Raw genomic sequence first — 60,948 nt, forward strand, 5'->3', positions numbered from 1 at the left:
TCTTTGTTGGTTTGTCATTGGGGGCTCTCCATTGGCAAAATTCTCGGGCGTCGATCGATATGTACTCTAGCGTTGCTGCCCGCTTCTCATTAGTACTCTACCGTTGCTGCCTGCTGCTCATTAAACCTCTTTTGTCTTTGGAGCTCTTTATAAAGTTCTCTGCAAGCCGAATACTCCACGATTAGAAATACACGGCTCTCTGTAACAACCAAGCTTGTGTTTATGAAACTGCATCCAAAAATGTGTGTGTGTGTGTGCGCGCGTGCGCGCGTGCACACACAAACCCACTAACCTCATCATGGAAGCATCCATAGAGGCGAAAAATGTCGGCATGCCTAAGGTGGCTTTGAATTTAAATTTCCCGCCGCAACTGATGCTCCATACACGCTTCCTGAACCTGTTTTTTGTAAAGAACTTTAAACACTATGATGTATTTGCTCTGTGTGAAAAGGCAAGGAAAAGGGAGAGATCATAAGATGTGGGCACGTTGTGTGTGTGTGTGTGTGTGTGTGTGTGTGTGTGTGTGTGTGTGTGTGTGTGTGTGTGTGTGTGTGAGAGAGAGAGAGAGAGAGAGAGAGAGACCTTCTTTTCTCTAGCGAGGTAGACAGTGCCGAACATGACTCTGCCAAGGGGCTTCCCAATGTCAAAATCGTTGAGAGTCCAGTGTCTGGATTCAGAAGAGTTAGCACCGCCATTGCCTTCGATCTCCTGTACAAGCAAACTAAGATCTTCCATCTTGGCTCCGGTACCCAAGCTCGTAGATGTGTGTGTTTAATACGCGGGAGCCACATTTCAAATTTAGGCCACTACCCAACGGTCTCCTTTGCTGTTTGTCACAGGGGGATCTCCATTGGCAAAATACTCGGACGTCGATCGATATGTACTCTACCGTTGTTGCCCGCTGCTCATTGGTACTCTATCGTTGCTGCCCGCTGCTCATTAGACCTCTTTTGTGTTTGGAGCTCATTATAAACTTCTCCGCGAGCTGCATACTCCACGATTGGAAATACACGGCTCTATGTAACAACCAAGCTTGTGTTTATGAAAATGCATTCGAAAATGTGTGTGTGTGTGTGTGTGTGTGCACAAACCCACTAACCTCATTATGGAAGTAGCCATAGAGGCGAAGGATGTTGGGATGCCTAAGGTGGCTTTGAATTTCAATTTCCTACCACAATTGATGCTCCATACACGCTTCGTGAAGCTGTTTTTTGTAAAGAACTTTCAACGCTATGATGTATTTTCTCTGTATGAAAAGGCAAGGAAAAGGGAGAGATCACAAGATGTGGGCATGTTGTGTGTGTGTGTGTGTGTGTGTGTGTGTGTGTGTGTCAGAGAGAGAGAGAGATAGAGAGAGAGAGACAGAGACCTTCTTTTCTCTAGTGAGGTAGATAGTGTCGAACATGCCTCTGCCAAGGGGCTTCCCAATGTCAAAATTATTGAGAGTCCAGTGTCTGGATTCAGAAGCAACAGCACCGCTATTGCCTTCGATCTCCTGTACAGACACCCTAAGATCTTCCATCTTGGCTCCGGTACCCAAGCTCGTGGATGTGCCTGTGTAATACGCGGGAGCCACTTTTCAAATCTAGGCCACTACCCAACGGTCTTCTTTGCTGGTTTGTCACTAGGGGATCTCCATTGGCAAAATTCTCAGTCGTCGATCGATATGTACTCTACCGTTGCTGCCCGCTGCTCATTAGTACTCTATTGTTATTGCCCGCTGCTCATTAAACCTCTTTTGTCTTTGGAGCTCTTTATAAAGTTCTCCGCGAGCCACATACTCCACGATTAGAAATACACGACACTGTGTAACAACCAAGATTGTCATTATGAAAATGCATCCAAAAATGTGTGTGTGTGTGTGTGTGTGTGTGTGTGTGTGGAAAAACCCACTAACCTCATCATGGAAGTATCCAATAGAGGCGAAGGATGTTGGGATGCCTAAGGTGGCTTTGAATTCCAATTTCCTGCTGCAACTGATGCTCCATACGCGCTTCCTGAAGCTGTTTTTTGTAAAGAACTTTCAACACTATGATGTATTTGCTCTGTGTGAAAAGGCAAGGAAAAGGGAGAGATTATAAGATGTGGGCACGTTGTGTGTGTGTGTGTGTGTGTGAGAGAGAGAGAGAGAGAGAGAGAGAGAGAGAGAGAGAGAGACCTTCTTTTCTCTAGTGAGGTAGACAGTGCCGAACATGCCTCTGCCAAGGGGCTTCCCAATGTCAAAATCGTTGAGAGTCCAGTGTCTAGATTCAAAATCAACAGCAGCGCCATTGCCTTCGATCTCCTGTATAGGCACCCTAAGATCTTCTATCTTGGCTCCAGTACCCAAGCTCGTGGATGTGCCTGTGTAATACCGGAGAGCCACTTTTTAAATTTAGGCCACTACCCAACGGTCTTCTTTGTTGGTTTGTCACTGGGGGATCTCCATTGGCAAAATTCTCGGCCATCGATCGATATTTACTACTTCGTTTCTGCCCGTTGCTCATTGGTACTCTATCGTTGCAACCCGCAGCTCATTAAACTTCTTTTGTCTGTGGAGCTCTTTATGAAGTCCTCCGCGAGCCGCATACTCCACGATTAGAAATACACGGCTCTGTGTAACAACCAAGCTTGTGTTTATGAAAATGCATCCCAAAATGTGTGTGTGTGTGGGTGTATGTGTGCACAAACCCACTAACCTCATCATGGAAGTAGCCATAGGGGCAAAGGATGTTGGGATGCCTAAGGTGGCTTTGAATTTTGATTTCCCGCCGCACAACTGATGCTCCATATGCGCTTCCTGAAGCTATTTTTTGTAAAGAACTTTCAATGCTATGATGTATTTGCTCTGTGTGAAAACGCAAGGAAAAGGGAGAGATCATAAGATCTGGGCACGTTGTGTGTGTGTGTGTGTGTGTGTGTGTGTGTGTGTGTGTGTGTGTGTGTGTGTGTGTGTGTGTGTGTGTGTGTGTGTGTGTGTGTGTGTGTGTGTGTGTGTGTGTGTGTGTGTGTGTGTGTGTGTGAGAGAGAGAGAGAGAGAGAGAGAGAGCGACCTTCTTTTCTCTAGCGAGGTAGACAGTGCCGAACATGCCTCTGCCAAGGGGCTTCCGGATGTCAAAATCGCTGAGAGTCGAATGTCTGGATTCAGAAGCAACAGCACCGCCATTGCCTTCGATCTCCGCTACAGGCACCCTAAGATCTTCCATCTTGGCTCCTGTACCCAAGCTCGTGGATGTGCCTGTCTAATACACGCGAGCCACTTTTCAAATTTAGGGCACTACCCAGCGGTCTTCTTTGCTAGTTTGTCACTAGGGGATCTCCATTGGCAAAATACTTGGCCGTCGATCGATATGTACTCTACCGTTGCTGCCAGCTGCTCATTAGTACTCTATCGTTGTTGCCCGCTGCTCATTAAACCTCTTTTGTCTTTGGAGCTCTTTATAAATTTCTCCGCGAACCGCATACTCCACGATTAGAAATACATGGCTCTGTGTAACAACCAAGCTTATGTTTATGAAAATGCATCTGGAAATTTCTGTGTGTGTGTGTGTGTGTGTGTGTGTGCACAAACCCACTAACCTCATCAGGGAAGTAGCCATAGAGGCGCAGGATGTTGGGATGCCTAAGGTGGCTTTGAATTTCAATTTCATGCCGCAGGTGATGCTCCATACGTGCTTTCTAAAGCTGTTTTTTGTAAAGAACTTTCAACACTATGATGTATTTTCTCTGTGTGAAAAGGAAAGGAAAAGGGAGAGATCATAACATGCGGGCACGTTGTGTTTGTCCGTGTGTGAGAGAGAGAGACAGAGAGAGAGACATTCTTTTCTCTAGCGAGGTAGACAATGCCAAACATGCCTCTGCCAAAGGGCTTCCCAATGTCAAAATCGTTGAGTGTCCAGTGTCTGGATTCAGAAGCAACAACACAGCCATTTCCTTCAATCTCCTGTACAGGCACCCTAAGATGTTCCATCTTGGCTCGGGTACCCAAGCTCGTAGATGTGCCTGTGTAATACGTGGCAGCCACTTTTCAAATTTAGACCACTACCCAACGGTCTTCTGTGTTGGTTTGTCACTGGAGGATCTCCATTGGCAAAATTCTGGGTCGTCGATCGATATGTACTCTACCGTTGCTGCCCGCTGCTCATTAGTACTCTACTGTTGCTGTGCGCTTCTCATTAAACCTCTTTCGTATTTGGAGCTCTCTATAAAGTTCTCCGCAAGCCGAATACTCCACGATTAGAAATACACGGCTCTGTGTAACAACCAAGCTTCTGTTTATGAAAATGCATCCGAAAATGTGTGTGTGTGTGTGTATGTGTGCACAAACCCACTAACCTCATCATGGAAGTAGCCAGACAGGCGAAGGATGTTGGGATGCCTAAGGTCGCTTTGAATTTCAATTTTCCGCCGCAACTGATGCTCCATACACGCTTCTTGAAGCTGTTTTTTGTAAAGAACTTTCAACGCTATGATGTATTTGCTCTGTGTGAAAAGGCAAGGAAAAGGGAGAGATCATAACATGTGGGCACGTTGTCGAGAAATTTGCAGCCTTGCCAGGAAAGCACCGGGCTTGTGGCTGTGAGAGTTTGTGAGAGAACTAAAAAAACACTATATGAAGGAGTTAAACCATAGATGACATGAAGACTAGGGTTTGGAAGGAAGTGCAATCAAAGAATCACCACTCTTTCTCTCTTGCACTCACACACACAAAGAAAGAACACAAAAGAGAGTGTCAAAACAACACAAAGATGAAAACATCAAGGCTATGGTCATATCGTATCATGGGTAATATGAAAGGGTTAATAGATGAGTTAATGGCATTCAATCTTGGCTGACAAAATAGGCTACGAATTGTTCTTTGGAATTGTAGTTTTGTGCCTTCCATAATATATATATTTTGTCTAGTGATTGGGATTAATTGTGTGTACAAATCCTCTTGGTTCATAGCAAGATAACTACGCTTACGTCAAAAGAAAAGTTATAGTCTATGAGAGGTAGTATGATGGGATCCGGTGATAGAAGTATTTCATTGAGCCTTTCTGGGCCAAAGAGAAACACTATACGTTGTTGAAAGTGTATTTTACAGCTAATCCATACGTTAATTCTAATGGATCGTATAGAGTGAAAGCGATAGAAATTATCATCATGTGGGTTATTCATCTAGGATAGTATGTGAGAAATGTAGATATGAGAGAAGTGAAGAGATGAGAAGTTTTCCACCCAAGCCCTATTCTTCCCCGTAGGCAATAAGGATACTGCGGGGAGAGATGTACCTGTAGCAAAGAGAACCTAGAAGATGAATTACTAAGAATGAGAGAGATAGGTTTGGTTAAGGAGATGAGATTAGATACATATATATATATATATATATATATATATATATATATATATATATATATATATATATATATATATATATATATATATATATATATATATATATATATATATATATATATATATATATATATATATATGTGTGTGTGTGTGTGTGTGTGTGTGTGTGTGTGTGTGTGTGTGTTGGATTAGAGATGAAAAAGAAAACAACAAGAAATCAAGAAAACATCAATGTAGAACACATCTTACTTGACAAACCCTTCGGCACCATTATTGGTGGAGAGAGAAGAAGAGGGGAGAATTCAACTTTGATTGATACGCCAAATCCACGACCTTCTTTGATTAGAGTTGATCTTCCAAGGATAGCATGCAAGAATGGCTAGACTTCCTCTAGGAGAAAGTGTAGGCTTAGGCTTATATTAATGGCTAAGTACAATTTGGCATTACTACTCACTCCCTCATGAATTCCTCTCATCAATGGCTTGAATTCTTGAGTTGTTTTCAAGGAAGAAGAGGTCCCCTTTTATAGGTGAAGAGAACCCCCAAGGGTTTACACAAGAAGAGAAGTGCCAGTGTGAACAGAAACTGGAAAAGTTGGAAATGAGCTATCCCTGCATGATGTGGGCAGACTGGGGTTCAGTATTTTGATCATATCTCCTCAATCGTGGCTACAAATAAAAAAATAAAAATATGGGCAGAAAATTCAACTCATTAGCTACGATTTTCATTTTAAAATTGTTTACAATTCGGATTGGAACCTTGTGTAAAAAAATCGTCAAAATAGTGTCCATTTCTGGCAGCAAAAGTCTTCATGTGGTCCCCTTAGCCTAGACTTTCATTTGATTCCATAGGACACCTCATGCCATATGAAAGCATGACATTGCTCCTTGACAAAGTTTTGTAATCATGCTTGCAATAATGCATATAAATAAGGGTATCTTTGAAATCATGCCACCTAGTGTCCCACTAGGATTTGATTCCCTCCTAGTAGCTATTTAAAAAGAAATATAAGAAAAATATGAAAAATACATAGAATATATATAGATTGGAAATTACCCTAGATAGGGTGTGAGATAATAATGAGATGGTAGAAAGAAAGAATCAATGCTTTTGTCCCCAAGTTAAAGAGGCGGAGCTATTGACGCTTTTCCTATAGTACTTTTTATGGTAAAGTAAGAATACGTTACCCTTGAGATAAATAATAGGATGAGATAGAAGGCTTATTATTATACTTAAATATGCATATATACATTATAGGAAATATAATTATGTATCTAAAAAGTTACAAGATAACTCTTGTAGCATGAGTTCCCACTATGTACTTGTCACAGCACGACATCCACCCCCTGTAAACCTGCACATCCTTCGGTATGTGCCACATTGTCTCTTTGTAAGATCAGCCCTCTTGTACATCTTCCTTGATTTCTTCTTCACTGGATGATTCCGGAGCTTCATGTTCACTTTGATCTTCACCTATGTTTTGCTCTTCTTCCTCATCAACATCTTCTGGATCATTGTCTCCTCTTCTCTTAAACATTTTGATCCTTTTTTCTACAATGGGAATCTTTACTTCTATACCATCTATTTCGGACAAGCTGTAAGTAGCATTTTCATGCACATGCTTTACAACATACGGTCCAAACTATCTTTTTGAAAACTTACGCATGACTATGTGTTGGTTATCAAGGCTACTATCATACACCAAAACCCAGTCACCTTTGTCAATTGCTTTGCTCCTCATCCGATGTCGCTTATCAAAGTATTCCTTGTTTTTCAACCTTGCATTTTTGAGTCGTTCTTTTGCAGCTTCAATGTCTCCAGGTCTTCTCTCTAGTTGCCTTATACTTAGCGCTAGGAGACCTTCCCTGCTAAGCCCCTCTTGCCAAGGTAGTACATTCCATGTGGGAATTGTATCTTCAATTGGCATCACTGGCTTTTGACCATACATTAGCTCCACAGGAATGTAGCCTGTTACTAAGCTATCTGTTGTACGATCAACCCATAAAGCATATGGTAGCAATTTTGGCCACTCACCAACTTTTGCTTCACAAGCCTTGGCCAATGCTTTGATGATAGGAGGATGCCCTCTTTCACTCTTTCCATTGCCTTCAGGGTTGTAAGCTGTAGTTAGAGAAAGCTTGATTCCTAATCTAAAAAATAACTCCCTTGCTTCTTCGGCATCCAGTTCACCTCTGTCTGCAGTGATCTTTCCCACACAACCATAACGGCAAATCACCTCATCAAGAAGGAATTTGCACACAGCTTCTGTGGTTTTAGCTCTTAATGCTCTTCCTTCAACCTGATTAGTTAGGTCCTCTCGTGCAAGAACCAAGTACGTCATCTGCCAGAGTCCTAAAGGCATTGTGACTAGATCCACAACCCATTTATAGTGCATGGCTAGTGGATATGTAGGGTGCAATCCATCACGATGTCGGACATTTGAATACATTTGACAAGTTACACATGACTCTACAAATTGAGATACATCTTTATACATACCCTTCCACCAGTATTTTTCTTTCAACTTGGAGAAGGTTGCCCACACACCCCTGTGTCCAACCCATAGACTCTCATGAAACTCTTGCATGAGCTTTACTTGAGTCTCTTTTTTACATATGACCCTTTGTGGTGTAGCACCCTTTTGTTTAGGATGCTTCCACAAGTAACCATCCCTTAAAAAGTACCCATATGCTTTCCTGCGTATACTCTTGAATTCTTCTTCAGACCAATCATCCTGTTTTGTTATAGTACTCAAGTAGCTTCCAATAGAAAGCCAATCACCTTCATAAAGATCTTTCAAGAACAATTCAAGTGAATTAGTCATGCAGACATTGTTACCTTTGATATGAGAGATAGAATAGAACTTTGTACCTACATCTTCTCCCTCATCAATCATTTGTGACTCCTCTTCATACCTTGCCCTTGATAGCATATCTGCCAGTGTATTGTCTTTACCTGCAATGTGCTTAAACTCGGGATTTAAGGACTTAATGTAGGCAATCCACCGCAACATAGCAATGTCTGGCGTTGAGCAGCTTGTAATCATCCCAAAAAGTGGTAGACAATCTGTTTCTACAACCACACATGCACCACTTATGTACTCTTTCCCAATTTTCAAGGCTGTAACCATACCCCATAACTCTCTCTTTATCTGTGGATAGTTTCTTTGGCGAGCACTTAGTACCTTTGCTCCGAATCTTACCACATACCTGTGTCCTTCTTTGTCATATTTCCCTATTGCCCATCCAATCCCTGTAGGACTGGTGTCTACTATCACAATTACTGGCCTTTGACACTCATAGTCTACCTTTCTTAAAGTCGTTGCTGACTGGAGCAACTTCTTTAGCTTTTTCATGGATTTTACATGTGCTTATGTCCATTTAAACTTTTGATTCTTTCTAAGCAGTTGATAAAGAGGATCAACTACATGTGCATAATGTGGAATCCAAATAACATAGAAGACACATGCTCCCAGAAACATTCTAACCTTAGTGATGCTAGTGCATGTTTCTTTCATTCTTTGGATGGCATCTACCTTTGTTGGACAAGGTTTCCTACCATATGGCCCACACATGTGCCCCACAATGAGCACTTCAGTGACACCAAACATAGACTTTTTCCCTGACAATGTAAGATTCACTTCTTCCAACCTAGACAAAATTTTATCACAATCATTTATGTGATTTACCACAAACCTGCGACATCCCTTGAGATCCAAAGCTTCATCTTTGTCACTTTCTTCACATCCTTTGATAGACAAATCATCAATGAAAGGCATTGTGATTTGAGGAATAAAGTCACGTAAGACCTTATTCATCCCATTCATCATATGTGCAACCGAGTTGGTTTCTCCCTGTGGCAAGCTACACATCCTTACCAAACCCAAAGGTGTCCTCATGGTTGTCGAGTCTCTGCTTTCGATTGCAAACTGAAATTGATCATACCCTGAGTAGAGATCCCCCATTGAGTAGATTGCCCTTCCTGCAAATGCCTCTGCAAACTCATCCACAATTGGACCTGTACCTACATTTCTAATTGTCACCTTGTTCACTGGTTGCATATCTTGGATGAAGCGTAGAGAACCATTCTTCTTTGGAACTGTGAAACCACCTGTTTGAGTATGGAGCACAAGAAGGCTCCAAGATTCCCATTTTGATTTTCTCATTCAGTAGATCTACTAATTTTGGCAAATGAGCCTATGGAACCGGAATACGCCGCAGATTCCAAGGCACATACGGTATTTTGAAAATTACCATAGGAGCTACAATAGAAGGATCAACACATCCTATCTCATGTGTCTCAAATGCAAAAGCCTTACCATGCTTTGAAAGCATTTCTTTGAAGCACTTTGTCTCCTCCTGTGTTAGAAACTCCTCGCAACCAATCTGCAACTCTTGAAAAGACTCCTTTGTGAAGGTATGCCCAATCTTTTTAGGATTCCTTAAACTTGGTTGCAAAGAAGCTTGCTCAATCTTTTTCCTATTGTTGGGTGGTAAGGGTGAAGCTACTGGTTTTACCTTCTTTGCTACACTCTTGTATTTAGTTTCAACATGGACTTCTGGGCCAACTGTTTGGTTTTCTTTAAAGGCTTCTATTACTTCATACATTTCCATAGAGCAAACTTCCACAGCTTCATTTTCAAGATACAAACTAGACCCCATTATAGCATCAAGCTCACCCATAGTATCTACAAAAGAAACTTGTTCACACAAACCCAAAACATTTTCAGTAGGCTCTAGAAACCCACTCTTTTTCATGCCTATTTGTACATTATGCACATATTGCCTCTCACATCTCTTCAAATCTTCAAGTTTTGTAAAACATACCGATCCATTCCTTGTTACCAAGGAGCCCGTTGAAAAAGTTTCACCTATTTTTGGATCAGGCGAGACCCTTTTTCTTTCTATACCACTGCAATCTCGCTTTACAATGGTACTTGGCCAAAACCCATCATTTCTCTATGATCATGAAACTCTTTGCTCACCTTTGGTAGAGGATGTTCTCTGAGGTTGTCACGATTTCTTTCATGGTTAACACAAACTGTGAGAAATTGGACAGCTCGTTTACCATCTTTGCTACGTATCCTAGCATATGTTGAACCATCATCCATTACCTTTGTTTCCATTCGAACTCCCACAATGTAGGGTTGTCCAAGGATGAGATGATATGAAGATGTATCCTGTACAAAGAAGTTTTGGTCAATCTTTACATCACCTATTGTCACCTTCACACCTGGACATGCTGGATACAATTCAACGGATGAATTGTTTGCCACTTTCACCATCCAACCATGATCTGTGTCCATCGGCCATTTGCACTTGTTGTAGAGACTCTTTGACATTATGTTTATTTCTGAACCATGGTCAATCAAGGCAACAAATGGCTCTTCAAGGTCACCTACCTTGACCAAAGTTTCTGTAGTAGCCCTTGCCCAGTGACTTCGTGAATAGTAGCTCCTAGGAATATCTTCAACTTCTTCATCATCATTTGAGAAATGCACTTGCTTCACTCTCCCACTAGATTGGTAGCATCCTACCACAGCTCCATTATCCTCATTATTTTGCAGCTGCATCCCTTGTGTCTTTGAGGTTTCCCCTTCAACCTGTGGATGAGAAACTTCAGCAAGGGTTTGCCTCTTCCTCTTAATGATGTCAATGATCTCCTCATGGAATTCACGCTTTGCAATGCCAAGAACTTCTCCCAGAGTAAACTCAATCTTGCTATTCATGATCCTTTCCTCCAATACTTTCTTTAAATATTTAGCAACCTCAATATCAGATTGTAGTTTATAAGTTGGGCCTTTTGTCTTACCTTTTGTTGGATCTTTCTTCTTTCCTGTTGTAGACTCCTCCATGAGTACTTCAGGTGGAGATGCTCCTTGTGTTGAGGGTGTTTGAGAAGGCATTGAGTCGCTTCTTCCCCCACTTGTAGAAGCTCTTTTTGATGGTCTTTCATTAGCATTCTCACGTCTGCGCTTCTCTTCTACAATTGCCTCATTTTGTTGGCATTTTGTAATGTAGGCATGCACTGACAATGAGTCCACTGGATCATTCCATCCTGTTTCTAGATGTATGCAATCACCTGCTTCATGTAGAATCTCTTTTGTAAGCTTTCCCTTTTTAGCTAATTGCATGACATTTAGCCAAATTTGACCATGATGGTCAATCACCTCTTCATCACAAAAATGCTCAATTTTTACTCCATAAGTAGCTGCCTCAACTGAAGAGCTGGCTAGGTTAGTTTCCATATCTTCAACTAAGGTTTGCATTCCCCCCTTCCCAAAGTTAGTTCTCAAGGGTAGACCTATCTCTCTTAAGTGGATTTTACCATCCTTAAAAAAGACAACATCTTTTGACAAATCATCACTAAAATCATCACAATCCCTTCTTACATGGTCTGTACTATCACACCAAATACATCTATTAACAAACCCTTCTTTGGGCTGTTGTCTTTGCCTAGGAAGTGGCCCTGATGGTTGGCCTTTTTCTTCAAGCTTTGCAAGCTTCACCTTCAAGTCACGCATTCCCTTCACAAGCTCATCTAGCATGGACTCATCAAACTTAGGAGCGATAAAAGTAGGCTTTACCATTTTGTCATAAGTTGAGGTGGAAGGACTTGTAGTGTTTACTACCATCTTGTCCCTTCTTCTTTGTTGTTTGGCAAGCAGTGAGACAGCACCTTCAACCTCATTACAGTCGGTCTTTAGTCCTTGCTCAGCATCTTTATCTTCAAGAAGAAGCTCCAAATTTTCTTGAAACTCTTTACTTGTAGCTTGTAAGAAAATATATGTCTTCTCTGCATCTAGTGTGGCCCTTTTTGTCCTTGTGAGTTGTGCATAGCGCCGCTCAAATTCCCTAAGTAACAACGGTCCCAACTGACAAGGCACAACATCGACAATGAGATTGCACTTAACACTAGGGCTGTAATTGGACACTTAATTTTCCTAATACATAAAGTATAATGTATATGAGATAGGTTTAGGATCCCATCCGGTGTTAGTCTTCTTTCTCTCTCTATCATCTTGCGTACGTACTGAGCAAGTCATCTTGAGTTCTCGTCGTCAATCATTTCAGCCAAGTTTGACTAGGACAACATTGACAATAGTTCCACCGAGGATGACAGCATAACATGTGTCAACGGCCTTAATGGCTTCCATGATTGCTTGATTTACAAATGAGATGGTGAGCAGAGAGAGAAACTTGGCTCAAAAGATTGATGACATTTATTTAACGGAACTCCACAATTTACATGGTACTTGATGGTATGCTTGCTTGTCCTTTCAGAATCATATGGGACCAATATTCAATCATTGCATGCAGGAAATCTTCTAACCCACAATCTTGTATCATGTCAAATCATAAGTGACATTACACTCACACTTTTTTCATTTTTTAGGATGGAATCTGTAGTAATCTGTCACTAAGGTGTTTTGTCTCAGGAAGAAAAACCTATCAATAGCTTTGATAATTGTTCTTTTAAATATACTCCCTTGTGCTGCAATTGTTCTTTTGGTAAGCCTTGTGCCAGAACACCTGTCAATAGCGTTGATAATTGGCTTTTAAATATATGCCCTTGTGCTGCAATTGTTTTTTTGGTAAGCTTTGTGCCAGAACATGCATGGCAACCATAGAATGTGATCATTGTCATTGCCATGGGAGACTGATGATAGTTGAAAGCAAAGAATATGATGTTGGTGTGGATATCTGGAGCTTGGGGGTGCTTTGTTATGAGTTCTTATATGGAACTGCTCCATTTGAGGCACCTTGAAACTCTGAAAACGTACCAAAGGTACTTGTGAGGAGCTTTGTCTTACAGGTTTTACGACTACAGCAATTTTGGTGCTTTTTGATGCTAATTGAGCTTTTTGGAGTGACCTGAATTGTCAAGGTAGATCTCAAGTTCCCTCCCCATCCATTGATACCACCTCTAGCAAAGGATCTTATCTATAAAGTAAGTGGTGGTGTCCGCTCGTTGATTTTATTTATGTATGCGATCCTACTATCTGCATGCAGACATGGGCACACAGAGTGCATAGTGGCATGGGCACATGGAGCTTATGAACATAACTTGTATGCACATGCCTATAAATCTACAAGATTCTGCATTTTAATCTTTCAAGCCTCCTAAGTAAGCATTTCTGGATCGTCATAGAGTGCACATTTGTGTAAATATATGTATCCTTGTGGATTGCATGTGGCTTTCACATTCATCGACTTGAGGGGGTTTTCTATATTTGTAGCTGTTGGTAAAAGATCCCACACAGAGACTGCCTTTGAAGCAAGTGACTGTGATAGATTACTACAGATGCCATCCTCAAAACTAAAAAAAAGTGTGAGTGTAATATCAGTTATGATTGGACATGATCCAAGATGGTGGGTTAGAAGATTCCTGCATGCAATGATTGAATATTGGTCCCGTATGATTCTGGAAGGACAAGCAAGCATACCATCAAGTACCATGTAAATTGCGGAGTTCCGTTAAATAAATATCAACAATCTTTTGAGCCAAATTTCTCTCTCTGCTCACCATCTCATTTGTAAATCAAGCAATCATAGAAGCCAGTACTTCAGAATAACAGCAACTTAATGTTGTGTGGGTGTCCTAGTGATACATAACTTTGGCACGTTGCAGCTACTGAAGAAAATTTATGCAAGCCAAGTATGCATCTCGTGCATAAGACCTTCAAAGACTGTTGTTCTCAATTGGATGACAGGACAAAAGTTTCAAAAACACTACAGGAGTAAAATTGCAATGGTTAGAGGGAATGTGTCCATGAATGGCCAAAGGATGAGGATGATTGAAAGTGGAAAATGCAGTTATACATGCACCCTAAACCAAGACAAATTCAGCACTGATATGTTTTGCAACATTACAGAAAATACAATGACTGACAGTTTGTGCAGAAGCATTATCCAAAAACTTTCCCAAACTAGCCATCCAACTAGGGAAAATGCCCTCCCAATTAGATCTGCATCACTCCTCACTTTGCATTAATAAGATCATGGGACGATTAGACAAGATGTCACGTGTACATTGGCTCTGTGTGCCATTTGAATAATAGATAAAACGCTCTCAAAAGATGACATTCGATGCCTAGAAAAAACGACGCACAAGTGTCCTGTTTTGATACCAAACTAGAGTTAACCTTCTCTCTTTACACGTCGTCTCCTTGCTGAGGAGGGTAGTGTGTTAGTTTTGGAAGAGGGGAAAAATACATAGTCCCCAACTTCCCAATCCTCATAACCACCAAGCAAGATGTAGCTACAAAACTCAACGGGGCACTTGGAAGGCAATGAAGTAAAGAAGCAAGCCACAGTCCTGTTTTTTCCTTCCTTCAAGGCTAGGGTTATAAATATTTCAACTCTGGTAGGGCAAGGACGAGTAGATGGATGGAGTCAGAAAAATAAGGGGGGGAGCTGGATGCAAAGGCTTCCCATGTGTATACTTGTGGAGGCACACCTCTATGTAGATTGATAAACACACCACTTGAGCAGACCTCCTTGCTGCTTCTACAATCGCCATCCTGCTTTTGCCGTTTCTCATGTGTGATCTTGCAAAATAAATTGGCTAAGGATCCTACGCGCTTGGAGGATGCGGCACAAAAGCAAGCAAAGCTCTTGGAGGCAGAGGCTCAATGCCTGACAGCCAATATAAAGCCTCGGAGACAGGAGCACTGTTAACCCTCATGGCACACGGACACCCATCACCTACGATGGACGCGTATTATGTATGATTTAGAGTCAGGTACCGGGCTTGTCGGACCAATAGGGAAAGGTAGAGTGATCGTCGATGAGAGGCGCACTTTAACTTGGACATTCAAGGGGTTAGTTGGCTAAGCATGGGCGCCCAAGTGTGAATGGGGTGAGCTCCTATAAAAGCCAACTAAACCTAATTTTTACTCATTCTCTCATTTGTGCAATTGAAGAGTGCTCTTGCTCCATCTCCATCTTCTTCTTCTTCTTCACCTCCTTGTGTGTGTGTGTGAGAGAGAGAGAGAGAGGGAGAGTGTGTGTGAGATCGAGCATTACGAAGGCACGACGGCGGCGAAGCGGTTGAGCGCGGCACGACTGCAGCTTCTTCTTCATCGCGGCGAGGAATCCACCACGAAGGCGAGCGTAGAGCGGTGAGTGACACACCCTTTGTTTTCTTGAGCTTGCTAGTTTAGGCTTGTTGTGTGCTTGGAGCCGTTTGTGGCTCGCATACGGTGTATTGGCAAGTCCCTTGCTTCGACAGTGCGGCAAGGAGCGCACATTTTTGGCGCCGCTGCCGGGGATATGCCCTACACTAAGCTCGGTTAGCACTTTACGCTTCCTTGTGGTGCAATTTCTATCATAGGAAAGGCAGGGAAGGAGTGTGTGGAAGGTTTCTGTTTTTTGCGTTTTCTGCAATTGCTGTCAAGTTTCAATTTCTGCTATTGTCTGCGTTTTTCAATTTCTGCAATTTCTGCGTTTTCAAGTTCGGCGTTTTCACTTCCTGCAATTTTTCGCATTTCTGTCAATTTCTGCAATTTCTGCAATTTCTGCGTTTTTTTTGCATTTTCTGCAATTTCTTCGTTTTTTCTGCATTTTTTTCAGTTTCTGCGTTTTCTGCATCAAAAAAAATATTTTGAAAAAAAAAATTTAAAAGGAAAAAAATTCCGGAAATAAAAAACGCGAGCGAGTGGGTGGCGATATTTTTCGAAAAATAAAAAACGTGACTCTTAAAACGTACGGGTTGGTTTGTATAAAAGATAGATCGGGATCGGGATCATTTTCCCAAGCCCAAGCCCAAGCCCAAGCCCAGGCCCAGGCCTCAGTCCTCAGTCTTATAATATATACTAGACTCACTCTTATATATATACCCTACTCCCTCAAGAGAGAATGAGAGCATGTGGGACAAGTCCTCCACTCTCCTCCTTTCTCTTCCCACTTGCACCCTTAGACTTTCTAGTTTGGGCCTAGTTCCCTACTGGAAATTGACAGTTTTAGGGATTCCGAGGGCATAGAGTGACCAAACGGAGGGCTGTAAAGCACGACACGACCCTCTGACCGATACGCTCGTTTTGAGCTATCACACGGCCCATTCCACAACACGCTCTAAAAAATCTAGCAAAAAAACAAACAAAAAACACGCTAAAAACTAGTCACAAGGCCTCCTAGAGCAGCTTTTTGACACCTTAGGGTATCAAAAGCACATGCACTTACGCTCTGGGCGGGTGCTAGAACACGAGCATATTGAGAGTGCCTCTGTTCATACGGACACCCATTACCCATCCACGATAAGCTCTAGACCCTCAGCGGGGACACAAGGTAGCACCACCCAAGACCCTAAAATAGCCGCTAGTGATTCCTCCTCCGACTCAGAAATCATGGAAGCATACCCTACCCAAAACACTGAGAGAGAAGGCCATGCACCTCCCGAAGCTCCACAGCCTAGTACTAGTATGTTTAGCCGTTTCATGGAAACATTAGGTAGAGCTACTCGCTCGGAACCTGATGCAAATGAAGCACACGAAGGGGGTGGGGAAGTGGAATCTCCTTTCACATCGCACGTGGACCCCACACCCCCAAAGAGTGTCCATGTGGATATCCTACCAACTTCTTACCAAGAAGGCCCTGTTGAGCTGCCTCCTTCAGAAGTTCCCTCTAGAGTACCGTTGGTGACAAGTAAAACCACGGGGAGCAACATTGCTTCTACCTCACAAGAAACCGTTAACACGTCGACTCTAGAAGGATTGTTCATTAATGATCATTGGACATACGACCTCCACACTGAGGTGTTGACGGATCTACACTCTGGCCACGCCTACCATGTAGGATGGATAGAGATTGTACAATCCACCTCTAGTGCCACGAGCATCGAAGATCAACAGAAAATGATCTGTAATGTTATCCATGGCATTATTCAATCAGAAAGGCAAAACCGAGGGGTAAATATACTCTCTAATGGCCCCATGAGATTTCTGGATACGAGCAAGGCTCAACAGCCTACTCTATCACAAATGGAGACTCCTCTAATGAGCCCCATGGACCCATCTTACGTCATTTCACCTGGGGTCTCTATGCAATCTGAGCCTCCGAGCGAAAACTTTAGCTTCCCTAACTTGGCTCAACCCTCTATCAAGGAAAACACAGTGCTCACTCCAGGGATAAGCCTGACAGAGAATGTACCGATGACATCTACGGTTAGCGCAGTGCCACTACCTAGTGTCATAGTACCTAATATGGGGCCTCGACCATATGTGCCTCTAGCCCCTTATGCACACATGGCCCCCACACCTCCAATTGTACCACTTGCTTATGCTCCTCGAGTGCCGCTCCCTAGCCCTTATCCGAGTGGACCTATGCCCGGTTATGTTCCATATCCTGCATCATCCACACATATGCCAAGACCGGTACCCGTTCCTCTCCCACATATGATTCCAAGAGTACCTCCACCGGCCCTGCCTCCTCACATAGGTGACTTGGCAGCGTTTGCTCAAACCATAGGTCGATCTATCGCGGAAAATATGCGTCACGCATCTGATAGAGAGCCTAGAAGTAAGGCAGTACAAATTGCCAAACTCACGCAAAAATTCAATGGGGACGAAGATGCTAGAAAACACATTGAAGTGTTTGAACAAGTATGTGATTCCTTAGGGGAACGCAACGAACTACATAAGTGCAACGCCTTAAGCTTGACATTAAGTGGGAAGGCTGGAGATTGGTATAGGACCCTAAGGGTGGACGAGAAAACAATCTACCCTACCCTTCGTAGGTTGTTTCTAAAGGAGTACATACGAGAAGGTGTGCTTTGGGGTGTAGCATCTCAGCTACAGAAGGCCGAACGTAAGGAAGGAGAGTCAGTAAGGGACTTCATTAGTCGTCTAAAGCACTTAAACTCTCGTTGCCCTGTAAATGAGCGCTTCAACAATAACCAACTGCTTGATCGATTCATTCGAGGGTTGAGGAATGAAGGAATCTATAATGGACTAGTGATTAGAGGTATCACAACCTGGGAAGATGTCACTGCCAATGCAATCCAATTAGAGGACAACTTGATGATAGCAGGCATGAGGGTGTCTACTGACACGAGATCCACTAGCTCACAAGCCATTGAGTATGAACCCATGACTGCAAAGCCCATTGCCAATGAGCCAAAGGTATTTGAGACATTCTTGACAGACCTCACCAAGGCAATCCAAGAGTCTCTTAAGGATAATCGACCCCCTCAAAATAGTCACATGTATCCAAGAAGGGAGCAACAATGGTGTTCCATTTGCTTAGGTCCACATAGCACTAGTGAGTGCCCTACGTTTAGAGTAAAATTTAATGGAACTTGCAACGCATGTGGTAGGTATGGTCACCAAGCTAAGGATTGTTTAATGATCAAACGTATGATGGCAAATAGACCACCTGTAGCCTGGACGGATGCGCCTCGAGCTCCTGTATTGATGCCTACTCCACCTGTTGAGCAACTACCGCAACACATGGTCCCTAGATCTCAAAATGTTGTACAAGCTACACCGTTACCACCTCCTGTGCTAGGACCGCAGCCCCCGCATCCAAGAGTCGCCCCTATGAACCAAGTGGGTTGCGAGCCATCAAACGCTTATGCAGATGGTTGTGAGGAGGAAATAGACACTAGTATTGCCTACGGACTTGATACATTGGAAGAATGTCCTATATACTACATGGAAGATTGTTGGGGACAAGTCAAGCCGGTTTATCAAGCTGCTGCTCTCGCATCCAGAGGTCAAAATATCAACACCCAGGCTAGGAGGCCACCTCTTCAATGCTACGAGTGTGGTGGACCACATCGAGTAGCGGAGTGCCCTATTAGGCTGCAAAAGAATGCTGCACAGATGCAAGTGAATCAAGGGAGCACGTCTGCAATGCCAATACTCACATGTAATCGTTGTGGCATAGATCACTTGATTGCCCAATGCCCCTATAACCCAAATGCGCCTAAAATCACACCCCTGAATTTGGTCGAAATTGCTAGTGTGACATCGCCAATACCACCCGTCGCACCCGCTTATGCGATTACACGGTCCATGCTTCAAGGGCCAGGACATATCCTCGAAGAGAGAGATACCGCGTCAGTTATCCAAGCAAAGAAAAAGAAGACACGAAGGAAGAAGTCGCAGAATACGGAAAATTCAAAGCCAAGTTCCAAAACAAACATAGGAACAGGAGATGACCCCGTGTATATGAATGACCTCGAGGATGATTCAGATTCAGTCGAGACAATGGAGACTAGAACCAATACCACAAAGGGAAAGACCGACAAAGAAAACCGTAACATGGAACCAAATGAAAACCGAATGAGAGAAAACCATAAAGAGCCTCTGAAAACACCACAAGTGTTTCCAAATCCAATCCAAGACCCCCAAGATAAACCGCAGGGGCAAAAAGGGAAGAATCGTAAAAAGAAGATTGGGACGTACCCAAACCCAGTAGACGAGATTAAGCAGGTGAAACATCTAAGAGGTTTAGTGGAGGAGACTCAAAGGAAACTAGAACCAGAACCCATGCATGTAAAAATTCATGACACAGTGTTTCCCACGCAAGTTCATCCACCCCACATGAACCATAGACCGTTAGCCATATCTAGTATCATCCAAGAAGGGAGTGAGGACAGGACATCAGAAAGTGAGCATACACCCTTCTTGTTGGAAAGGATGTTTAACGAAGGAATACCTGATCCCATTGAGGAATATGAGATTCCATCCTCACCAGTTCCTAGTCAAGGACCTACACCCTGCAAAACGCCAATGAATGTTGCCAAACTAGTGGACTTCATGTCTTCTGAGGTCCGAACCACGATCATAGCAAAGCTGTATGGAGATCCTGAGTTATTCCTTGCACTTCGAGCATTCCTTAACGGAGAGCTACGAACGGGATTACCGCAGTTTGCGCAACCAAATAGGCCTGACTCGATTATGATTGATGAGGAAAATCATGTGCAATCACTTGACTTAGATGGACACGAGTCTGTGATCGAGGTACCCATTAACGAATTAGGGCAGTATTTTGAAGGCGACGAGTCTAATGCGACCCTACCCATCACTACCAAGGGATTAACTATAAAGGGAATTCTTGATGGTGGTGCGGGAGTTAGCATCGTTACAAAAGATTGTTGGGAATCCATGGGAAAACCCCGCCTCAGTGTTACTAACATTGTGGTAAAGATGGCAAATGGTACCATAGCCAAACCTATGGGGATGCTCAAGGATCTTAAGATCAAAGTTCTAGGATACAAGGTACGACATACGTTCATTGTAATGGATTTCTCTAAACACCTTATGTCATATGAAATGATTTTAGGACGACCATTCATGAGGGAAGCACAAATGGTTCACGATTGGTCTAAAAATCATGTCTATTTGCAATTCCAAGACTCTGTCCTTAGAGTGGATTTGGTGACTGGTAAGGTACACCCCTTAGGGAGTAAAACCATTATTGATCATCGCTCTGACACCACAGTTCACTCGGCCCCACTACAATATTGTTACACTTGTAAGAAGGATACAGACATTGGCCAAGATTCTCCTTATATGGATATCCTACCTGGGATGACTGAGTCGGACAATGTGGATTGGGTACACCTAGCTGCAACCATAGATACCTGGGGAAATAGAGGAACCACTTGGGTCACACCAGAGGGGGAAGAGGTACCACAAATTGCACCTCTGAACATGATAAGTGCCATACATGCATCTTCTAAGGGCAAGGCAATTGTGGACCAATCTGACAGTGACACTGATAGCTCAATAGAAGACTTTGACCAACACGACTTGGACACTGACTCCCAGAGTGAAACGGATTCTGAATCTCATGAATTAGAGAGTGGAGCAAGTTCACAGTCAAAACATTCGGAAGGATCGAGCACATCAACCGATGATAGCTCCTCCGAGAGTGAAGAGGACACCAACGAGGACTCCTTTAGTGAGCCAGATCTAAATGAAAATCAAAAGCAGGTCTCAAATAAGAAAAAGAAAAACCTTAAGAGGCGTCGATATCGAGCCAATGTACGTGCTAGGATAAACAAGAAGAGATCCTCAGCAGAATGGCTCAGTTATATAGGAGCATGTGATGCTCATCGAAAATTGGTAGACAATTGGGGTGAATATCTCCAAAATGTTATGTGGTGTAGACCACGACCCCATGACATAGCCCAATTAGAGATCATAGACAAGCCAAAGTTGAGCCGCACTGCAAGGAGGCGTCAAAACCAAGAGTTAGCTCGACAACACAAGAAAGCAGAAATGGAAGCACAAACCAACGCACAACCAGAATCCACAGACTTGCATCCTGCACCAGAACATTTCAAATCTTACACCACAGGGGAAGCAAAGGTTGTGTACACAAAAGCCCAAAGAATACCTATCGATGGGAATAATGGAATCTATGATGGTCCGGCAATAGTTAAAGAAATAGAATTAGCTGACCCCGGTGAAGAATCAAAACCTGTTTTTATTGCCCAAGACCTCACAGAAGTTGAAGAGGCGGTCCTCAAAGAGCTTCTCAAGGAATTCAAGGACGTATTCGCTTGGACATACCATGATATGAAAGGTGTTCCGCCTTCTGTGGTCCAACATACAATCCCTATGATTAGCACTGCGAAGCCCGTACAACAAAGACCCTACCCGATGAATCCTAAGTACGCAAAGATCATTCAAGAAGAACTAGAAAAGCTTATCAAATGTGGGTTCATATATCCTATTGAACACTCTGAATGGGTGTCGCCAATAGTTATCGTGCCAAAAAAGAATGGGAAACTCAGGGTGTGCGTGGACCTCAAAAAAGTTAATGCAGCTACTAGAAGAGACCATTACCCCCTACCATATTCCGAACATGTACTCGAAAGAGTTGCAGGCAAGGAAGCTTATAGCTTTCTAGATGGGTACTCAGGCTACAACCAAATCACGATAGCGCTAGAGGACCAAGCTAAAACTGCCTTCATCACAGAATTTGGCGTGTTTGCATTTCGTGTGATGGCTTTTGGCTTAACAAATGCCCCTGCTACATTCCAACGATTAATAAACACTGCTTTTAAAGAATATTTGAGAGAGTTTTGTGAAGCTTTCTTAGACGACCTTTGTGTTTACTCTTCTTGGAAAGAACATCTATCATGTTTGCGGAAGGTGTTTGAAAAATGTAGGTTATATCGTATCTCATTGAACCCGTTCAAATGCCAATTTTGGGTCAAGCATGGAGTTATTTTAGGGCATATAGTATCCAAGAATGGTATCTCAACCGATGAGAGCAAAATTAAAGTGATTCTAGAGTTACCACCACCAACCAATTACAAGGGAGTTCAAAGGTTCATGGGACACGTGGGTTATTATCGACGGTTTATTTTATTTTTCGCTGAGATAGCACGTCCTTTGTACAAGCTTCTCATTGAATTTAAATGGACTGAAGAGTGTGACCAGGCCTATGAACAATTGAAGAAAACACTAGCAAGTGCTCCAATTTTAAGGACACCTAACTGGGATGTCATTTTCCATGTGCATATTGATGCATCAAACTTTGCTATTGGGTGTGTTCTCACTCAACCAGGAGAACATAAATTGGACTATCCCATTAGCTTTGCAAGCCGTCAATTGAACGATGCTGAAAGGAACTACACCACTACAGAGCGAGAAGGTTTGGCAATGGTTTATGCAGTAAAGAAATTTCGCTACTACCTTCTGGCAAACAAGTTTGTATTTTATGTGGATCATCAAGCGTTGCTGTATCTGGTAAACAAGCCATGCTCCACAGGAAGAATCACACGATGGTTGTTAATTCTTCTTGAGTTTGATTTCACGATTGTAGTGAGACCCGGTAAAAGGCACGTCATGGCTGATCATTTGTCTCGCATACCCAATGGTGAAGCCCCTACAGGAGTTGATGATGAATTACCCGATACTTCCCTATTCATAGTTGAGACTATGCCTGAATGGAGTGAGAACATTGTTAACTTTTTAGTTAATGGTTTTCCACCCAAGGAACTTCGTAAGGATATCGCTCGAAGGCTAGTAAAAGAATGTGAACCCTATTGTTTGATTGCCGGAACCCTGTATAGATTAGGCAAGGACGATATTCTTAGGCGTTGTGCCCGCGAGGATGAATATTTGTATATCTTGCAAGAAGCACATATGGGCATAGCAGGAGGACATTTTTCAGGGGACCTGACTGCTAGAAAGGTGCTGCAATCAGGCTATTGGTGGCCAACTTTATTTAAGGATGCATCACTTTTTACAAAAGGGTGTGATGAGTGCCAACGTTACAAGACCACACAGCGCAAGGACAGAATGCCCTTACATCCTATTAAAGTAACCCAACCATTTGAAAAATGGGGCTTAGACTTTGTAGGTCCAATTAGTCCCGCAGCTCGCAACACTCAATCTCGATATATTCTAGTTGCTACGGACTATGTAACAAAGTGGGCTGAAGCTAAGGCTTCACAAAAAGCTGACGCGAGGACAACAACTAAGTTTCTTTTTGAGAACATTATCACAAGATTTGGTTGCCCTTTTGAAATTGTTAGTGATAATGGTACCCATTTTATAAATGAGGTAATAAGAGAGCTTACCACGACCTTTATGATATCCCACCATAAGTCTACACCTTATTACCCGCAAGCTAATGGACAAGCCGAGAGCACCAACAAGACTCTAATCTCTATTTTAACCAAGACGGTAGAAGCTCATCGCACTGATTGGGATTTGAAGTTGACATCTGCTCTATGGGCTTATCGTACTGCTTATAAAGTGGCTATTAATTGTACGCCATTCAAAATGGTATACGGCCAAGAAGCGGTTATGCCTTGGGAGTTTGTCATTCCTAGTCTTAGGGTAGCTTCGCAAGAAGGATGGAATGGTAACCCCTTAACCGAGCGTTTGTTTATCTTAGAAAAACTAGACGAAGAGAGACAGTTGGCTGTGCAAAATGCTCTTGTGGAAAAGGATAGGAGAAAGAAGTGGTTTGATCGCCATGTGAAGGACAAGGATATCAAAGTTGGTGATAAAGTCCTTATGTATGGAGTACGTAAAGAGAAGAAAAAGTTGAAATATGCTGGTAAAGGACCATATAGAGTATGTGAAATTACCCCACAAGGTACCCTTCGTGTGGAAACTCTTGATGGAGTTGAAACCATTGGATTCTTCAATGGGAGTAAATTCAAAAGATATTATGATCCTTTAAGCCAAGAAGAACTACGGGCCATTCATCAAAAGAAGGCCGCCAAAGCACAAACCGAGTTAAACAAGATACAAGCTCAAGCTGAGGCTAAGGAGCGACAACAACGTATAAGACAAAAACGAGAGGCTAACCTTGGGGTCACAAATGCATTCCACGTGGAAATCGAAGAGGATGGGTTGGACTCTGACACACCTCTACGATACCCCATTGAGTTAAATAGTGCCTATGGAAAAGTGCTATATAACGCCTTATTGGACACGGGTGCTAAATACAATCTGCTATCCTATGGGGTGTGGTGTCAGTTAGGGAAGCCACCTCTATCTGAGAGTATTATCCAAGTCAAGGGTGTCAACAAGAAAAAAACTGCGGTTTTTGGAATCTGGCACACTTCTGTCAGTTATGACAATGGGGTGGTAGCTCAAGACTTTTTGGTCATGCCTACTGGAACTATGGAGGGTAATATAAACCTAGGCCGCACGTGGATGATAGCCACCAAATGCACTATTGATTGGGGGACTGGGGGTGTTACAACGCAAAAACCAACTCTTAGCCCTACCACTCAAGCCATAGTCCCTGAGATATTGCCCAAGGAAATAAAACCCAAGACATTGCATGTCCAGGAGGTTGAACCATACGCCCCCATAGCCCAACTCTCTAGAGCTTCAACTAATGTAGTTGAAAGAAAGCTTGAGACACACAAGAACCATCCTAATATAACAGAGAAAACATACAAGTGGGTCCCTAAAACCTCTGTAGTGAGCATGGTTGATGCAAAAAAACGGAAACCTAGTAAGAACCGTACCACTCACTCCAAGAAATGTAAAGAAACGCTGCGTTGGATTCCTAAACGACTATTGGAAGCCCAAGGATACTATGAAGGAAATGATCAAATCTGGGTGCCCAAACGTAAAGTGTACTCTTACCTGTCACCTGGCCCATGTAAACCCAATCCTGTGGCTCCAAAACAAATTGAAAATCGCGGAAAGGAAAAAATCATGGAATGTTACACACCCGTTCTAGAGCTAGTTTGGGTACCAAAGAAAGAACGATTTGTTCCACCTAGCTCAGGAACAGGGAAATCAAATGAAGCTTCTTGCTCTTCATGTAGTTCCTATATGCAAATAGAAGCTTCGACACAACCTCCACCTACCACTGTACATATCCATCCAAGCACGAAAGAGTTTGCACCTTCCGGGGTAAGTTCACCACCTACAACAACGTTGCAAATAAAATCCTGGGAGAGTACCTTACCACCCTTACAACTTGACGAGGCACCTAGGGTAATAGAAAACTACTGGCAAAAATCCTCACCTATTACCAACTGGAACAATTGGTTTCAAAGGGTGACAAGCTCATTTCAAACGGTATGATCTACCCAAGGAAGGGGGGAGTGTTTGTGGACATCCATCATTCACTTGCTTCCCTCTCAACCTTTTTCCCTGACCTCTTAATCTCCGATCTTAGGGAATGTATATATATAGCCTTATACTCACAAAAAAACAAAAATAGTAAAGAGCAAGAGCGCCTAGCAATGAGAGAGCACCCTATCAGATCTTACATATAAGTCCAAATTCACCGTGTCAAGTCAAGCAACACACAAAAACAACTCTTATGTTTTAAAGGCCTAACCAAATCTATCTGTCTTGTCAGAAATGGCTACTTCACCAGAGGCATGCACTTCTATTTTTGATGAAAGGTACCCCTTGTCTTTTCAACAAGTGTTCTACGTATGCTACCCTACACTTTCTTGCGAATGGGATTTGATAGAGAGCCTTGCATGTGAGAGAAATTTTGAGGAGTTAGAATGGCTGATACGTCTATGGCTAACTAGTGATCCCTACCCAGTGGCGAATGTGTCCCCAATGGCACATGCTTATTCTTTTGCACAAGATGAGTATCCACGCATCACGAGGTTCTTGATTAGCATGCTTGCACAAGAGGATGATGAAGAGGAACTAATAGAGACCGAGGAAGACTATGGCCTCACGGACAACGATTTTATTTATCTAGATGATGAGGATAGAGGCCTAGCCTTAGGGTGGCCACCCGGTTTATATAATATCCTCTTTCCTTGATTCTAAAAGGGGTGACAGATAGGTAGGTTAGGGGTCTAGATTGTGTTTTGAGTTTGTTTTTTAGGAGTTTTAATTTTTCCCACTGCTGTGCCTCCTGGAGGTATTCCTTTTGTTTCCTAGTGTGTACAGGAGCGTGTTGCTATTGATAGGATTTGGACCTTCATGGAACCTTTCTCTCGTTCACACTTCATATCAAGCGCGACCATCAACACAAACAGGTGTTTCTTGTCCATTAGCATTGCCCTTATCTTTTTTGCATCCATGTTTGTCTGCTTTGATTGTGATTGGTAGCATACTATTCAGCGCATTGGCTTAGTATCCAACATTTAATTCAATGCAATCTTTTGTCATAATCACTTGTTTAGGTGTAAAAATCAAGCAGTCCGACTAAGCTAGTTTGACCAAGCTAGGTATTAGAAATCTTCTCTTAATACCATGGGGAATGCCTTCCTAATAAGCAATGGTTACTTAGGTTCTTAATCCGATTTAGGCAGCATTGTATGAAATGTACTAGGGCTTTCTAGTGGGCTTAACCCTATCGACCTTTAGCTTAAGTATTATAAAGGGAGTTTACTAATGTGATGAGCCTGGGGAGGGTAACAGTGTTATATGGCCCCCCAAAGTTACAAAATTAAAATGATGAAAATGAACAAACAAAAAATCAAAGTGCCACAATGTAAAATTTTAAGCTGGAAGAGAAATCTCAGCTTGATTTGGTACTTCACTCACATGTATTGCCTATGGTACTAGAGCCCTAGAGGTTCCCAGTGTGGGCGCTTTTCCTTGAAAAGCAAAAAACCCAAGGCATACAAAATAAGCACACACATCATAATTGAATCAATGTGAAAAGACTTTGGGGGGTCAAAGAAAAAGTAATCAGCCAGGCGATGATTTCATGAGAAATTCCTTTTATGGTAGCTTAACTACAAGGTTTTCTAGATATAGCCTCTAGTCAGCCCTTGAACATGAATACTTGGCTCTCGCGATTAAACAACTTAATTGACCACTGAAAATTAAGAAGCTTACCCATGGTATTAATATTCGATCTCTAGTGCTTTTCGACCGTCAAATTAGTGACCCCAGACTTGTTTAATTTTTTACCTTTACATCTGTTTATGCATTTGATTACATTGCAATTTAATGTTCATTGCTAACAAATTGTTTGAAATTCTTTGACCAATCAATTTTTCTACCTAAAACTGCATATGCTTTTTAAGAGAATGCCATTACTGTGCCAATGTTGTTTGATTTTGCAGTGACTGAAGAAGGCTAAGGACATTCATCTCAAATGCTCTTCCACCTCGACGAACCAGCTTCAACTCAATAGCTTCCGAGGACGGAATCTACATCAGGAAGGGGGGCATGTTAACCCTCATGGCACACGGACACCCATCACCTACGATGGACGCGTATTATGTATGATTTAGAGTCAGGTACCGGGCTTGTCGGACCAATAGGGAAAGGTAGAGTGATCGTCGATGAGAGGCGCACTTTAACTTGGACATTCAAGGGGTTAGTTGGCTAAGCATGGGCGCCCAAGTGTGAATGGGGTGAGCTCCTATAAAAGCCAACTAAACCTAATTTTTACTCATTCTCTCATTTGTGCAATTGAAGAGTGCTCTTGCTCCATCTCCATCTTCTTCTTCTTCTTCACCTCCTTGTGTGTGTGTGTGTGAGAGAGAGAGAGAGGGAGAGTGTGTGTGAGATCGAGCATTACGAAGGCACGACGGCGGCGAAGCGGTTGAGCGCGGCACGACTGCAGCTTCTTCTTCATCGCGGCGAGGAATCCACCACGAAGGCGAGCGTAGAGCGGTGAGTGACACACCCTTTGTTTTCTTGAGCTTGCTAGTTTAGGCTTGTTGTGTGCTTGGAGCCGTTTGTGGCTCGCATACGGTGTATTGGCAAGTCCCTTGCTTCGACAGTGCGGCAAGGAGCGCACAAGCACCTCAAGCTAAGGCACATTTTTGAGCTAGATTATATATATATATATATATATATATATATATATATATATATATATATATATATATATATATATATATATATATATATATATAGGAAGACCACGTCGAAGAAGAAGCTACAATGGGACACCCCAACAATGACGCATTTGCAACCACCTACCTGTCACTTAAAAAAATCTCATCTTGAGCACTGGTTGTCTCATAGAAAGTTGAATTGTAGACCAAGAATCCCCATTCATGAACGGTGTATACATCACATCCAAGATTTCAAAAGATAATGAGCTTTGAAACACACCCATTTCATAATCTCGCCAACAACAGTGCACTACATCAATAGTGTTTTGTATACATCATGTCGCTTTTTGGCCAAATGCAATGTGCCTTGAACTCTGACACACTGGTCCAAAACCAAGCAGCTGGAGCTCTTACTGCCCCTCTCTACCGCCTACTTGCCTCTCTCTTTGGTTGAAGAATGTTGCGGCAACCACTAACTACCTAGGAATCGAGATCCAAGGCCATTAAGGCTGTTGCCACATGTTATGTTGTCATCCTCGGTGGAACTATTGTCAATGTTATCCTAGTCAAACTTGGCTGAAATGATTGACGACGATAACTCAAGATGAGTGCTCAGTACGTACGCAAGATGATAGAGAGAGAAAGAAGACAAACACCGGATGCGATCCCAACCCCCCCCCCCCCCCCCCCACCCCCTCTCTATCGCTAGAAAGGTATTTCCTTTAGATTGCGCAAATGCTGATACTTGTTAAAGTTATAGCACCTTAAGTCAATGGCCCAATGTGATTCTCATATTTATTTTGAGTTTAGGTATTTATTTTACGTATTTGTCAAAGTCTTTGATGGGGCAATTTACAGAGGGGGGTACTTGAGCAATCTTGAGGGCCCATAGGCTAGCATATAAGCAACACCTTGCCTCGTTTATATAACACTAATTGGTTTCCCAGTTGGTTGGTTCAACTCTCTCTCTCTCTCTCTCTCTCTCTCTCTCTCTCTCTCTCTCTCTCTCTCTCTCTCACTCATGTATTCTCTCCATTGATGTATGCTTTTGCATCATCGACTTTGACATGGTATCACAGCTCTTGTGGGAGGATTACACCCGTTGAAGCAGAGGATTGAAAGGCGGTGGTATCTCTTGGAGTCTCTTGCAAGTGGCATTGCAAAACTTTGGTATTTTGGTTGACTCAACGATGACAAACTTTCGACAATACTCTAGTAGGGGCTACTTAATCGTAGAAAATGGGAAAACAAGGCCGAATCGTACGAAGATGCTCTCGAGGCGTTTGTGCGAGGCCAAGACCATCACTTGCACAAGCAGCGTGCGCGGGTCAGGAAGGGCAAGTCCTGTGACCTGCAATGGGGGAGAGAGGGTGACGCAGCCGGGCACAAGCCATGAGAGCTATGGGCGGTAGGAAGCGACAACAGCAACCAGACGAGGGCAAGGGCGTTGCAGCCGCTGCTGCTAACTGTTTTTTTATATTTATGGTTGAGTGTGCAGGTCACGACCACGTGGATGGTGGGTTGGCTAAGGGGAATACCCTCAGGGCGCTGGAGTTTACCGTACCTACATTCGAATCCGCAATAACCCTTCTAAAGGGTTAGAATGTAATTGTCTGCATTCCAAGGTTAGGAGTAGGAGATTTGAGGAATCTCCTCTGAATGACTAAATAAAATAAAGAGGAACCAGTAGGGAGCACCAATAGTGACTATCCTCCACTCGAGAATGTTGTAAAACATTGTCAAAATTCGTAGTCAACCCCTTGCCCCACTACGGCATCTTGAAACACAGACACTTCGCCAAGTGTGGCCATCGAGGGCGTTTTGAACATTGGAACTCTCATTGGTCTTCCCCACATGACAGCACTACGTTTTGAAACATTGACGGCTTGTGCTATCTCCAAGTGCAGCCAGTTAGAACTGCTAGAAAGGAGACATGCCAATTTAGTAGCGTTTGGGACAATTACTCTCTAGTTTTTTGCTTTGATGAAATGGCATTTTGAGACGTCATTGGTAGGGGTGACTTTAAGAGAGTGCATAGTGAGTGTCCTTTTGAAACGCCTAGCCAATGGAAAGCTCCAAGGGCAGCTTTCTCTATTGCATTTTGATATGCTTTGCAAAGAGAAGGAGTGTCCTCAAGCTACCTCAATGGTCCAAAACGAACTCTGAGCTATGGAAAGTGGATTGAATTGCACCCACATAGCAGTCTATGCACGATTGAAGTTCTCAAGGGAGGGTAAGATGCTTTGTTTGGCTCAGGAATGTGAAGCCAGAAACAAATGCAAGAGCTTGCAAGAGGACAAAGGCACAAGCAACCTTGACATGGATAACGGTGATAAAGGGTTGACAAAGGAGATCAGCATGGCGCACGTCGTGGCAACTACAGTGGCCACAAGACCAAATTTTTAGTCAAGTGGCAATTACCGTAACTAGCTTCAACCACAAGGAGAGCCTTGTGAGCGGTAGAGAGGGGCGAACAATGCTCTCTACAAATGATTTGGACCCATATGTTCGAGTTCAAGTTATCGGTGTTTGAATCCCGTGGGGCAAAGTTTAAGGCACGTGCATTTGGCAAGAAACCAATGCGACGTATAGAAAACACTATGGATGTTTGCACCAATCCATTTTTGTTGGCCGGATTATAGACAAGATGTGTCTCAAATTCATTGTCTATGAAAGTTTGGACGTGATGTTTTCACGAATGGGGATTCTTGGACATTGGGTGGTCTACAGATCTATTTTCTACGAGGCAAATGGTGCTCAGGATGGCATTCCTCGAAGGTAAAAAGCTAGGGGTAGCATAACCAAGGTGTATCCAGTAGTTTAAGCGGCGGTTTGTTCAGTAGTGCCTACGACAGTGATTGTGTTGGCACAAGCCAACAGCAATGGCTTTCGCTTTGCAACTACCACGACTCAAAGCCAAACCCAAGACTAAAAAACACTAGGTATGAACAATTAACTCAATAAAGAAACTAGCCAAAACCTTGTTTGTCTCTTCCTTCAAGCTAGGGCAACAAAATTATCCAAACTTTCACATTTATATAATGTGAAGGAAATTTTAACGTCTCTCTCCAAAACCTAAGGCACGTTGAGACCAGGAAATGTATACAACTTAGCTCATATTTGGAAACAAAGTTTCCAATACCCACGTCCCGATGCCAAGGAAAGTATACACGATTTACATTCAAAATGCACGCATGGATGCATGCATACATTCAAACAAAGAAATCTTTTCTTTCTTGCAAAACCTCACAATTGTGAGTGATTGTATTATAAAGTCACCAACAGATATACAAGTCAGCCTTAAGCCCAAGCGGAGCCGTGAGGGACAGAGTGATCCATCCGAGCTTGGTTACAAGTACCTAGCAATGTACTATTGCGAATAGCCCAAACCTTTACCCAACAGGGATTGATCGGATGTCGAGGGTTTCCCTAAGCCACTCATCCGAGTTATGCACTTTACTTATCACATATATAAACTCCTTGCTTTGTTATAGGCTTGGCAATTTCAATCATGAAAATTTAGGAAGCTTAAAGCTTTCAAACAATGACTATCCACATGGTGAATGCTCGATTCCCATGAGCCTTATTTGTATTGTGTTTCACCTTTTCCTTTGGCACTCTCTCTCTCTCACTAGCTACAAGTATATGTAGCTTCACAAGTTGCACCGTACAAGCATAAGACATTAAAACCCTTCTATGGGCAAGAGACAGCAATTGTATAAAAGTATTCTAGAGAATAGTTGTGTAATTGCTGAGAGATTGTGAAGAAAAGATTCTAGGCAGAGAATGAGTTGGATAATCTCCAACGAAAAAAGAAAAGATAACAAGATATGAAAAGAAAATAGCACCACTAGAGAGATGATAGACAAGTTCTAGGACATGAGCTTGGTAAGAGTATCACATATAAGTACACACTTGAATTATCTAGCTCGAGCACACACTCTCATGTTTGAACACAACTATCAACTAAAATCGCAGCATAGATGCACATACATACCCATTTCCGAAGGCAAATAGTCTAGTGTTCCACATATTGTTCGCCTTTTGTGAAAGGTATGTACCGACCATCCAAAGTCAGCGATTTTCAATTCTCCCTGGTTAGAGGGGCAGAAAGACTAATCGCGAATGGCCAGTTAGATTTAAAGGATAAAAGAAAAAGATAACGTTACCTAACGAAGCATGCACATGATTATTAGTGTAGCTCGACTATAGGCACATACACGCACTCACACATCTTTTTTTAAATCCCTTCTCAAGTTGTGTGCATACGCAGAATGGTTTTACGCCCACCTGCAAATGGGTTTACATACCCTGATTCCAATAAGCAAGTTCTCTTGTTTGATGTCCCTATGGATGACATGCTTCTCATGACAATGGAGAAGAACCCTAGCCAAAGATGCAATATACTACAAGAACACAATCCAAAGGCATTTCCCATTAAGCTAGACAATTCTCATGTTTTTTCAAAATTCAGATAACTATGATGATTAGTACTCTATCGTGCTGCCCGCTGCTCATTAAACCTCTTTTGTCTTTGGAGCTCTTTATAAAGTTCTCCGCGAGCCGCATACTACACGATTAGAAATACATGGCTCTGTGTAACAACCAAGCTTGTGTTTATGAAAATGCATCCGAAAATGTGTGTGTGTGTGTGTGCGCGCGCGTGCACAAACCCACTAACCTCATCACGGAAGTAGCCATAGAGGCGAAGGATGTTGGGATGCCTAAGGTGGATTTGAATTTCGATTTTCTGCCACAACTGATGCTCCATACGCGCTTCTTGAAGCTGTTTTTGTAAAGAACTCTCAACACTATGATGTATTTGCTCTGTGTGAAAAGGCAAGGAAAAGGGAGAGATCATAAGATGTGGGCACGTTGTGTGTGTGTGTGTGTGTGTGTGTGTGTGTGTGTGTGAGAGAGAGAGAGAGAGAGAGCGAGACCTTCTTTTCTCTAGTGAGGTAGACAGTGCCGAACATGCCTCTGCCAAGTGGCTTCCCAACATCAAAATTGCCGAGAGTCCAGTGTCTGGATTCAGAAGCAACAGCATCGCCATTGCCTTCGATCTCCTGTACAGGCACCCTAAGATCTTCCATCTTGGCTCCGGTACCCAAGCTCGTGGATGTGCCTGTGTAATACGTGGGAGCCACTTTTCAAATTTAGGCCACTACCCAACGGTATTCTTTGATGGTTTGTCACTGGGGGATCTCTATTGGCGAAATTCCCGGCCGTCGATCGATATGTACTCTATCGTTGCTACCCGCTGCTCGTTAGTAATCTATCGTTGCTACCCGCTGCTCGTTAGTACTCTATCGTTGCTGCCCGCTGCTCATTAAACCTCTTTTGTCTTTGGAGCTCTTTATAAAGTTCTCCGCGAGCCGCATACTGCACGATTAGAAATACACGGCTCTGTGTAACAACCAAGCTTGTGTTTATAAAAATGCATCCGAAAATGTGTGTGTGTGTGTGTGTGCGCGCGTGCACAAACCCACTTACCTCATCATGGAAGTAGCCATAGAGGCGAAGGATGTTGGGATGCCTAAGGTGCCTTTGAATTTTGATTTCCCGCCGCAACTGATGGTCCATACATGCTTCTTGAAGCTATTTTTTGTAAAGAGCTTTCAATGCTATGATGTATTTGCTCTGTGTGAAAAGGCAAGGAAAACGGAGAGATCATAAGATGTGGGCACGTTCTGTGTGTGTGTGTGTGTGTGTGTGTGTGTGTGTGTGTGTGTGTGTGTGTGTGTGTGTGTGTGTGTGTGTGTGTGTGTGTGTGTGTGTGTGTGTGTGTGTGTGTGTGTGTGTGTGTGTGTGAGAGAGAGAGAGAGAGAGAGAGAGGGAGAGAGAGACCTTCTTTTCTCTAGCGAGGTAGACAGTGCCGAACATGCCTCTGCCAAGTGGCTTCCCAATGTCAAAATCGCTGAGAGTCCAGTGTGTGGATTCAGAAGCAACAGCACCACCATTGCCTTCGATCTGCTATACAGGCACCCTAAGATCTTCCATCTTGGCTCCGGTACCCAAGCTCGTGGATGTGCCTATGTAATACGCGGGAGCCACTTTTCAAATTTAGGCAACTACCCAACCGTCTTCTTTGCTGGTTTGTCACTAGGGGATCTCCATTGGCAAAATTCTTGGCCGTCGATTGATATGTACTCTACCGTTGCTACCCGCTACTCATTAAACCTCTTTTGTCTTTGGAGCTCTTTACAAAGTTCTCCGCGAGCCGCATACTCCACGATTAGAAATACACGGCTCTGTGTAACGACGAAGCTTGTGTTTATGAAAATGCATCCGAAAATGTGTGTGTGTGTGTGTGTGTGTGTGTGTGTGTGTGTGTGTGTGTGTGTGTGTGTGCACAAACCCACTAACCTCATCATGGAAGTATCCATGGAGGCGAAGGATGTTGGGATATGTACTCTACCGTTGTTGCCCGCTGCTCATTAAACCTCTATTGTCTTTGGAGCTCTTTATAAAGTTCTCCGCGAGCCGTATACTCCACGATTAGAAATACACGACTCTGTGTAACAACTTATCCCTGTTGACTCACCTTTACCATAAGATTTTCCCCTTTTCTCCTCCTGTAACTGCATTGTTGATGCCCAATCACTGCTTCTAGTAACAGTGAACTGTTACCTACCAAATACTTATGGTGCAGTAAAAAATATTTACCATGGGTAAAAAAAGTTACTGTAGGTAAAAAGTGATTTGTATTTACCATGTAGGTGAAAAATATTTACTGTCGGTAAAAAAGTGAAAACGGAGTATGCTGTGCTGTGAGTCCACACGAACATCCTCGTGTAAATTTCACTAAAAATTCACACCTAGAATGGGCTATTCTGTAAGATATAGGTTGTAGGCATGCATAAGAGCTCGTTCCCACGTATCTTCTGTCCATGGCATTTTTACTCTTTTGTGAAGTAGATTTTTCTTCTCTTTCGAGATCCCTTGGACTAGAGTATCCTCATCTCCCCAACAACTGACTGTGCCTTTATTGCATCTTCAGAAGGGGTCCTAAAAACCATGCATCATATAGCCCTCCCCCTTAAGCTAGAGGTATTTGATGCCTCTAGCTGTAGGTTGTGCTACAATAGGGTTCTCTTGAATACTTACCCACCTGGTACCAATTGAATTTACCATGTTACTGCTTTCTTGCCTGATGCACCCTGTTTAGTCCTTTCTGATGAATAATTGTATCCATCCATGACTAACAACTGGTCTCCTAGACCCTTGAAAGCCATATCCCATCCATTGTCAATATCCACTTTCACTGGTAGCATTCTCTTTTTTTCTTTTTTTCCTTTTTTTTTTCTTTTTTGAAACGACTATGTACATGATTGTTACCTTAGTTGGAGCTCGAATATGATGAGCTCTCCTCTGAACCATCCTTAGCATTGATTTCACCAGCATATGGCTGTGAAAGACGACATTGGTAGGCCTTCAATCGCCAACCATTTACCGGGGTCTGATGTACCTTACCATCTAGGTCACCTAGTTGGTAACTACCATTTGAGAACCTCTGTATCACTACAAAAGGGCCTTCCCACTTAAGCAAGAACTTACCATCCTTCCTGCGATCAAAGCGATTGTCGTATCTGAGCACTAAAGAACCTTCCTTGATACCTTTCTTGACAAGGTTGCGATTGAACTTCTTTCGTTTCTTCTCTGCCTGGGCTGCATAGTACTTCACTGCTGACTCTCGATCTAGCCCTAACCTCTCCAAATCGATGATTCTTCCTTCCACCTGCTTCTCTTGACTATCCTCTTGATGTGCTTTTAGAACTCGGAGGCTCGCTAGCTCCACTTCTATAGGCAATAGTGCCTCTTGCCCGTAAACCAAGTGAAAAGGTGTATACCCCAAGGATGTTTTAAAGGATGTTCTGTAGGCCCAAAGTGCTGCATCTAGGTGTTTGTCCCATGCCTTAGGATGTAAATGCACTTGCTTAGTGATGATTTTACATATAAGGCCATTTACCTTTTCCACAAGGACTTTTCACAAGGATAGCACCTACTATGAGAGTTTGTAGTTCTTCACCTGCTAAGGCATCTGCTTCTCGATTTTGATCTCTAGGTACAAAGTGCACTCGAACTTCTTTAAAACCCTTCAACAAGGCCTTTGCTTCCCTCATCTTAACAGACAATTTGTCATTTTTACAGGCCCATACACCAACCATTTGCTTAACAATCAACAAGGAGTCACCAATAACATTTAGCTTTGTGATGCCCTGAGAAAGACAACATTGCAACTCTAAAACAAGGGCATGGTACTCAGCCTCATTGTTAGAATGAATCTCTTTTAGATGAAACCCTTTTGCAAAGATCTTCTCCTTCTCTGGACCTAATATTACTATGCCTGTTGATGCCTTGTCTTTGGTCCTCTTGTAAGCCCCATCAAAATACAGACTGTGTGCTCCCAGTAGAACTTCAGGCTCCGGGATAGGCGGTACCTTACTAGGTGCCTCTTTCTTGGCCTTCTCATAACACCTTTGTGTGAGGACATTTGCCAAACAAGCACGGGTGGAATCCTCTACTTGTAGTGTGTAGTCAAACTCTTGAAGTTGCACCACCTACTTTGCTATTCTTTGAGACAATTCCATGTGTTGTAGGGCATATGGAAAAACCTCCTCATTTGTGATCACCACAAATTGTCTCGGAAGTAAGTAAGCCCGAAACTTCTCCACTGCAAACTTGAGAGCTAGCACCAATTGCCCAGTTGCGCTGAAACCCTTTTCAGCAACTGTCATCACTCTACTAGAGAAGTAGACTGGTCTCATGAGAGATGTCTTTGGGTCTTTTTGCATCAAGACAGCTCCTAGAGCTTCTGGACCTACACTAGGATTTACATAGAATAATTCACCCCATGTGGGTTGTAGGACGACAGGAAATGAGCTCAAAACGGTTTTAACTTCTTGAAAGCACCTTTCACCCTCCTCACTCCATGTCAATGTAGTGTGTTTAGTGAGCTGCTGCAAAGGATAGATTGCCTGAGAAAGGAGATGTATGAATCGTCCCATGTAGCGAACCTTTTGAATGAAGGAGACTAGTTGCTTCACGTTTGAAGGAGTAGGTAAAGCTAACAATGTCTTTACTTTTTCAGGGTCAGCCTCAATACCATCTTGAGACACAACATGGCCTAGTACAGTGACCTTGCTCTCACCTATGTGGCACTTGTCTTTATTCAATTGCCCACCCAATTGGGCCAGACGGGTGAAACCTTCATCAACCTTGGACAGATGTACTTCCCTAGAGCTGTAAATGCAAAAATCATCAATGAAGACTCGTATGGACTTACCAAAGTAAGGTTGAAACACCAAGTTCATAAACCTCTGGAAAGTAGCTGGGGCATTAGTTAAACCAAAAGGCATAACTCTATAAGCAAAACACCCCCAAGGTGTTATGAAGGTAGTCTTTCTTTGGTCTTCATCTACAATTCTGATTTGGAAGTAGTCTGAGTACCCATCACACACTGTGTACCTTTCATGACCAGCCACTTCATTTAGTATTTCATCTTGAAAAGGCAAAGGAAAATGGTCCCTTTTTGTGGCTGCGTTTAGAGGCTTGTAATCCACACATACCCTCCACTTCCCATTTTTCTTTGGTGCTACCACAATTGGAGACACCCACTCAGAATCTTCCACTGGGTAGATAAATCCTGCCTTGAGTAATCTTTTTACTTCTTTTAAGAGTGCATCTTGTTGCACTAGCCCTAATCTCCTTAGCCTTTGCACCACTGGTTTGGCACCTTCCTTTAATTGGATATGGTGTTGGGTTACCGTCACTCCTTTAATGTGCTCGTAATCAGTTATAAAGAGGCCAGCATGCTTCTTTAGTACCTGCAAATAGGGTGCTCTCTCTTCTTCTAGTAGGTCCTTAGCTAGCATCTCCTCTAAGCCTGTGGCTTCTTCCTTGTTTAGATAGTCTTGACCACCTTCTCCTTCTGGGTTTCGCAGTATTATACCCATGACTTCCAAAGAGCTAGCATCCTCCTCAGATGACTCATCCTCAGATGAAGAGCAGCTGCTTGTGCTCCATTCATCCATAGAAGTCTCCATCTCTAGGTCTTGTTGTCTACCCTACTTCATGTCATACACAATTTTTTGTTGCTTGCCACCTACCTTATGATTTGGTCGCAACTCAAGGGAACCTGTCTCCCAATCTTGCCTAGCTTTCATAGCCATAAGCCAAGGTCTTCCAAGGATTAGCGGATAGCCCTCCCCCTTAGTTGGGATCACATAAGCATCAATTGAGATTGCCACACCAAAAGCTGAAACCTTCACTCCATTAACCTTTCCCACACAAGCCACCCTTACATTATTTGCCATCTTAGCTTGTAAGGAAGTTTGCTCGTTTACTTCCAAACCCAACCTGTGCATTAATTTCTCTGTCATAACACAAATCTCGGCTCCACCATCTACGTACACATTGGAGACTAGCTGACTCTTAATCTCTGCATCAATGACTGGCACGATATCCTTCATGCCTCTTGCACTAATAGACCCAACTGACTTTGCCTTAGCCCTCCTGGTGCTGACCATCTTAGACCAGGTTCTACGCATCTTTGGGGAAAGGTGGAGGAGTTGCTGCCATGAAATCTTTGGTCCTTCCTTACTCACATCTGCTACCAGGTCGTAAGGTATGGATCCTACCCCAAGTGGAAAGTCTTCTACTCCTATGTGCCTCCTTGACCTACTCTTCCTTTTCTTGTCTCCTATCACTTGGGAGGAACCCTCATTCCCTTTATCCGGCTCTGAAGCTTCCATTTCATCAGTTCTTTGTCTCCTAACTCTCTTTATTGGCATGGCAACAGCTTCCTCCATTTTTTCTTTCCCTTTATCCTTACCATTGTCAAGATTTATGACAGAGACAGTCCTGTCCTCCCCTCCCGATGGTAGTGGAGGGATCTCTGCTGGTGCTTGTGGTGGTGGAGGAGGGGGTCTCAATATTTGGATTGGTGGAGCCACGTGTGCATTTTGTCCATTTAGTGGCCTAGCTCGAGGAGGAGTGACTTGCTGGCGAGGAGGCCGTCTTTGATTACCATTTCCTTGATAGCGTCATGGATGGGGGCAATAATACATGCCGTGACCTACCTCTCCACAGTTGTAGCAAATGTACTCACGTGCTTGCCTTTGTCCTTCTTGTCTATTTCGTTCATTTCCTGGTTGGGGAGCCCTTACACCTTGAACCAGATTGATGGACAGGCTCTCTAGTTGATTGGTGATTTGTTGAAGTAATTCTTGTTGAGAGGACTCTTGGTCTGTTGCTCCTGTCCCTGCTACTACCCTTGCCGTAGTTTGAGCTAGCGGTGGAGGCTCCATTCCCCCTTGTAGTTGAGCTTGGAATTTTAACTTCCTATCCTTCTCCCTTGCATAAGTCATAGCTTTATCAAAGGTATCTGGGAATTTACCTTTTACCTTTTCTCGAAGGATGGGGTAAAGCCCTGCCAGGAAACAGTCCTTCTTTAGGCATTATGGCGCCCTTTCTCCTTCACCTAGTGATGCACACCATTTCTCCCACAGGTTGGAAAACTTTCCTTCATAGCTTCTATAGTCATTGGGTGATGTTTGGCGTAGCTCTAAGAGTTGTCTCCATATCTCCTCTGGAGGCTCATGGCGGCGAAATTCTTCGATGAAGGCCATCTTTAAGGACTCCCAGTCTCTTCTTTCTTCAGGTGCCAAAGTTTGATACCATAATTTTGCACCTTCCCTCAAGACCAAAGGAAAGGCCCTTAACTTAGTAGCTTCGTCATCCCTTCCCGATACCAGAAAGGCCATTTCCAAATTATCCAAAAAGTCTGGAGCAACCTCCCCAGGCTTACCATAAAAATTAGGGAAGGCCATAAGTGAGAGAGTAAACAGCTCCAATTTATTTTAAAATAGAGTATGGTAATTACAATTTGGAGCTTTAGCACAACTTAGCTCAAAATAGGATGAAGATCGACACATCAAAGGAATGGTAATAGTCTAGTAAGGATAGAATGACAAGATGAGGAGAGCGCAAGATTTCCCCAAGTCTCTCGGCTCCAAACAACAGGGCTATTCTTTGCTGATAAAAGATTTTTCTTTCAATACAAATATTCACACGGATATGACGCACAAAATGGAAAGGAAACATGCGGGGATCATCATTCTCATTATTGGCATCCATACTTACACACAAGACCCTAGCTTAGTTGCACCACCTTGGGACCAATGAGCCTGATCAGCCACAGAAGGTCAGCACCTCGGATCACTTCGACTCTTCCTGATGCATCTGTGAAGACGTAAGGCGTGATGGCAACACTTTGTACAATGCTGAGCCTTTTAGCAAGCAACAATTGGATGCTATTACCATAATCAGCATGACGAATGAAAGTGACACCATTAATGTGCAGCACATCATCAACTAAGATAGTTTCCTTAGATTGAGATAACTTCTTGAAAATTAGCAGCAAAGGTAGGGCAGGGAGGCTTTTCACCCGGTCTCCAAAGCACTTTGGACAATATCCAAAGTGATCTTCACGTGGACAGGAGGTTGGCTTGGGATTGGTGGTGTCTGGATTCACAAAGTGCACTGGGAGCACTCGCAGACGGGCGGCAATCTTGTAGGCAAGCCTTCGCCTCTTTGCTTCAGGAGGATTTAGGGGTGAGAGTCGTGGTTGCAAGTTGGAGGTTGAAGTTGGTTGCTCACTAGCCTTTTTCTTGCCTGTAGTGGTCATGTAATCCCTTATTAATGAGATTAAGCCAAATGTTACCTTACGCTTGAGCACGCGCTGCGGCCTTGGGCCACTTAGGTGTAGAGGTGATCTTCCTCCTCTTAGTCGGATCCTCAGGAAAGAGAGGTCTGGTGATGCTTTCTCTTCCCTTAATGTGTGTCAAAGTACCTTCGTGTATGTTGATGTAGAATATTTCAAGCTCATGTGCGTTGGAGGTTTCTGGAGCACTCATAGGTTGAGAGGAGAGGTATATCAAGCTCTTCTTCTTACTCTCCTTCGTTGGCGACGATCACGAACAAGGCATGTAGAAGAACTTACTTCTTGAATTTCAATGACACTGCAACCTGGTAACAAGACCTCGATGAAAGCTTTTAAGGCCTCTAAAGCCTCCTCCTCTTCTGTTCTCCAATTTGCAAACTCCTCACGCCATTCCTCCATGTTGTAGATTGCACATCTTCATTGCTTGTGGACTGAAGGTCTGTGTAGCCCTCCTCCGTGGGGGCACCAAAATGATAGCGGAAAAAAGAGCAGTGCAATCAGGTGGCCTCTGTACTCGTGCACACTCCACAAACCACGCCTCATGCAAACAAGCAAAGAACAAAACAAAGGGGGCACCACCCTAAATTAAGAGGTTTAGGGACCTCACACATAGTGCACATAGGCAAGTGAGACTTCTGGCATTATGATGGCATCAAAACATATGGCAAAACACATAGAAACGAAGCTTAGGGACCTTATGTAGCACATATATACACAAGACATCAGCTTAACAATACAACGGCATCTGATCATACATAACAAGGATATAGAGAAGCAAGCCAAGGATGGCATAATCCCTTGTCAAAAACAATCAACCCAGCAAGTAGGTATGATCCTACTAGCAACACATCAATACCTTAGAGAATGATGGCGAGGATGGTGGCCATGGAGCATGAGAGAAGACTCCTTATTTAGGTTTTAGGGCTAGTAATGTAGCATACTAGAGGGAGAGAGAGTAAAGCTCCATCCATAGCTCCTCGTTGTGAGCAATGTCATCATAGCTTCATTGCTTGGTGAAGTGGGTGAAGTGTTGGTTTTGAGTGAGAGAAGGCCTCCTTATATAGGTTTCTGAGAGGGTTTAGGATTAGGGATAAACATGCTTAAATCCGCTGATTGGGGTTACTTTTTGCTTAGGGTGGTCAACAGATTGAGGTCACCTGATATGTCACCATCAAGATATTCTCTAGAGTGATGTGAGAGGGGAGGATAAATGCTGATTTTTTTGATTGTGACACATGGGGATAAGGCCTTGACCAGCATTTAAGAGCAGGTAAGGTGGCTGTTGAAACTGGAGGTTCTGCACATGTCAGGGGGGGACCTACTGGGTCCTCCTGAATATCAAATTCTCAAAAAATCCTCAACCATGGCTTCTTTTGACATGTGTTCTTTGAAAAAATCAGCATGTCTCTTTTCAACTCAAAAGTCTTTATCCCTGTTGACTCACCTTTACCATAAGATTTTCCCCTTTTCTCCTCCTGTAACTGCATTGTTGATGCCCAATCACTGCTTCTAGTAACAGTGAACTGTTACCTACCAAATACTTATGGTGCAGTAAAAAATATTTACCATGGGTAAAAAAAGTTACTGTAGGTAAAAAGTGATTTGTATTTACCATGTAGGTGAAAAATATTTACTGTAGGTAAAAAATATTTACTGTGGTAATAAATATTTACTGTCGGTAAAAAAGTGAAAACGGAGTATGCTGTGCTGTGAGTCCACACGAACATCCTCGTGTAAATTTCACTAGAAATTCACACCTAGAATGGGCTATTCTGTAAGATATAGGTTGTAGGCATGCATAAGAGCTCGTTCCCACGTATCTTCTGTCCATGGCATTTTTACTCTTTTGTGAAGTAGATTTTTCTTCTCTTTCGAGATCCCTTGGACTAGAGTATCCTCATCTCCCCAACAACTGATTGTGCCTTTATTGCATCTTCAGAAAGGGTCCTAAAAACCATGCATCAGTGTGTGTATGTGTGTGTGTGTCTGTGAATCTATTATGCAAGGCTATCGAGTCTTTTATTATAGGAGGCTCACCACCAAAGGTAGGCATCCCATCTTTAATTCTACCCATGTGCATGACAGGCTTCTCCTTCATAAAGTGATAGTCTAGATGTACCATAAATATCGACCAAATGGGTAGCGTTAAACCCATTATGCTATGTTTAAGTTGGAAATTAACTGCACATAGTAGGCCTGCCAACATAGGAAAATCGAGCCCACAAGTATGGTAGGCATTAAATACTTCAAGCTATATTAAGCTGGAGATTTCCACAAAGGTAAGACAGCTGAATAGCCACAGGTTTTTCAAGTAAGATACAAACCAAGTACGGAACCATGATTAGGGATGTAATAAAAAACCATTTAATTTATTGGACTGGACATCTTCAACACTATTTACCAGGTAGGTGCAGATTTGGAAAGAAGTAACAGTTTCTCATGATATACCGTATCCCCGATCACGGTGATTGTCTGATTATATTTAACTGAGTTTCCTTTTATCAAACACAATTGGGTGTGTTGAAGCAGGTGTGTGGATGAGTAATTATGAGGGGCTATATATTAGCTCTCATAGATGACATCTAAGAATAGCTTCTGAGTAAATGTGTGTGCAGGTATAAGCCGAAAGGTGAAGCTCTTTGTCCAAAACCAGACCCATTCTCTAAACCTTGAAGGTTATGTGTATAACAGAGGCCATTCTAAAACATGTAGGCATGAACCCATGTCCAAGAGTGACATCGGCCTAAAGCACCAAAAAGGGAAGCTGTCAGCCAAGGGTTACCAATGAATTGTCAGCTAGATAAGTGTGTGTGTGTGTGTGTTGACCTACCACGTAAGGCAGCTAAAGTGGTTAGAATCGTATTAATATCCACTTGGTGGATGATCAATGTAATGCCAGATGGGTATTGAGTTAAATATAGAACATGAAGACTATACCACTAGCTATAGGATGTAATCCAGTTAATAGTATATAATGATGTGTATGTATGTGTGTGGTGTGCAAGTCTGCCAACCATAAGGAAGTTGTGAATCAAAGTAAGCGAGAAGGGAAAATTCTCCAAGGATGTCGTGAGTCCTTGTATTTGATCTATGTTATTGTGTTAGTTATTGTTGTAATTTCTACAATCTCTGTGACTTGAGAGTATTATAGCGTCAGTTCAGGGCGACCATACCCAACTTTATTAGCGGGCACTACTTTAACTAGTGTTCATGGCCACTAGGAATGAATGCATAGCAATAACACAGCAAATAAAAGCAGCAACGTAGTACCATAACTTTACAGGAACTTGGTCCTTGACACAAAGTTCTTTTACTCTATCTTTTTATGCAGGAACTCAAATTTGATGAAGTATATAATGGAGAGTTCACAATTGTATAGTGCTTATTGATGCTATAATGTACTTTGAAAACTGTCCAAAGGTTGTAAAAAAAGCCTTAATCCTCAAGTGGGGTCTCAGAGGAGATGGCATTTGACTAGGTTTTTGAGAGTTGATCCAAATTACAAAGGAGATGATATCCAAAAAAAATTGGATCATTCTTTAAACTTCATATTTGATCTAAGTTATGTTGTTAGTTTCTGTTGTAATTTTTGACACCAATAACAAGGGGAGGGAGTCGTTGACTCCTGTCTTCCCAAGTAATGCCAGTTCTAACAGGCTTGTGTTTCTTGGATTGTGACAAGTAAGAGATTCTTTCCTTGGGATTACAACAAAAACTGCAGCAGTAACAGAAGATCGTCCAATGTACCAGCTAGATTCTTCTCCATGTAGATGTAGTGGAAGCTCATCCCAAAGGATGGGCACATAGAGATACAACACTAAGATATTATATTGTAGTGATCAAAGATCAAATTCTTGATATAAATGATTGTATTATCCATCAGATACAGAAGGTTGTATTGGTGTATATGAAATGATAATAGAGGTTTATGAAATCTTGTTTTATAATATTGTTATTGAATATATTATTGAATACAATTGTCTAAGTATGGTTCAGTTATGAGGGGATTTTCATACGCAAACACACACACAATCGTGAATTTGAGTATGTGTAGATCATGTCCTAGAACTTGTCTTTACACACACACAATTATCAAAGCTATTGACAGGTAATCTGGCACAAGGCTTACCAAAAAATCAATTGCAGCACAAGGGAATATATTTAAAAGCACAATTCTCAAAGCTATTGACAGGTTTTCCTTCCTAAGACAAAACACCTTAGTGATAGATTACTACAGATGCCATCCTCAAATATAAAAAAAGTGTAAGTGTAATCTCAATTATGGTTTGATATGATCCAAGATGGTGGGTTAGCAGATACCTGCATGCAATGATTGAATACTGGTCCCATATGATTCTGAAAGGACAAGCAAGCATACCATCAAGTACCATGTAAATTGCGGTGTTCCGTTAAATAAATATCAACAATCTTTTGAGCCAAATTTCTCTCTCTGCTCACCATCTCATTTGTAAATCAAGCAATCATGGAAGCCAGTACTTCAGAATAACAGCAACTTAATGTTGTGTGGGTTTCCTAGTGATTACATAACTTTGCCACGTTGCAGTTACTAAAGAAAAATTTATGCAAGCCAAGTAGGCAGCTCGCGCATAAGACATTCAAAGACCGCTGTTCGATAATGTGAGATGGATGAGCAACTTGAGAAAGATTCAGAAGCCTTGCATGGTTCTTGCTCAAAAAAGCGATCTCGATCTCTCTTTCTCTCTCGATCTCACTCTCGCTATCTCTCTTTCTCTCTCTCTCTCTCTCGATCTCGCTCTCGCTATCTCTCTTTCTCTCTCTATTTCCTTATTTTCCTATCTCTCTCTCTATCTCGCACTTCACTTCCCTACTCTCTCTCTCTCTCTCTCTCTCTCTCTCTCTCTCTCTCTCTCTCTCTCTCTATATATATATATATATATATATATATATAACTCTCTTTCTCTATCTCTCTATTTCCTATCTCTCTCTCTCTCTCTCTCTCTCTCTCTCTCTCTCTCTCTCTCTCTCTCTCTCTCTCTATTATATATATATATAACTCTCTTTCTCTATCTCTCTAGCTATTTCCTCTCTCTCTCTCTCTCTCTCTCTCTCTCTCTCTCTCTCTCTCTCTCTCTCTCTCTCTCTCTCTCTCTCTCGCTCTCTCTCTCTCTCTCTCTCTCTCTCTCTCTCTCTCTCTCTCTCTCTCTCTACTTCCCTATCTCTCTACTGATCGAACGAGCGACTGAGCTAGGCAGATCTAGACGTCCACGACTGCGGAGGACTACACAACATCGACAGAGGCTACATCAGAGGATCTAGCTAGGTCACTTTGGCTCGACATGCATAACGCCCGGTCAGACTACTGACCATGGAGGAGATTGATGAGATCCGCCAGCGACAGCTGCTGGATCTCCTATATATGATCTACCTATCCCAGCTAGTTGGTTTAGCCATTTAGTCCATACCCAGTAGTTTAGGATTCAAAAATATTTTATTTTGTCATATTCTTACTCTGACTTTGTATCAGATCCATCATATTGTAACTTTCTTGTCTCATGTCTCATAGGTCACTTTGGCCTTTCGAAGACGTTAATATAATATTTCATTTCATTTCTCTCTTTAATTTTAATTTCCTAAGCATACATTAATTCTCTCTCTCTCTCTCTCTCTCTCTCTCTCTCTCTCTCTCTCTCTCTCTCTATTTCCTACACACACACACACACCTCTCTCTCTCTCTCTCTTTCCTACACACACACACCTCTCTCTCTCTCTCTCTCTCTCTCTCTCTCTCTCTCTCTCTCTCTCTCTCTCTCTCTCTCTCTCTCTCTCTCTCTCTCTCCTACACACACACACACGATGTAGAGAGAGAGAGAGGGGTTGGGGGGGCATAATACCTGCGCAACAGGTGGAGGCCAAGATTTGAGCAGAGCGCAGGCGAAAATGGCCCCTGCTGCTCGCGGGTTTCGCTTTTTTTCCCCAAATTTTTTTGCGTCGCTATACGCGTCGATATACGTGTGGGAAATAAAGCCTTTCCACGTGTATATCGACGCACATTGCGACGCGTATATCGACGCCCGCTAATTTCGTCGATATACGCGCATCGATATCTCCATGTAGTGTTGTAGTGAATAGTCACCACCAAACATCCACCTTCCAGAGGCACATCACTGGGAAAAGGTACCAACACTTATTGAACACAATTAAAAACCATAAGGAACCCTAACCTAATTATTTGCACTCCCCCTAGAGAGTCAAGGGAATAGGATATTGTAGAGATTGGGGGGGAACGCTAAGGCAAACCCCTATCCTCGTTGTCGACAAAAACAAAGTCATCATCCGTGAGACCATATGTGCCATCCGTGTAATCATGTAAATCTTCTTCTTCATCAGAGGTACCAATGTTTACTAAGAAGATCACTAGATGCCTATAGTCATCTTGGTCAAAAGGGTAGGCTTGTGCAATGGGAGAACCACTCTCTACTAAGTATGGATCATTCATGGTCAAGAGACGTATCAGCCATTCTAACTCCTCGAAATTCCTCGCACATGTTAGCGTACCTACCAAATCCCATTCACAGGCAAGCACCGAAAAGACCATGTGAAATACTTGTGAAAAGTAACGAGGGTACCTCTCACCCAAGGCAGGAGTGGATGACTCTAATGTACTAGCCATATTTGTACACATAGATAGATGATGGTTAGAGTGCAAATATTACAAGGGTTGTGCTCTTGTGCATAATGTGTTTTTATGATTTTGTGTTTTGTATAGAACTTGTAAGTTTTTACATTATTGTTTAGTGGATCTTGCTCTTTTACTTTTTTATCTTGTTTTTGTGAGTATAAGGCTTTATATATACATTCCCTAGGATTGGAGATTGAGAGGTCAAGGAGGAAGGTTGTTTCATCTAGTTGCAAGGGTGGTAAGGTACTCTCCCATGATTTTATTTGCAACGTTGTTGTAGGTGGTGAGCTTACAACGGGAGGTGCAAACTCTTCCTTGTTTGTATGGATATGTACAATGGTGGGTGGAGGTTGTGTCAAAGCTTGTATTTCCGTATAGGAACTACATGAAGAGCAAGAAGCTTCATTTGACTTCCCTGTTCTTGAGCTAGGTGGAACAAATTTTTCTTTCTTTGGTACCCAAACTAGCTGTGGAGTGGGTGTATAGCATTCCGTGATTTTTTCCTTTCCACGATCTTCAATTCGTCTTGGAGCCACAGGATTGGGCTTACATGGGCCAGGTGACAAGTAAGAGCACAATTTACATTTTGGCACCCAGATTTGATCATTTCCTTCATAGTAGCCTTGGGTTTCCAATAGTTTTTTAGGAATCCAATGCAACGTTTCTTTACATTTCTTGGGGCGAGTGGGATGTCTCTTACTAGGCTCCTGTCTTTTAGCACTAGCTATGGTCGCTAAAGAATCTTTAGGGACCCACTTGTATGTTTTCTTTGTTATATTGGGATGGGTCTTGTGTGTCTCAAGATTTATTTCAACAACATCAGTTGAAGCTCTAGAGAGTTGGTCTATGGGGACATATGGTTCAACCTCTTGGACATGCAATGTTTTGGTATTTATTTCCTTAAGAGGTAATATCGCAGGGACTATGGCTTGAGTGGCAGGGCTAAGAGTTGGTTTCTGCATTGTGGCACCCCCTGCCCCCCAATCAATAGTGCATTTGGTGGCTATCATCCACATGCGTCCTAAGTTTATATTACCCTCCATATTTCCAACAGGCATGACCAAAAAGTCTTGAGCTACAACCCCATTGTCATAACTGACAGAAGTGCGCCAGATTCCAAAAATCGTAGTTTTTTTCTTGTTGACACCCTTGACTTGGATAATACTTTCAGATAGAGGTGGCTTCCCTAACTGACACCACACCCCATATGATAACAGATTATATTTAGCACCCGTGTCCAATAAGGCATTATATAGCACTTTTCCATAGGCGTTGTTTAGCTCAACAGAGTATCGTAGAGGTGTGCCAGAGTCCAACCAATCCTCGTCGATTTCAACGTGGAATGCATGTGCAACTCCAAGGTTAGCCTCTCGTTTGCGTCTTATGCGTTGTTGTTGCTCCTTAGCCTCAGCTTGAGCTTGTATCTTCTTCAATTTTGTTTGTGCCTTGGCTGCCTTTTTTTTATGGATGGTATGTAGCTCCTCTTGGCTTAAAGAATCCTAGTATCTTTTAAATTTTCTCCCATTGAGGAATCCAATGGTTTCACCTCCATCAAGAGTCTCCACATGAATGGTTCCTTGTGGGGTGATCTTACATACTCTATATGGTCCTTTTTCCCCATATTTCAACTTTTTCTTTTCGTTACGCACTCCATACATAAGGACTTTATAACCAACATTGATATCTTTGTTCTTTAAATGACGGTCAAACCATTTCTTCCTATCTTTCTCCACAAGTGCATTTTGCATAGCTAATTGCCTCTCTTCATCTAGACTTTCAAGGATATATAATCGCTCAGGTAAGGGGTTACCATCCCAACCTTCTTGAGAAGCTACTTGAAGACTAGGAACGACAAACTCCCATGGCATAACCGCTTCTTGGCCACACACCATCTTAAACGGTGTGCAATTAATGGCAACTTTGTATGCAGTACAATAAGCCCATAAAGCTGAAGTCAGCTTTAAATCCCAATCTGTGCGATGAGCTTCCACCGTTTTGGTTAAGATAGAGATTAAGGTCTTGTTGGTGCTCTCAACTTGGCCATTTGCTTGTGGATAATAAGGTGTGGACTTATGGTGAGCTATCATAAAGTTGGTAGTGAGTTCTTTTATTACTCCATTTATAAAATGAGTACCATTGTCACTCACAATCTCAAAGGGACAACCAAATCTTGTAATAATGTTCTCAAAGAGAAACTTAGCAGTTGACCTCGCATTAGCCTTACGTGTCACCCTGGCTTCCGCCCACTTTGTCTCATAGTCAGTGGCAATGATAATATATCAAGATTGAGTGCTACGAGCTACCGGACTAATTGGGCCTACAAAGTCCAAACCCCATTTTTCAAATGGTTGATTCACTTTAACAGGATGTAAGGGCATCCTATCCTTTCGTTGCATGATCTTGTAACGTTGGCATTCATCACATCCTTTTGCAAAAAGTGATGCATCCTTGAATAAGGTAGGCCACTAATAGCCTAATTGCAACACCTTTCTAGCTGTTAGTTCCCCTAAGAAATTTCCTCCGGCTATACACATGTGGGTCTCTTGCAGTATGTATAAATACTCATCCTCACGGGCACAACGTCTAAGAATATCATCCTTCCCTAGCCTATAGAGAGTTCCTGCAATGAGAGAGTAAGGTTCACATTCTTTTAACAATTTTTGAGCTATGTCCTTACGAAGCTCTTTGGGTGGAAAACCATTAACTAGATAGAAAGTTCACAATCTTCTCACTCCATTCAGGTATGGTTTCGACTAGGAATAGAGAGAAGTATCAGGCACCTCATCATCGACTTCAGTAGGGGCTTCACCATTGGGTATGCAATACAAATGATCCGCCATGACATATCTTTTACCATGTATCACCACAATGGTAAAATCAAACTCAAGGAGAATTAACAACCATCGTGTAATTCTTCCCGTGGAACAAGGTTTATTTACTAGATACAACAAGGCTTGATGATCAACATAGAAAACAAACTTGTTGGCCAGAAGGTAGTAGCAAAATGTTTTCACTACATAAATCATACATAAACCTTCTCGCTCTGTGGTGGTGTAGTTTCTCTTGGCATCATTCAACTGATGACTTGCAAAGCTAATGCGGTAGTCCAGTTTATGTTCTCCTGGTTGAACTAGAACACACCCAATAGAAAAGTTCGATGCATCAATATGCGCATGGAAAATTACATTCCAATCGGGAACTCATAGAATAGGAGCACTAGTCAAGGTCTTTTTCAATGACTCATAAGCATGGTCACACTTCGCGGTCCAGTGGAACTCAATAAGAAGCTTGTACAAAGGACGAGCTATCTCGAAAAAGTTTAAAATAAACCGTCGGTAATAACCAACATGGCCCATGAACCTTTGAGCTCCTTTATAGTTTGTAGGTGGTGACAATTCAGCAATGGCTTTAATTTTGCTCTCATATGTGGAAATCCCTTTTTTGGACACTATATGCCCTAAAATGACTCCATGTTTAACCCAAAATTGGCATTTGAAAGGGTTTAAGGAGATGCGATACAGTCTGCACTTCTCAAACACTTTTTGTAAGCATGATAGATGTTCTAGGAATAAACACAAAGGTCATCTAAGAAAGCTTCACAAAAATCCTTCAAATATTCTCTAAAAGGAGTGTTTATTAATCTTTGAAAGGTAGCAGGGGCACTGGTTAAGCCAAAATCCATAACACAAAATGCGAACACTCCAAATTCGGTTATAAAGGTTGTTTTAGCTTGGTCCTCCAGTGCAATTGTGATTTGATTGTAGCCAGAATACCCATCTAAAAAGCTATAAGCTTCCTTCCCTGCAACTCTTTCAAGCACCAGTTCTAAATATGGCAAGGGGTAATGGCCCCTCCTAGTGGCGGCATTGACCTTCTTGAGATCCACGCACACTCTGAGTTTCCCATTATTTTTTGGCACAATCACTATTGGAGACGCCCATTCTGAGTGCTCAATAGGGTCTATGAATCCGCATTTCACAAGCTTTTCAATCTCTTCTTGAACGATTTTTGCATATTTAGGATTCATTGGGTAGGGTCATTGCTGAACTGGTTTAGCCATGCTATTCATGGGGATTGTGTGTTGCACCACGGAAGGTGGAACACCTTTCATATCATGATATGTCCAGGCAAATATATCCCTGAATTCCTTGAGAAGTTCTTTAAGTACACACTCCTCAGTCTCTCTCAGATCTTGGGGAATGAAAACAGGTTTGGACTCTTCTCCTCGGTCTGCTAACTCTATTTCCTTAAGTATCGTTGGACTGTCATAGACTCCATTGCTCCCATCGATAGGTTTTCTTTGAGCCTTTGTATACACAACCTTACGTTCCTTTGTGGTATAGGATTTGAAATGTTCAGGTGCAAGGTGTAAGTCTGTGGGGTCCTGTTGTTCTGTGGACTGTGATTTCACTTTCGATTCCTTTTGTTGTTAAGTTAACTCTTGATTTTGTCGTCTCCTTACGGTACGGCTCAGCTTTGGCTTCTCTGTAGCCTCTAGTTGCGCGATGTCAATGGGTTGTGGACTACACCACATAACGCTTTAAAGGTATTCACCCCAGTTATCTACCAACTTTCGATGAGTATCACATGCCCCTATATAATTAAGCCATTCCACGGTAGATTTCTTTTCATTTATTCTAGCACGCACATTTGCTTGATATCATCACCTCTTATATCTCAACTCTTCTTGTCTAATTTTTTATTACGGCCGATCCCTAGTGAAGAGTCACTAGATGAATCACTACTTGTGTCTTCTGCTCCCTTGGATAGATTGTCATCTAGGGTACCACTCGGCCCTGAATGGTTTGTCCCCACATTTGCACTAAGATTTAACTCAGATTCTTTGTCCTCTGAGTCAATTTCAATTGATGATTCTGACCCCAAATCGTGTGAGCTATAGTCTTGTGAGGTGCTACTGGTTCCAATGCCAGTCACACCTTCATCTTGTAGGTCATCAGAAGCTATATGCATTTCTTCTAGCATATTTAAGGGTACGAGTGGTGGCATTTCATCCCCCTCAGGTTTTACCCAGGTTGTCCCCCTATTTCCCCAAGTGTCTATGGTTGCTGCTAGGTGAACCCAATCCACATTGTCCGACTCAGTCATCCCAGGTAGTACATCCATATAAGGAGAATCTTCCCCAACATCAGTGTCCGCTTTACACGTGTAACAATAGTGCAATGGGGCCGAGTCAACTGTGGTCTCAGATCTATAATTAATTATAAACATGTTTCTTAGGGGATGTGCTTGACTAGTTACAAGATCTACTTGAATGACAGAATCTTGGAAGTGCAGGTAGACATGGTTTTTAGACCAATCATGCACCATTTTTTCTTCCCTCATGAAAGGACGTCCTAAGATCATCTCCGACGCCATAGTGTGCTTGGAGAAATCCATAACAATGAAGGTAACTCTTATTTTATGTCTAAAGACCTTGATCTTGAGATCTTCTAGAATCCCAATAGGTTTAACAATATACCCATTGGCCATCATCACTACTATGGTTGTGGTCGTAAGGTAAGGTCTTCCCATAGTTTCCCAGCAATTTTTAGTCACAATGCTAATCCCAGTGCCACCATCAAGGATTCCCTTCACAGTTAATCCGTTAGTAGTGATTGGTATGGTCGCATTGGATTCATCACCCTCAAAGTATTGTCCCAACTTGTTAATGTGTATTTCTACCACAAGGTTCTCATCTATTGGGTTGTGGATCTAAGTGTCCCTCCTCTATTGGAATCTCCCCAGCTCCATCCATCTGTACAAATTGTGGTAGCCCAAACTTCAGTTCTCCATTGAGGAAGGCTCAAAGAGCTGAGACTAGCTCAAGGTCTTTATATAGTTTGGACATGATGGTGGTTCTAACTTCTGAAGACATGAAATCCATCAAGTTGGCAATGTTTAAGGGCACCTTTTGGGCTTCAGTCCCTTGACGTGGGAAGATGGGATCTCCATTTCTTCGATAGGATCAGGTAGTCCCTCTATAAGCATTCTTTCCATTGGCCAGTGGCCGGTGACCGAATTCAATGGCCGGTGGCCGAATTCAAAAGCGGACTTGTCTTCTCAAGGGCGGCCACACATGGGCGGATTGGAGGGTTCGATTTGGACTTATCTACACAAGGGCGGCTACACATGGCTACCTCTCATGAGAAAGGGCAGCCCTTTTGGCCTATAAAAGGAGGCCATTTCTACACACATTTCATAGTGTGAAGTTGATGCAACAAGGTGGGTGTGAGGTGGTGAGAGTGAAGCAAGGCGGGAGCTCCAAAAGGGTATAATCCCTTTGTAACCTACCTCTTGTTTTGAAGTCATTAGGTGAAATTTGGACTCACAAAGGGACCCTTTAAGGAGTTTGATTTTACCTCTCTCTACCAAAACGGGCGCATGGATAAATTTTTGCAAACAAACTCCAAATTTGGCGGAGGTCTGATAGTTAGATGTCCTATTCAAGCTCTATCTACTAATATATACCACATTGTGAGCGGGATGGAAACACACAGAACGCCTCTATAATGACCCGACACACACTCTTGGAATGATATACACACACTATGGGGCACCACTCGGCTTACACAATCCACCTAGCCGAGACAGGGAACACACTGATGGAGTGAGAGGAGAGAGACTATCCACTTTCCCACTCCACACAGAGACACACACACAAAAAAAAAAAAAAACTCAGCTCAAAAGAGGATAAATTCTAATATTTAGATACAAATGAGCTTGGGCCAACACCAATGGGGCAAATAGCTCACACAATATGGGTAAAATATGCCAGATACAATCACAAACTGGAGCAGAAGCTTCGCTCATATGAGAAACTTACACAGCCAAAACAGCAGAAAAACAGTGAGGAATTTGGCAAAATGGACAACGCCATCGCGTCCAGAACGGCCCTAAACCCCAGTCTACAATGTCAAAGTGCTCAAATCCGACCTCGGATGAGCAGTTTACGGCCAAAACAGGCTCCAAAATGAGCAAAAACACACAGTTGCGGCTGTTCCTCCTCTTCTCTCCATGTTTTTTCTGGTCTTCTCTCTGTTTTTTCAGTTCCCACACTTAGATTTATTAGTTGGGCTGCCTTGGCCTTTTAGATGACTTCAAATGGACCCCGAACAGGAAAAAAAGTGATCTCGCAGTGCATAGTTGTCACCTTTTTGCATCCATCCGCACACCTGGCACTCAGCTTTTTTCAATAATGCATCGCACAACCACGTGAAGTGGTCCCAAAATATGTTCCTCATGATGACCTTTCTGCATAATTATCACAAGAAAACATCCACGTTGTGTCCGTACTTCTCCATGTGCAAGTATTGACCCCATTCGGCCTCTTGACGCCACTAGATGCCATCTGACGCACTCGCTTACCTCATGTTGTCTGCCCGTGGATAGCTTCCTCGAGAAGTTTTACGCGCTACCAAATCCTCATTATTATAGAAAAAACATACTGGTACTGGTGATAGTGAAAATCGATGCACTATGTACATGTTGTCCTACCTGTACACATGTGGGCCCCACGTAACCACCTGGCTCTGGAAAATGGGCAATCCTTTATTTGATGCACCATGAATGTGTATGTACATATGCGCAATCCCTTGCTCCACTCCTGACATAATTTTCCCATCCCCTAGCCTGCTAGAGCATTCATGCTCAGCAGCAGCACAAAGAGATATTCACTCCACCTGGATCCCACACAAAAACACTTTGCATTCCCTGCATCAAAAACTTAATCAAGCTTCCACGTGATTCCCAAGGAAAACCTGTAGAGATGCCATGTATCAACTTTGCATCAAGAAAACCATCAACTACTTTGGCATAGACCTGCATGTGCAAATATATCTCCTTCTCCATAGCTAAGAGGTCTCCACTAATCATTTGTGTCATCAATTCTTGCTTCTTTGACAATTCAACCTTGGTTTGCATCAGCCCTTCAATCACTTCATAAGGCCCTTCACTTTCATCTTCAACCTCATTTGAAAATGCAACTAAACCCGACTCCTGGATTTCTTTATCCATCAAAAGAAATGCAACATCAACATCCTCATCACTGCTGGTAGTACTATCACTATCCTCGTCAGACACTGTGGAATAGTCTTCATCACTAGACTCATCCTCATCTTCATAAAGCTCCTCCAATCGTTTCCTTGTGTCCATATTATAGAGCTTCTTAGCATGTGTCTTTCCATAGAGGTTAATTGTACCACGTCGCCAATCTTGAACAGCTCCCACTGCATGTAACCATGGTCTACCCAATATAATAGGATATGCTCCCAACCCCGCTGGCATCACATGAAAATCAACCACTGCCTTTGCATCATATGCCTCCACTTCTAAGCTCTTTACAACACCCAAACATTTTACTTTTTGATTGTTTGCCAATCTTATCCGAAAGCCTGACACCCCAGTCCTCACTGTAAGACCCATCTTCTCAACGCATGAGTGTGTTATGACATATATTTGGGCTCCACCATCCACATAACCTTGTCCCAAATTTTTTCTTTTATGCCACACATCTACTATTGGACAAATGTCTGGTAGCTCATCCATCGCCAACACCTTTACTGAACCTCTCTCTGGCTCTTTCTCCATTGGGTTAACCATCCTCTTCCACTGTCGCTTTAGCTTAGGCACCATCTCTATAAGCTGACCAAAAGCAACATCTGCTTTCCTGCTCGTCAGATCCTCCTTCAAGTCATAGCTTAATTGCCCATCCCCTAGTGGAAAATCTGAAACATGAAACTTGCAACGAGCCCTTCTTTTCCTCTTGGCCTTGACATCCTCGCCTTCATGGCTCTTTCCTTTCTTCTTACTAGGACCTGGGGCACTTCTTCCTTCCTTGTCCTCGGTGGTCCTCTTACCAATAGGCATCACTAATGTATCCTCTAGCTTTGATGCCTTCTCCAAGGTGACCACACTTATCACTTTTGTCTTTCCCTTTTCCTCCTGGGTTAATCCACTGGTTCCTTCATCTCCCTTAATTTCAATGCCATAATCATTTAACCTAGTTAGCATCTGTCTTGGCAATGGATACATGTCTCCACCCATCCTTGGTGGCTTATCACATTGCGGGCTGATGTGTCCCAACTCTCCACAATTATAACATGTGGGTGTCTGTCTACAAAACCTACCATTGCTTTGTCCAACACCATTCCTGGGCCTTTCTTCACCTCCTGGTTGATTTGCAAACCTCCCTCGACCTCGATTATTTCCCACTTGACCTAGCATGTTTAGGCTGAGATTCTTCATTAAATCTACCACTTGCCTCATGTCTTGCCTTAGCCCATCATCTTGCACTATTGTAGTGACCACTGCTGGCATAACCTGAGGAGTAACAGAAACCACTGGTTCATGATGAACCCCTGGCATGCGACCTTGCAAAGAATCCATAGGCTGAAATTCACACCTGATGGGCAAAGACTCCATCCCTAACTTGCTCATTTTCCTCAGCTTCCACTCTTTGTCCTTGCCACCTCTAGTGCATCTTCATATGCCCTAGGTTTCTTTAGCTCCACTCTCCAACGTATTATTCTCCCAAAGACCAGCCAAGAACTTGTCCTTCTTCATCATGTCAGGTGGGGGCACTTGCGGTGCAAGGCCTTGCACATCCTCTCCCATGCCAATGAAAACTTATGTATGTACGCATCTACTGGCTCACCTTCCTTTTGCACTAAATCCTGTACTTCTTGCCACACTTTGTCAGGATCTTTTATCTTCACAAACTCCACTTCCAACCCATGCCGTAGATTGTCCCAACTCAACCTTACAGGTGGATCAGCCGCATGCAGCTCCTCTTCAAATGCTATGGACCAAACTCGTGCATCACTCTTCAAACAAATCTGGAGAAGACATAACGTCTGCACCGGGTCATGAGTCCTCCATCTTTTCCAAAAAGTCTTCCACATCTTCATCACTTCTTCCATGAAACTCCGGATAAGAGAAAGCCATGGCTACCTAAGTTACGATGCTTTGAGAACCCCTTTGAACACACGTGCAAGAACCCAAAACTTTTGACTGACTCAATTCCCAGAAACTTCAATGGAGCTCAACTTTAGATATGGACAAACACATGCACATCAAATGAGTTTTCATAGTTAATCATCGGAATTACAACAGGCAAAGGACATTCCAGTATCTCCCTTAATCTTCTTGGCCTGAACATAAAGACTATGCACTGCTGGAAAAAAATCTTCCTTGACACATGAACATTTATCTGGATTCTCTGAGTTAAATGAAAACGAGTGAATTGAGGGCCATTTTGATCATCCATTAAAGTCAACCATGCAGCTCCCAAGAAAGCACACCTGTCTTATCCTCTGATTTTGCCAAAATTTCAGCAGCATAACAGCATAAATGGCTCAAAAGACCAAAAACCAGCCATCACAACTTGGAAAAATTTTGACAGAGTTTCCCCAGAAGTAGAGCAGTAAGAACCCAAAATATAGACTGTATATGTATGCATAAACTGCCAACAATAGAACCCGAGCATCAATTAGGAATCACTAGTATATAGCATATGGCGAGGTCACAAAAAGGGTGCTCCAGCTACCTGTATCACCGAAAGGATCTCCACATTTGAGAATCCCCCAGCTCAATAAAACCTCACGCTATCGACCCTCACACGAAGGCTTATGCAAATCTCGTATAGTCAAGTTTCAGAAATGACTATCTTCCAGACCAAGTCTCAAAAATGGCTGGGACTGCCAAAAAAAACCAAGTATGGCTCCACAAAGGCGTACAATGGCAGTTTCCACAAGTAACGTACAATACCAGTAGACAATGCGCTCAAACAGACGCCAAATGATGCATACTCACAACAACTGAGAGTGACACCACTGCTAGTATATCACTGTACTCTAGCTACCTGTACCTGTGTGAATCACCTGTACTTGTACCTGTCCCTGTAACCTGTAACCTGTAACCTGTAGTCTGCAACCTGTAATCCCGAATCTCGAAGCTTGAAGCTCGAAGCAGAAGGTACTCGAAGAAGATCCTCCGTGGGGGCACCAAAAGAATGTGAGCGGGATGGAAACACACAGAACGCCTCTATAATGACCCAACACACACTGTTGGAATGATATACACACACCCTATGGGGCACCACTCGGCTTACACAATCCACCTGGCAGAGACAAGGAACATACCGATGGAGTGAGAGGAGAGAGACTATCCACTTTCCCACTCCACACAGAGACACACACACACACACACACACACACAAAAAAAAAAAAACTCAGCTCAAAAGAGGAGAAATTCTGATATTTAGATACAAATGAGCTTGGGCCAACACCAATGGGGCAAATAGCTCACACAATATGGGTAAAATATGCCAGATACAATCACAAACTGGAGCAGAAGCTTCGCTCATATGAGAAACTTACACAGCCAAAATAGCAAAAAAACAGTGAGGAATTTGGCAAAATGGACAGCGCCATCACGTCCAGAACGGCCCAAAACCCCAGTCTACAATGTCAAAGTGCTCAAATCCGACCTCGGATGAGCAGTTTACGGCCAAAACAGGCTCCAAAATGAGCAAAAACACACTGTTGCGGTTGTTCCTCCTCTTCTCTCCACGTTTTTTCTGGTCTTCTCTCTGTTTTTTCAGTTCCCACACTTAGATTTATTCGTTGGGCTGCCTTGGCCTTTTAGATGACTTCAAATGGACCCCGAACAGGCAAAAAACTGACCTCGCAGTGCATAGTTGTCACGTTTTTGCATCCATCCGCACAACTGGCACTCAGCTTTTTTCAATAATGTATCACACAACCACGTGAAGTGGCCCCAAAATATGGTCCTCGTGATGACCTTTCTGCATAATTATTACAAGAAAAGATCCACGTTGTGTCCGTACTTCTCCATGTGCAAGTATTGACCCCATTCGGCCTCTTGACACCACTAGATGCCATCTGACGCACTCGCTTACCTCATGTTGTCCGCTCGCAGATAGCTTCCTCGAGAAGTTTTACCCTCTACCAACTCCTCATTATTATAGAAAAAACCTACCGGTACTGGTGATAGTGAAAATCGATGCACTATGTACATGCTGTCCTACCTGTACACATGTGGGCCCCACGTAACCACCTGGCTCTGGAAACTGGGCAATCCTTTATTTGATGCACCATGCATGTGTATGTACATATGCGTAATCCCTTGCTCCAAAAAACTCCTGACAACGCCATGAGATTCCTCATATTTTAGAAGATTCTTTTTTTATTCACTTAGATTCCGACAGAGTTGTCACATCATAGGTGAATCAAAAAAAGAATCTTCTAAAATTTGAGGAATCTCATGGCGTGCTATATATCAGCCGATAGAGCTTGAAGAGCACATTCTAATTGTCAAACCTCCACCAACTTTGGATTTTGTTTGCAAAAATTTATCCATGCGCTCGTTTTGGTAGAGAGGTAAAGTCAAACTCCTTAAAGGGTCTCTTTGTGAGTCCAAATTTCACCTAATGACTAAAGTCATCGAGTGGCTGCTTTCCCATGGATGTAACCTACATTGGGTGAACCACGTATATCGTGTGTACTCTCTCTCTCTCTCTACTCTATAATCTCTTGTGTGTGAAAATTATCTCTTTCCATTAAGTAATCTACTCAATTATCTACTTAGCTACGTCATATTTCCTAACAACTGGTATCAGAGCAAGGTTTGCTTGTAGCTAAATTATCTCAAGGAACGGATTCCTTGAATTGAGTGGGAGTAATGGTGGAGGAAGGGAATCTCAAGATTGAGAACTTCAACGGCAAAAACTACCAACATTGGAAGATGTAGATTGAAAACTATCTCTACCAGAAGAACCTCTATTTACCACCAGGCGGTATTGCAAAGAAGCCCCCAACGATGGCAGATGAAGCATGGATTGTCCTTAATCGAAAGGCACTAGGAACAATCCGGTTAAGCTTGGCGTCAGCAGTGGCCTTCAATGTTTTGGATATGAAGACCACGGAGGACTTGATGAAGTCACTTGAAGACTTCTACAAGAAACCATCGGCATCCAATAAGGTATTTCTCATAAAGCGCTTGTTCAATCTAAAGATGGCAGAGA

At 42.7% G+C, this 60,948-nt stretch overlaps 7 pseudogenes; all 7 read right to left on the reverse strand.

Annotated features, from left to right (window-relative positions):
- Nucleotides 1-735, reverse strand: part of LOC147441091 (serine/threonine-protein kinase Aurora-1-like) — a 749-nt pseudogene extending 14 nt beyond the window's left edge.
- LOC147441088 (serine/threonine-protein kinase Aurora-1-like) overlaps nt 1-2,281 on the reverse strand; it is a 5,674-nt pseudogene extending 3,393 nt beyond the window's left edge.
- LOC147441092 (serine/threonine-protein kinase Aurora-1-like) lies at nt 803-1,522 on the reverse strand (annotated as a pseudogene).
- A 101-nt stretch (nt 2,282-2,382) lies between the features above and the next one.
- On the reverse strand, nt 2,383-3,185 carry LOC147441093 (serine/threonine-protein kinase Aurora-1-like; annotated as a pseudogene).
- A 71-nt stretch (nt 3,186-3,256) lies between these two features.
- On the reverse strand, nt 3,257-3,949 carry LOC147441094 (serine/threonine-protein kinase Aurora-1-like; annotated as a pseudogene).
- A 28,534-nt stretch (nt 3,950-32,483) lies between these two features.
- LOC147441095 (serine/threonine-protein kinase Aurora-1-like) lies at nt 32,484-45,636 on the reverse strand (annotated as a pseudogene).
- On the reverse strand, nt 33,017-33,614 carry LOC147441096 (serine/threonine-protein kinase Aurora-1 pseudogene; annotated as a pseudogene).
- Nucleotides 45,637-60,948: the final 15,312 nt, after the last annotated feature.

Source organism: Adiantum capillus-veneris, chromosome 15, assembly GCF_014529385.1.
Source record: "Adiantum capillus-veneris isolate H3 chromosome 15, ASM1452938v2, whole genome shotgun sequence".
Classification (NCBI taxonomy): Eukaryota; Viridiplantae; Streptophyta; class Polypodiopsida; order Polypodiales; family Pteridaceae; genus Adiantum; species Adiantum capillus-veneris.